Genomic DNA, 72,089 nt, shown 5'->3' with positions numbered 1-72,089 from the left:
CCTGTACAAAACGCTATGAAGACCTCGGATACGGTACTGCATACAACACTGATCTCAACAATATAGGAAGGATGTTCAGACTTCAGAGAGGGTGCACCAAAGGGCCACCAGAATGCTGCCTGATATCAGAAAATTAAATTGAGTAGAGGGGCGAGATATATTGGGCGAGGTTCTTCGTTCCCCCGACTCCGATTTTGTAACCAGCAATCGGGCGGAGAATCCCTTTTCACGATAGAATCGGGGGCGGCGCCTGTTTTCAGATGCTCCGCCCCCTCCAGATCAGCATCATCGAGGAGCGCGCCGCACGCCGTTGGGACGGCTCCCCCCCCCCCCCAACCTCCACCCCCGATGGGCTGAGTTGCTAACCGCAGAGGGGGACGCGTGGTCTCCGCGGCTGGGAACCCGGCGCGGCGGCTACGGACTGTGTCCAGCGCCGCCAGCAGTCAGGCGGGAGCCGTGCTGGGGGGGGGGGGGGGGGGGGGGGACTTCGGCGAGGGCTGAGGAGACTGCTGGGGGTGGCGAGGGCATGTCCAGGGAGGCACCACCTGGCAGGTCGGGGCTGCGCATGGCCGGCAACATGTTGTATGGCGTGACTGCTGGAGGTCTTCACCGTGCGTATGCGGGGGCACGAACCCGGCAATTTTCCGGCCGCTTAAATCGGGAAGGTCGTACGTTTTACTTGGCGTAGCTGCTAGCCCCTCACCGGTCGGAGGATCGGTGCTGCGGCCCCATTCATTTTTCCCACGTAAAACGTCACGGATCCTCCGAACATAGCCTGGTAATCGGAGAATCTAGCCCATTATATATAACGGAGCAACAGATTGGCCAATCAGCGAGCTCTTACCTTTTTATTTGGACCAGGGGAACGGTCACAGAAGTTACACAGTGAGACTACATTCATCTCTTTAAACCCGAGTTGACACTCATTTCATTACTGCAGCTATATTCTCCAAATATATTTCCCTATAGATTTTGATGCAACTTTAAATTGATTAATTGGATGCAATAGGGCACAAAGATTATGTGGGGCCCGCTCCCTCTTTTTACCCTTCTCAGACCACCAGAGTTTCCAAAGTTTGATGTCTGGGGAAGGTATATTCTGTCTCTGTACTATTCAAACACAAACCTACCAAGTTTATAATTAGGCTCCCTCAATATACAGCAGTATCTTTCGCAACATCTTAGATAGTGAAGTAGTCCAGGTCCACATGCAGCAAACTTGGACAGCGGCCTGGCTTAGGCTGATATGTGGCAAGTAGCATTTGTGCCTCGCAAGCACCAGGTAGTGATCACCTCCCACAAAGAGAATCCAACTGACCCCCCTTGACATTCAATGGCATTACCATCACTGAATCCCCCACTGCCAACATCCCGAGGGTTACCATTGACCAGAAACTCAACTGGACCAGCCGTATTAATACAGCAGCTACAAGAGGAAGTCAGAGAATTGTGAGGTGAGTAATTCACTTCCTGACTCCCCAAAGCCTGTTCACCAAGTACAAGGCACAAGCCAGGAGTGTGGGTGAGCGCAGCTCCAACAGCACTCAGGAAACTCGACACCATCAAGGACAAAGCAGCCGCTTGATTGGCACCCCATTCACCACCTTTAACATTCACTCCCCCACTACCAACGCACTGTGACAGCAGTGGGCACCATCTAGGAGATGCACTGCAGCAACTCACCAGTGTCCTTCCACAGCGTCTTCCAAACCTGTTACCTCTACCACCTGCAAGGACAGCAACTTTATGGGAACACCACCACCAAGTTCTCCTCCAAGCCACACACCGTCCTGACTTGGAAATATTTTGGTCCTTCCTTCACGGTCACTGGGTTAAAATCCTGGTGCACCCTCCCTAACAGCACAGTGGGTGTACCTACACCACAAGGACTGCAGCAGTTCAAGGAAGCAGCTCACCACCACCTTCTGCAGGGCAATTAGGGATTGGGAACAAATGCTGGCCTATCTAGAAATTCCCATATTCCATGATGGGGCAATAAAAAGAAACACGGGGTAGAAGTCATGCTTCAGTGTTACAAAGTCCTGGTTAGACAGCACCTGGGGTGCTGTGAGCAGTTTAGGGCATCACACCTTCTTAAAGATGTATTGGCCTGAGAAGGGATGCACTGTGGATATACCAGATCAATACCTGGGCCAGGAATTTACTAGGCGTCAGTTGCCCTACCAGGAAGCACGGAAAATCGCGCGAGAAGATGTACGACATGTCCCAATGGCGTTGTGGACTCGAGTAATATTTTGATGGCAGGTGCGCATGAGAGTTGGAAGTGTGCCTGCCGACAAGCGAGTGGACAATTGAGCCCATTAAGGGGCCAGTTGAAAGCAATTTTACATTGGTCGATTGGCGAGCAGGCCGATTGCCAGACGTCCTTTACGTTTTAGATGCAACCTCGATCCAGGGCCGGGATGTAGCGTCAGGGCAGAAGTAAAATGTAATAAGTTGTCTGGGGACTGGTGTTTTGTGTATGATTGCGCTGGCGAGACACTCTTTGCATAGATTTAACATCGATATTTAATTTTCACATGTCAACAGCTCCCCGAGGCGTATCCTGAGGGAGCACAAGAGGAACGTCAAGCTCTCACTCTTCCGATCCTTGGTGTCCACCATCTTCCCGACCTCCCCGGAAGCGCTAAGCCTTTAATTGGCCGGCAGGCGTGAAATTGAGCTGCGGGGCCTACGACGGCCGGGATCATGTCTCGCGTCCACCTCTGAGCCCCCCCCCCAACTGCGCACGTCCAACGGGCGAGAATTTCAGGTCATGGGCTCCAACAAGGTTCAGCTATGGAGGGAGATTACAATAGGCTTAGATTCCCTGTACGTTAGAAGATGGAGGGATGATTTGGTCGAGGTTTTCAAGAAATGAATCGTTTTCGGCCTTTTGGCCAAGATCAAGGGTCAGATCGAGCCCAATCTGAGGTCAACGCCTTTTCTTGTCAGCTTGGTTCTTGTGCGTCTCCCTTGTGGAGACCACGAATTGGCTTCAATTTGAATTTGAATTGTTTTTTGGAGCAAGCAATGAGATCGATTAAGGGTTGGCGCTGTCCACTCTGCAGGTTGGCTTTGACTCTTTAAGGATGGGATAAAAACATATATATTTTTTTCTTTTTAAGAAGGTTTTCAAGAAACAAATGGGTTTGGTTCAGGTTGACATGCAGGAACTATTTCGACTGGTTGAGGTGAAACAGGTGGTTCAGGAGTGATGTTAGGAAACGCTTCCACATACAAAGGTTGATAGAGGTTCAGAGTGCACATGCTGGGTGAATTGTTAATTTTAATTCTAACAGAGAATACTTTTGGCCAACAGGAATCTAAGGGCAAAGGCAGCTGTATGAAGTTAGATCAGAGATTAGCAATGACTTGATTGAACGACAGATTGGGCTCAAGGGACTAAATGAGCCCCTCTCGTTCCGATGGTTTGAGATGCCAGAACTCAGGATGAATATTCAGGCCCGTTTCACCAACACAGCCTCTCTCTTTTCCCCTCTCCGCCGAGGCTGCCCCATGACCTGCTGGATAATTCTGGTCATTCTGATCGCAAGAAACTGCAGGGTGCGGTGAACTCAGCCCAACGCATCACACAAGCTTGCCACCCTCCCATTGATTCTGTCTACACCTCCCGTTGCCTCAGGAAGGCAGACAGCATTATCAGAGACCCCTCCCACCCGGGCTTTGCCCTCTTCCAGACCCGTCCATCAGGCAGAAGGTACAGAAGTCTGAAGACCCGCACACCCAGACATAGGAACAGCATCTTCCCCACAGCTACTAGACTCTTCAACGACTCCCCCTTGGACTGATCTGTTCCCTGTAAGAACACTATTCACGACGCCCTATGCCGCTCTTGCTCATGTATTTGCTTTGTTTGGCGCCTTGTTCCGCACTGTAACCAATCACTATTTGTCGATGTACTTTGTCGATTATTCTTTTTGTCAACTGTTTACGTACTCTGTAAGTTCCCTTGGCCGTAGAGGGGCTGGTTTAGCACACTGGGCTGAATCGCTGACTTTTAAAGCAGACCAAGGCAGGTCCACAGCATGGTTCAATTCCCGCACCAGCCTCCCCGAACAGGCGCCGGAATGTGGCGACTAGGGGCTTTTCACAGTAACTTCATTTGATGCCTACTTGTGACAATAAACCATTTTCAAATACTTTTCACTGTACTTCGGTACCTGTGACAATCAATCAATCAATTTTCCGTTTCATTTCTTTATCGTTGAAGTCAACAGGGCAGTAAGTGAGGCAGTGCAAAATGGGCGTGCAATTTGCTCCGCACCTTAATTTGGCCCACTGGCAGAGATCAGTCATCCCTGGTCTGATGTAGAAAAGAAAGCGGATAAATTGGAGAACTCCGACTGCAAGGAATCAGGAGGAAGGTTGGGTGTTGTGAACTTGGAGCCAAACACTGGTTGTTACTTCCAGATGTCATCAGCTTAACCATATCACCAGCTGCATCTACGCTTTATGATTCCATTGACTCACATACTACATCCAACACATGTTGTCAAAAGAAACATTCTCTGTAAATAATGCCAAACAACAGCTGGCTGGAAGGAGATTTGTGTCAGTTCTTATTTTACACTGATTCGTGCACGCTCCTCACTCCCCCCCCCCCCCCAAAAAAAAGGGGTACTGATTGACATCCGCTCCTGGAATACACAAGCTACACCCGCACCTCGCTTCTGTCCCTCCGCCATACCCCATCCCGACCTTCCCATCCTCTGCCTGAAATTCAGGACATCTGTCCTGGTTCAGCTCCCTCAGCTGTTGTCCTTGCTGTGCTGGAACAAGACGCTGTTTCTTTGTTTGGTCAGCCAGCTCAAATTCCCCTTTTAATACCCTCTTACCGACGCAACCAAGCCCTTTAACGCTCACCACCCCCACTACTCCCCCCACCACCGGCAGCAAAGTAGCAAAAATAGATTATTTGAGAGTAATCGCCGAACTCAGCTTTGATCAGAAAATCCAGATCAGGCAACATCACCTGGGCATCAGAACACAGGGCAGCACGGTAGCACACGTGGCTTGCCAGCGTCCCAGGTTCGATTCCCTGCTGGGTCGCTGTCTGTGCGGAGTCTGCACGTTCTCCCCGTGTCTGCGTGGGTTTCCTCCAGGTGCTCCGGTTTCCTGTCGGAGTCCAAAGGCGTGCAGGTTAGGTGGATTGGCCATGTTAAATTGCCCTTAAGTGTCCAAAAAGGTTAGGAGGGGTTATGGGGATAGGTTGGAAGTGAGGGTTGAATGTGGGTCGGTGCAGACTCGATGGGCCGAATGGCCTCCTTCTGCACTGTATGTTCTATGTATGCATCTAACACCTCCTGCCGAAAATAGTGCCATGGGGGCCTGTTACGTTTGTCAAGAGGAAAGAAAGGACCTCAGTTTTACGTCTCATCTAAAAGACGACACCTCCAACATTAGGTGCTCCCCTTAGTATGCTATGGACGCCCTGCGTAAATTTTGTGTTTGTGTCGCTGGAGTGGGACTTGAACCCATGTCCCGCCTGAGGCAAAGTTAAGAGTGCTACTCATTCAGCCATGCCTCATGATCAATTGGATTTTAGTAACAAATCTGCAAGCTTTTAAGGATCCCACAGGCGATCAGATTTTACTTCAATCACTTTTGCGACCTGGCATGGTGGGACACCAAACTCACGACCTACTTCAGTTCACCGCTGAACCCGTGAGAGTCTGGAGGTCACTGAAATAGCGAAAGTGTGGGGTGTGTGCGGTTCCAGAAATGAGGAACTTTCAGCTCTGTGATGGGAAATTTCAAAGTTTGCGGACGATAGGAAACTTGGAAGCATTGTAAACTGCGAGGAGGACAGTGCAGGACTTCAAAAGGACCCAGACAAGTAACGCAATTCAAAGTGTTCACCAATCCAAGACAGAGAGGAGGAGGAATTTCTTCTCTCAGGGGATAGTGAATCTGTGGAATTCTTTACTGCGGAGAGCTGTAAAGGCTGGATCATTAAGTATGTTCAAGGCTGAGAGAGAGAGAGTGTTTTTAATCAGTGAGGGAGCAAAGGGTTATGGGGATAATGTGTGACAGTGGAGTTGAGAGGGCAGCACGCTGGGGCAGTGGGTTAGCACTGCGGCCTCACGGCGCCGAGGTCCCAGGTTCGCTCCCGGCTCCGGGTCACTGTCCGTGCGGAGTTTGCACATTCTCCCCGTCTTTGCGTGGGTTTCGCCCCCTCAACCCAAAGATGTGCAGCGGAGGTGGATTGGCTGCGCTAAATTGCCCCTTAATTGGAAAATTGGGTATTCTAAATTTATTTTTAAAAAAGAAAGTGGAGTTGAGGATTGTCCCATCAGTCCAGTCATCATCTTATTGAATGGCGGAACAGACTCGATGGGCCGAATGCCCTCTGATGCACGATCAATGACCACTAAAACAAGGTTGTAGTCCAACTGAAGGCTTTAATAAGCTAGATGTTTCCCCCAGCATCTCAGGTACAGAATGAGGGCTGCTGGGGCGGCACGGGTTCTTATACCCCGCCTAGCAGGGCGGAGCTATTATACACACTAGCCAATAGCAAGCATATAGGTTCTACCAATGGTACTTCAGCCTCTCAGGTACTGTAATACCCATAATACCACACCCTCCTTCTGTGATTCTGTGGACACTTTGGCGAAATGGAGGATGCTTTGCATGGAGAAGATGATAGAGGTGTTCAGAATTGCGAGGGACCAGGACAAAGTACACAGGGAGAAGCTGTTCCGGGAACTGGCCGATTGGTTGAGAACATGAGGACAGCGGTTTAGGGGGAGTGGCAAAACAGCCAAAGGCTCTGTGAGGAAAAATCTCAAAAGGCAAATGGTTCGGATGTGGAACGCACTGCCTGAGAGGGATGTGGAGGCAGAGTCAATAGTGGCTTTCAAAAGGGAAAGGAATTTCAGGGCTAGGGATCGCGCGACGAGTTGAGCTGCTCTTGCAGTGAGCCAGAATGGCCATGACAGCTCGAAAGGCCTTCTTTTGTGCTGTGACCACTCCATTTCCGAACGTGAGAAAACGGGTGTGCGCGCATGGGAACTTGTGGGTGTGTGCCTGAATTTGAGCATTGCAAACATCTGATGACCCAGAAATACAGACAGACCCAACTCTCATACCTGCTCAAACCAACTGACTCAACACGGATTGAACACGAGCCCTGAAGATACAATCAGAGTAAAAACAATCCTGTTACCTGGAATGTGCAGACGGTCAATTTTGAAAATTGCCTCAGAAACATGCAGAGCCAAGCTGCATATGAAAGCAACTTTTTCCTAAACCAATGGTTTTCAAAAGATTTTGTTTGGGACCTCCTGCTCTATCAGGCATCCTCGACTTTATGACGTTCGGGTTACGACAAGTGGCACTTACAGCGTTTAGAAATTGACAGCGCATTTCGACTTTACAATGTCGGTTTCGACTTACGACGCCACGTTCATGTGTGCGCTTTGACTTTCTGCTCTACCCATCTGTATGACTGGACAGGTCAAACCGTCTTTATTGGGTTAGAAACAGGGGGCGAAATTCTCCGGTATCGGCGCGATGTCCGCCGATTGGCGCCCAAAACGGCGCAAATCAGTCGGGCATCGCGCCGCCCCAAAGGTGCGGAATGCTCCGCATCTTGGGGGGCCGAGCCCCAACCTTAAGGGGCTCGGCCTGCGCCGGATGAATTTCCGCCCCGCCAGCTGGCGGAAAAGGCCTTTGGGGCCCTGCCAGCTGGCGCGGAAATGACATCTCCGGGCGGTGCATGCGCGGGAGCGTTAACGGCCGCTGATGACACACCCGCGCATGCGCAGTGGAGGGAGTCTCTTCCGCCTCCGCCATGGTGGAGACCGTGGCGAAGGCGGAAGGAGAAGAGTGCCCCCACGGCACAGGCCCGGCCGCGGATCAGTGGACCCCTATCGCGGGCCAGGCCACCGTGGGAGCACCCCCCGGGGCCAGATCGCCCTGCGCCCCCCCCCCCCCCCCCCAGGACCCTGGAGCCCGCCCGCGCCTCCTTGTCCCGCCGGTAAGGTAGGTGGTTTAATCTACACTGGCAGGACAGGCATTTTAGCAGCGGGACTTCGGCCCATCCGGGCCGGAGGGAGGGGGGAGGCCGCCAACCAGCGCGGCGCGATTCCCGCCCCCGCCGAATATCCGGTGCCGAAGAATTCGGCAACCGGCGGGGGTGGGATTCACGCCAGCCCCCGGTGATTCTCCGACCCGGCGGGGGGTCGGAGAATCTCACCCAAGTGTTTTATTCTGTTCATTTTTTTTGTCACGATTTTAACGCGTTTATATGCTGCACCTGCTATGTCCTGAGTAAGAGTGCGTGAAATGGCCACAATCTGACCGAGAACACCAAACTGTGAGTTCACCAAATCTGAGTCCTTGGCGCAATGCTCTACAGTGGTGAGACCTGGACAACATGTGCCAGGCAGGAGAAAAGGATGAACAGTTTCCACCTTTGCTCTTTGACATCTCGGGCAGGACTCTCCGACCCCCAGCCGGGGGGGGTGGGGGGGGGGCGACATGAATCCCGCCCCGCCGCCGGCTGCAGAATTCTCCGGCACCGGTTTTCGGGCGGGGGCGGGGATCACGCCGCGCCGGTCGGGGGCCGTTGGCAGCGGCCCCCCGGCAATTCACCGGGCCCCAATGGGCCGAGCGGCTGCCTGTTTTCGGCCAGTCCCGCCGGTGTGAAATGGACATGGTCCATCCTGGTGGGACCTAGCTTGTCTAGCGGGGTCCTCGGGGGGATCCGGGCCCGAGGGGGCCCTCACGGTGGCCTGACCCGCGATCGGAGCCCGCCAATCTAGCGGGCGGGCCTATGCCGTGGGGGCACTCTTTCCCTCCGTGCCAGCACGTTGCGGCGGCTCCAGCTCCGACGGATCTTCGGGCTCTTTTAAGAGCCCCAACGGGGACTTTGCCGGCCAAAAAGCCCGGTGTGAGGTGCGTGGGAAGGGAGTCCCCCCCCGAACGACGGAGGGAAAAACCGGCGGCGGCGGCTGCAGCCCGAAGAATCTTCGACCACAAGGTCAGAGGGAGTGGAGAACAAAATGGTGGCGGAGAAATCGCAGGCGACATGGGGGCCTGAGCAGGATGAAGTAGTGAGACGGTGCGTGGACCTGCTGAAGAAGGAGGTACTGACCCGATGTTGCAGGCAATTGAGGGGCTTAAGGAGACTTTAAAGACCCAGGAGACTGAGCTCCGCGTGGTGGAGCAGAAGGTGTCAGATATGGAGGACGAGGTCCTGGGCCTGGCGGTTCAGACCCGGACGCACGAGGCACTTCATAAAAAGTGTGCTGACAGGATTGAGGCCCTTGAAAACGGAGCGCGAAGGAAGAACCTTTGGATACTAGGTCTCCCTGAGGGTGTGGAAGGAGTGGACTGTGGAGCGTACGCAAGTAAGATGCTGAGCTCACTGATGGGTGCTGAGGCCCCTGCGGGCCCCATGGAGGTGGAGTGGGCAAATCGGATCCCGGTGAGAAGACCAAAAGCGGGAGAACCACCGAGGGCGATAATCGTGCGATTCTACCGCCTTAAGGACAGAGAAGAGGTCCTGAGATGGGCTAAAAAGGTGCGGAGTAGCAGATGGGAGAATGCTGTGGTACGGATATACCAGGACTGGAGTGCGGAGGTGGCGAGAAGGAGGGCGAGCTTCAACCGAGCCAAAGAGGTTTTGCACAAAAGGAAGGTGAAGTTTGGGATGCTGCAGCCGGCAAGACTATGGGTCACGTATCAGGAGAGACACTATTATTTCGAGACGGCGGAGGAAGCATGGTCCTTCATCAAAGAAGAGAAACTGGACCGGAACTGAGGGACTGATGCTGCAGGGAATTGTTATTGTTATTGTTTTTGATAATGTTATGGTGAAAGTTATTCGAGAAGTAAACAGGGAAGGGGGGGGACACTGGGGAAATGTGGGCACCGGTGAGGGGGGAAAGGCGGGACATAGTCGGAGAATGGGGAAGGAGAGGGGGAGGGGAAAGGGAGCTGCGCCATAAGAGGCGGGTCAGGTAAAGGGATGTTCCCGCGCCAGAAAGAATAAGGCGGGAAAACAGGCGCAAGGCGGATGGGAGTTCCCTCACACCGGGGGGGTCGAGGAGTGAGCAGGAGTAGCCAGGGTCAGTTGAAGTCAGCTGACTTACGGAAGTGATATGGGGGGAGCAATCAAGCTAGATAGGGATCTAGCGGGGGGCGGGGGGGGGGGGGGGGGGGGGGAGGGGACAACTGGGTTGCTGCTGCGGAAATCCAAAAGGAAATGGCTAAAGAGTGGGTGGTCGGGGGCGGAGTGCGACGCTGGGGGAGCGAGCGGGAGCGCGGAGGTGGGATATGGGACTGGCCTAGAGAAGGTAATGGCTAGTCGACACGGGAGGGGGGCAGGTAGCCCCCTAGTGAGGCTGATCACGTGGAATGTGAGAGGCCTGAATGGACCGATAAAAAGGGCCCGAGCGCTCGCGCATTTGAAAGGACTAAGGGCAGACGTGGTTATGCTCCAAGAGACGCACCTAAGGGTGGCGGACCAAGTTAGGCTAAGGAAAGGATGGGTGGGACAGGTGTTCCACTCAGGACTGGACGCAAAGAACAGAGGGGTGGCCATTTTGGTGGGGAAACGGGTAGTATTTGAAGCAAAGAACATCGTAGCAGATAGCGGAGGTAGATATGTAATGGTGAGTGGTAGGCTGGAGGGAATGGAGGTCGTGTTGGCTAATGTGTATGCCCCAAATTGGGACGATGCGGGATTCATGAGACGGATGCTGGGGCGCATACCGGACCTAGAGGCAGGAAATTTGATTTTAGGAGGGGACTTCAATACGGTGCTGGACCCGGGGCTAGATAGATCCAGCTCAAGGACCGGAAGAAGGCCGGCAGCGGCCAAGGTACGTAAGAGGTTTATGGACCAAATGGGGGGAGTGGATCCATGGCGATTTCTTAGGCCTAGGGTTAGGGAGTACTCCCGGATAGATTTTATTGTTTTAGGAAGGTCGTTGATCTCGAGGGTGGAAGAAGCTGAATACTCAGCCATAGCGGTTTCGGATCATGCCCCACATTGGGTGGACCTGGAAGTAGGAGAGGACAGGGAGCAGAGAACACTCTGGCGATTAGATGTGGAACTGATGCCGGATGAGGGAGTGTGTGCAAGAGTGAGGGGGTGTATTGAGAGATACCTGGAGGTCAATGACGACGGCGAGGTCCCTGAGGGAGTGGTCTGGGAAGCACTAAAAGCGGTGGTCAGAGGAGAGCTGATCTCTATTGGGGCCCACAAAAGGAAAACAGAGGCCAAGGAAAGGGATAGACTACTGGGGGAGATTTTAAGGGTGGACAGGGAATTTGCAGAGACCCCGGAGGAGGAGCTGTACAGGGAGAGGAGACGACTCCAGACCGAGTTTGACCTTCTGACCACCAGAAAGGCGGAGGTACTGTGGAGGAAGGCACAGGGGAGGAGGTATGAATATGGGGAAAAGGCTAGTCGCCTGTTGGCGCACCAACTGCGAAAGAGGGCAGCAGCGAGGGAGATAGGAGGAATTAGGGATGAAAGGGGAGACACTGTGCGAAGGGCAGGAAAGATAAATGAGGTGTTTAAGACCTTTTATGAGGAACTGTATAGGTCTCAACCCCCAGAGGGAGAGGGGGGGATGCGGCAGTTCCTGGACCAATTGAGGTTCCCGAAAGTGGAGGAGCAGGAGGTGGCAGGCCTGGGGGCGCCGATTGAGGTGGATGAGGTTGTTAAGGGACTGGGAAGCATGCAAGCAGGGAAGGCTCCGGGGCCGGACGGGTTCCCGGTGGAATACTACAGAAAATATGTGGATTTGTTGGCCCCGTTGATGGCGAGGACGTTCAATGAGGCCAGGGAAGGGGGGACTCTACCCCCGACGATGTCGGAGGCGACGATATCGCTAATTTTGAAGAGAGACAAAGATCCGCTGCAGTGCGGGTCGTATAGACCTATTTCACTATTGAACGTGGATGCCAAGTTGCTGGCAAAGGTACTGGCATCGAGGATAGAGGACTGTGTCCCGGGGGTGGTGCACGAAGACCAGACAGGGTTCGTAAAAGGGAGACAATTGAATGTTAACGTGCAACGACTATTAGGGGTGATAATGATGCCCCCAGTGGAGGGGGAGGCAGAGATAGTGGCGGCAATGGACGCAGAGAAAAGACATTTGATAGGGTGGAGTGGGAGTATTTATGGGAAGTGTTAAGGAGGTTTGGGTTTGGGAACGGGTTTATTTGCTGGGTTAGACTTCTTTATGGGGCACCAACGGCAAGCGTAGTTACAGGTCGACATAGATCGGAGTATTTCCGATTATATAGGGGAACAAGACAGGGATGCCCGCTGTCTCCATTGTTATTTGCACTGGCAATTGAACCGCTGGCCATGGCGTTGAGAGACTCCAGGAAATGGAGAGGGGTGATTAGAGGGGGAGAAGAACACCGAGTCTCGTTATACGCGGATGACCTACTGTTATACGTGTCGGACCCAGCGGGGGGGGATGATAGAGGTTATGCGAATTTTGAGGAGGTTCGGGGAATTCTCGGGGTATAGGCTAAACATGGGGAAGAGCGAATTATTTGTGATACATCCAGGGGACCAGAGTAGAGAGATAGAAGGCTTACCGCTAAGAAAAGTGGAAAGAGACTTCCGATACCTGGGGATTCAGATCGCTAGGAGCTGGGGAACCTTGCACAGACTTAATCTGACACGGCTGGTAGAACAAATGGAGGAGGACTTCAAGAGGTGGGACACGCAGCCTTTATCGCTGGCGGGCAGGGTGCAAGCAATTAAGATGATGGTCCTCCCGAGGTTCTTATTTGTATTTCAATGTCTCCCTATATTAATCACCAGGACCTTTTTTAATAAAATAGATAGGAGCATCACGAGCTTTGTGTGGGCAGGGAAAGTTCCGAGAGTAAGGAGGGGGTTCCTTCAGCGTAATAGGGACAGAGGAGGATTGGCACTACCGAACTTGGGAGATTATTATTAGGCCGCCAATGTGGCAATGATACGTAGATGGATGATGGGGGGTGAGGGAGCGGCGTGGAAAAGACTGGAGAGAAAGTCCTGTAAAGGGACGAGTTTAGAGGCGCTGGTGACGGCACCGCTACCGCTCTCACCTAAAAAGTATACCACGAACCCGGTGGTGGCGGCAACACTGAACATATGGGGACAGTGGAGGCGACAGAGAGGGGTGAGGGGAGCCCTGGTGGGGTCCCCTATCAGGAACAACCATAGGTTCGCCCCAGGAAGAATGGATGGAGGATTTCAGAGCTGGTACCAGTTGGGAATTAGGAAGGTGGGAGATTTATTCATAGATGGGACTTTTGCGAGCTTGGGAGCATTGGAGGAAAAGTATAAGTTACCCCGGGGAAATTTCTTGAGATATATGCAGGTGAGGGCGTTTACTAGACAACAGGTGAGGGAATTTCCGTTGCTCCCGACACAGGGGATACAGGACAGGGTGCTTTCAGGGGTGTGGGTCGGAGAGGGCAAGGTGTCAGAGATTTACAGAGAGATGAGGGAAGAGGGGGAGGAGTCGGTGGGAGAACTAAAGGGAAAGTGGGAAGAAGAATTAGGGGAGGAGATAGAAGAGGGTATGTGGGCTGATGCCCTAAGCAGGGTAAACTCCTCTTCCTCATGCGCCAGGCTTCGCCTGATTCAATTTAAGGTGCTACATAGAGCACACATAACAGGGGCAAGATTGAGCAAGTTCTTTGGAGTGGAGGATAAATGTGGGAGGTGTGGCGGGAGCCCGGCAAACCACGCACATATGTTTTGGGCGTGCCCGGCACTGGAAGGATATTGGAAGGGAGTGACGGGAGTGATGTCGCAGGTGGTGAATGCCCGGGTCAAACCAAGCTGGGGGTTAGCTCTATTTGGAGTTGCGGAAGAGCCGGGAGTGCAGGAGGCGAAAGAGGCCGATGTCGTGGCCTTTGCGTCCCTAGTAGCCCGGCGCAGGATCCTACTTATGTGGAAGGAGGCAAAACCCCCCGGACTGGAGGCCTGGGTAAACGATATGGTGGGGTTTATTAAACTGGAGCAGATAAAGTTTGCCCTGAGAGGATCGGCTCAAGGGTTCACCAGGCGGTGGCAGCCATTTCTCGACTACCTAGGGGAATGTTAGAGGGAAGACAGATGATCAGCAGCAGCAACCCAGGGGGAAGGGCGGGGGGGGGGGGGGGGGGGGTTTAGTTTAGTATAGGTCAATAGATAATGGGGTTTTGTTACTTGTGTATTGTTAAAAATTTCTATTTTGTTATTGTTCCGTTTGTTTTGTAAGAGGGAAAAATGTTGGTTAGAAAAAATTTTCAATAAAATATATTTAAAAAAGTTGTGGGTCAGGTGAACTCCATGATACACTTTGGGGTTCCCTAAACCCTGGCCCATAACACTCCACACCCACAGCAATGTGGTTGACTCTTTAAAATGTGCTCTGAAATAGTTAGCAATCCCACTCAGTTTAAGGGCAATTAGGGATAGGCAATAAATGCTGGCCCTGCCCACATCCCATGAATGAATCGATAAACAAAAGTAACTTCATCACTCGAACAGCAACTTTCAGAGGTTCGCTCTGAGGGAAGCATTCATCTGCAAAATGAAAGTGTTGCCAACTTTTGTTTTGATAGAGAAACCTGAATGCTCACCTGCTCCCTTTCGTACAACATGGATAACTGGAGCAAGCTGTGAGCTGCTTCCAACTTGGGGCCTACAGTAAATGGGGGAGCAGTCTGCGACTGGGTCTCACTCAGGTCTACAGTAACCAGGACAGCAACCTGTGAGCTTTTCCTTTTTTAAAAATTCATTTATGAGATGTGGGCGTCCCTGTTTAGGCCAGCGTTTGTTGCCCATCTCTAGTTGCCCTTCAGAAGGTTGTGGTGAGTAGCCCTCTTGAACCGCTGAAGTCCCTGAGGTGTAGGTACACCTATGGTGCTGTTAGGGAGGGAATTCCAGCCTGTTGCCCCAGCGACAGCGAAGGAACGGCAATATATTTCCAAGTCAGGATGGTGGGTTACTTGGAGGGGAACTTCCAGGTTGTGGGGTTCCCAGGTATCTGCTGCTCTTGTCCTTCTAGATGGTAGTGGACGTGGGTTTGGGAGATGTTGCCTAAGGAACGTTGGTGAGTTACTGCAGTGCATCTTGTAGATGGTACACACGGCTGCTACTGTTCATCGGTGGTGGTGTGTTTGAATGTTTGTGGCAGGAGGAGCAATCAAGAGGGCTGCTTTGTCCTGGATGGTGTTGAGCTTCTTCAGTGTTGTAGGAGCTGCACTCATCCAGGCAAGTGGAGAGTATTCCATTACACTCCTGACTTGTGCCTTGTAGATGGTGGACAGGCTTTGGGGGGGGTCAGGAGGTGAGTTACTCACCGTAGGATGCCTTTGACCTGCCCTGCTAGCCACAGTATTAATATGGCTAGTCTAGTTCAGTTTCAGATCAATGGTAACCCTTGGGACGCTGATTGTGGAGATTCAGCGATGATAGTGTCATTGAATGTCTAAGGGGCGATGGTTCAATCCTCTCTTGTAGGAGATGGTCACTACCTGCACTTGTGTGGCGAGAATGTAACTTGCCACTTGTCAGCCCAAGCCTGGATATTGTCCAGGTCTTGCTGCATTCGGACATGGACTGCTTCATCATCTGAGGAGTCACAAATGGTGCTGAACATTGTGCACATCAGCGAACATCCCCACTTCTGACCTTATGATGGAAGGGAGGACATTGATGAAGCAGCTGAAGATGGTTGGGCCCAGGACACTACCCTGGGGAACACCAGCAGTGATGTCCTGGAGCTGAGATGATTGACCTCCAACCATCATCCTTTGTGCCAGGTAGGACTCCAGCCAGCATCGAGTTTTCCCCTGACGCCAGTTTTGCTCGGGCTCCTTGGTGCCACACTTAGTCAAATGCTGTCTTGATGCCAAGGGCAGTCACTCTCGCCTCACCTCTGGCATTTAGCTCTTTTGTCCATGTTTGAACCAAGGCTGGAATGAGGTCAGGAGCTGAATGACCCTGATGGAACCCATACTAAGTGTCCAAGAGCTGATTATTGCTGAGTAAGTGCCGCTTGATAGCACTGTTGATGATCCTTCCATCACTTTGCTGATGATGGACAGTAGACTGAGAGCTTTAATTGACAGTGTTGGATTTGTCCTGTTTCTTGTCTACAGGACACAACTGGGCAATTTTCCACATTGCCGGGTAGATGCCGGTGCTGTAGCTGTACTGGAACAGCTTGGCTAGGGGTGCGGTCAGTTTAGAGCACACATCTTCAGTACTATTGCCGGAATATTGTCAGGGCCCATAACCTTTGCAGTATCCAGTGCCTTCAGCCGTTCCCTGATAGCACATGGGGTGAATCGTATTGGCTGAAGACTGACATCTGTGATGCTGGGACCTCAGGAGGAGACCGAAATGGATCATTCACTCGGCACCTCTGCCTGAAGATTGTTGCGAATGCCTCAGCCTTGTCTTTTGCACATAAGTGCAAGGCTCCTCCGTCATTGAGGATGGGGATATTTGTGGAGCATCCTCCCCCCCTGAGTTGTTTAATTGTCCACCACCAATAATGGTTGGATGTGGCAGGACTGCTTAGATCTGATGTGTTTGTTGTGGAATCGCTTGACAAGTAATAGTCTATCCCATTTCGCACGGTGGTAGTGCCCCACAACACGCTGGAGGGTATCCTCAATGTGAAGGCGGGACTTTTATCTCCACAAGGACAGTGCGGCGATCACTTCTACCATTACTGTCATGGACAGATACATCTGTAGCAGACTGGTTGATGAGGATGGGGTCAGGATCTATAGTGGAACAGTGCAGTACGGAGGGAGTACTGAAATGTTGGAGGTGCCGTCTTTCTGATGAGATATTGAACCGAGACATCCACATGCCTCCTCGGGCAGCTGCAAAACAAAATCCCACAGCCCTATTTCAAAGAAGAGCTTTGTGCCCTGGCCGATATTTATCCCTTCATAAACATCGTCAAAAGATTATCTGGGCATTATCACATTGCTGTTTGTGGAGGTTTCTGATGTGCAAACTAGCTGCCATGTTTCCTATGTAACAACAGACTACACTTCAAGTACAGCAAAGTGCAGCACAGGAACAGGCCCTTCGGCCCTCCAAGCCTGCGCCGACCATGCTGCCCGACTAAACTACAATCTTCTACACTTCCTGGGTCCGTATCCCTCTATTCCCATCCTATTCATGTATTTGTCAAGATGCCCCTTAAATGTCACTATCGTCCCTGCTTCCACCACCTCCTCCGGCAGCGAGTTCCAGGCACCCACTACCCTCTGTGTACCCTCAGGGACACTGATTTACGATGAATGAATAAAGCAAGTTCTGTATTCACTCCAATTCACTTAGTGGTGCACTAAGGTCGACATTCGTCTGTTTCCATAGGTATTTATTTCTGGAACAGGTCGCTAGGTGCTCAGAGCCTGCGGGCACCAATCTGCATCTAGTCTGGTTGGCCAGGAGTCATTCCCGCTCTTGCCGCCGGCCAGTGGCGTGTTTGGAAGGGATTGCAGGTTGACACACTCCATCTGTTTGGCCGCGTTGTGAACACACCTTCCTTGGCCACCAAGTCCTGGGGTGGGATTCAAATCCAGAGCTTCTGGCTCAGGGGCTGGGACACCACCCACTGCCCCACAAGACATCCCTCGACATTCACGACATGGGGTTTATTAAACAGTGCTTTCAGCAAGACCTTTCACAGTGCCACTTGAGTGGCGGGGTTCTCCCAAGCAGAGTCGAAGTGCCGACGCCGGAGTAAAAACCGGAGTGTTTTACTCCGACGTCGGCACCCGTTCCCAGACCCCTATTCTCCGCCCTCCGTGGGGCTGGCAGGGCCGTCGCGCGATTTACGGGGGCGCGGCGTCAGAGACGCCTTTAGGGGCAGCACGGTAGCATTGTGGATAGCACAATTGCTTCACAGCTCCAGGGTCCCAGGTATGATTCCGGCTTGGGTCACTGTCTGTGTGGAGTCTGCACATCCTCCCCGTGTGTGCGTGGGTTTCCTCCGGGTGCTCCGGTTTCCTCCCACAGTCCAAAGATGCGCAGGTTAGGTGGATTGGCCATGATAAATTGCCCTTAGTGTCCAAAATTGCCCTTAGTGTTGGGTGGGGTTACTGGGTTAATGGGATGGGGTGGAGGTGTTGACCTTGGGTAGGGTGCTCTTTCCAAGAGCTGGTGCAGACTCGATGGGCCGAATGGCCTCCTTCTGCACTGTAAATTCTATGTAAAAGATGCGGCACCTTGGGTCCCGCGCATGCGTAATTGGGCCGGCGCCAACTAGCGCATGCGCGGGGGCCGTCCTCCCCCAGGCCGCCCCGCACAAACATGGCGGATGCATCCAGGCTCGCCAGCGGAAGAAAGGAGGCCCGCCGACAGAGAGGCCGGCCCGCCAATCGGTTGGTCCCGACCGCGTACCAGGCAACTACCTGAACCGAGCTGGGACCAGTGTTCTGGCGAAAAGGGTAAATAGGGTGGTCAATAGGACTTTAAACTAAAGATTGGGGGGAAGGGAAAGTCAAGGAACCAAGAGGTGAAGTAATCAGTGGGAAGCTTAGCTGTTTAGGAATACAAAAAAACACGAAGAGACAAAACTCAGGAGAGGTTACGATAGTCCCTATCCCACAAAATATGACACAGTGTATGGAAAGGCTCAGTAAACCAAGGTCCACCACACTAAGAAAACAAAACGGGACGGTCAATAGAGAATTAAAGGTGCTATATTTAAATGCGCGCAGTGTACGGAACAAGGTAGATGAGCTTGTGGCCCAGATTGTGACTGGCAGGTATGATGTGGTAGGCATCACAGAGACATAGTTGCAGGGGGTTCAGGACTGGCATTTAAACATCCAGGGATTCACAACCTATCGAAAAGACAGGGAGGTGGGCAGAGGGGGCGGGGTTGCCTTATTAATTAGGAATGAAATTAAATCAATAGCACTAAACGACATAGGGTCAGATGATGTGGAGTCTGTGTGGGTAGAGTTGAGGAACCACAAAGGCAAAAAACCCATAATGGGAGTTATGTACAGGCCTCCTAACAGTGGTCAGGACCGGGGGCACAAAATGCACCACGAAATAGAAAGTGCATGTCAGAAAGGCAAGGTCACAGTGATCATGGGGGACTTCAATATGCAGGTGGACTGGGTAAATAATGCTGCCAGTGGACCCAAGGAAAGGGAATTCATTGAATGTTTACAGGAGGGCTTTTTGGAACAGCTTGTGATGGAGCCCACGAGGGAACAGGCCATTCTGGACTTAGTGTTATGTAATGAGCCAGACTTGATTAAAGATCTTAATGTAAGGGAGCACTTAGGAGGCAGTGATCATAATATGGTAGAATTCAATCTCCAATTTGAAAGAAAGAAGGTAGAATCAGATGTAAAGGTGTTACAGTTAAATAAAGGTAACTACAGGGGCATGAGGGAGGAACTGACAAAAATCGATTGGGAGCAGAGCCTAGTGGGAAAGACAGTAGAACAGCAATGGCAGGAGTTTCTGGGAGTAATTGAGGACACAGTGCAGAGGTTCATCCCAAAGAAAAGAAAGGTTATCAGAGGGGGGATTAGGCAGCCATGGCTGACAAAGGAAGTTAGGGAATGCATCAAAGCAAAAGAGAAAGCCTATAATGTGGCAAAGAGTAGTGGGAAGTCAGAAGATTGGGAAGGCTACAAAAACAAACAGAGGATAACAAAGAGAGAGATAAGGAAAGAGAGGATCAAATTTGAAGGTAGGCTAGCCAGTAACATTAGGAATGATAGTAAAAGTTTCTTTAAATACATTAAAAACAAACGGGAGGCAAAAGTTGACATTGGGCCGCTCCAAAATGACGCCGGTAATTTTGTGATGGGAGACAAGGAAATAGCCGAGGAACTGAATAAGTACTTTGCGTCAGTCTTCACAGTAGAAAACATGAGTAATATCCCAACAATTCCGGAGAGTCAGGGGACAGAGTTGAATATGGTAGCCATCACAAAGGAGAAAGTGCTAGAGAAACTAAGAGGTCTAAAAATTGATAAATCTCCGGGCCCAGATGGACTACATCCTAGAGTTCTAAAGGAGATAGCTGAAGAAATAGTGGAGGCGTTGGTGATGATGTTTCAAAAGTCACTGCAGTCAGGGAAAGTACCAGAGGATTGGAAAATCGCTGTTGTAACCCCCCTGTTCAAGAAGGGAACAAGGAAAAAGATGGAAAATTATAGGCCAATTAGCCTAACCTCGGCTGTTGGCAAGATTCTAGAATCCATTGTTAAGGATGAGATTTCTAAATTCTTGGAAGTGCAGGGTCGGATTAGGACAAGTCAGCATAGATTTAGTAAGGGGAGGTCGTGCCTGACAAACCTGTTAGAGTTCTTTGAAGAGATAACAAATAGGTTAGACCAAGGAGAGCCAATGGATGTTATCTATCTTGACTTCCAAAAGGCCTTTGATAAGGTGCCTCACGGGAGACTGCTGAGTAAAATAAGGGCCCATGGTATTCGAGGCAAGGTGCTAACATGGATTGACGATTGGCTGTCAGGCAGAAGGCAGAGAGTTGGGATAAAAGGTTCTTTTTCGGAATGGCAACCAGTGACGAGTGGTGTCCCGCAGGGTTCAGTGTTGGGGCCACAGCTGTTCTCTTTATATATTAACGATTAGATGGTGGGACTGGGGGCATTCTGGCTAAGTTTGCCGATGATACAAAGATAGGTGGAGGGGCAGGTAGTATGGAGGAGGTGGGGAGGCTTCAGAAAGATTTAGACAGTTTAGGAGAGTGGTCCAAGAAATGGCTGATGAAATTCAACGTGGGCAAGTGCGAGGTCTTGCACTTTGGAAAAAAGAATAGAGGCATGGACTATTTTCTAAACGGTGACAAAATTCATAATGCTGAAGTGCAAAGGGACTTGGGAGTCCTAGTCCAGGATTCTCTAAAGGTAAACTTGCAGATTGAGTCCGTAATTAAGAAAGCAAATGCAATGTTGTCATTCATCTCAAGAGGCTTGGAATATAAAAGCAGGGATGTACTTCTGAAGCTTCATAAAGCATTAGTTAGGCCCCATTTAGAATACTGTGAGCAATTCTGGGCCCCACACCTCAGGAAGGACATACTGGCACTGGAGCGGGTCCAGCGGAGATTCACACGGATGATCCCAGGAATGGTAGGCCTAACATACGATGAACGTCTGAGGATCCTGGGATTATATTCATTGGAGTTTAGGAGGTTGAGGGGAGATCTAATAGAAACTTACAAGATAATGAATGGCTTAGATAGGTTGGATGTAGGGAAGTTGTTTCCATTAGCAGGGGAGACTACGACCCGGGGGCACAGCCTTAGAATAAAAGGGAGTCACTTTACAACAGAGATGAGGAGAAATTTCTTCAGCCAGAGAGTGGTGGGTCTGTGGAATTCATTGCCACAGAGGGCAGTGGAGGCCGGGACGTTGAGTGTCTTTAAGACAGAAGCTGGTAAATTCTTGATTTCTCGAGGAATTAAGGGCTATGGTGAGAGAGCGGGTAAATGGAGTTGAAATCAGCCATGATTGAATGGTGGAGTGGACTCGATGGGCCGAATGGCCTTACTTCCGCTCCTATGTCTTATGGTCTAACTACGGAGGCACGCCCGGGAACGGAGCGAGATGAGAAACTTCGGCAACATGTCTCTTTTCTCAGCAATATTCAAATCTGTACGATCAGACGACAATTCCTCCCCTTTCTCAATGAGCGCTATAACTCAGCTGTTTTGCTGCTGGACCATTTTGGCGTAATTTTGTCATCAGAGCTTGTGTTTGTAAGCAATGGAAATGAAGCAGACAAAAAAGAACTTGCACTTAATATCGTTCTGAAGCATATCCTCGGTGCATCCCGAAGGACATGACAGCTAGTTAATTCCTTTTGAAGTATAGCAATTGTTCTTATGCTGGCAAATGCAGCAGGCTTATAGTACACAGAAAGATCCACCAAATAGCAATGACAGGAACATAGAGATAAAAGGGGGAGCGGGGGGTCCCGGCGGGATGGAGTGGCGGGAACTACTCCGGCGCCAGGCCGCCCCAAAGGTGCGGATTTCTCCGCACCTTTAGGGGCCAAGCCCTCACCTTGAGGGGCTCGGCCCGCGCCGGAGTAGTTGGCGCCCCGCCGGCTGGCGGGAAAGGCCTTTGGCGCCACGCCAGCCGGGGCCGAAGGGACTGCGCTGGGTGGCGGAAGTCCGCGCATGCGCGGGAGCATCAGCGGCTGCTGCCGTCATCCCCGCGCATGCGCAGGGGGGGGGGTCACTTCCGCATCGGCCATCGCAGAGGCTGAGGCGGAAGGAAAAGAGTGCTCTCACGGCAGAGGCCCGCCCACGGATCGGTGGGCCCCCGATCGCCCCTGGGGCCAGATCGCCCCGCGCCCCGCCAGTAAGGTAGGTGGTTTGATTCATGTCAGCGGGACTGGCATGACAGCAGCAGGACTTCGGGCCATCGCGGTGTGGATTTCCCTCGTTAAGGAGAAACTCCTCCCCTCCCCCCTCCCCCCCCCAAATACCGGAGTGTCATACTCAGCTGGACAAGGGGGAAATCGAATAGAGCAAAGTCCTTGGCACCCTTGGGGAATTATAACAAATGAGATTCCAGGTTCCAGTGACCTTATTTGTAGAATGTTGGCCAGGACAACAGGGATTATTTCCCTGCTCTTCTTCCACTAGAGCAATGAGATCTTGTACATCCACCTGAACAATGACACTTTTGAGAGGACAACAGTCAACCCGGTAATCGGGTCGCCAACACTCCAGGATTTGCCTCCAGTCTCCAGGAATTGAAGATCAATCTCTAGGACACTGCTGTGAGCGATCCTGGAAAAGAATCATCGGGACATTGGGGGAGGGGGTTGGGGGGAGCGGGGAGACTGTTTGTATGACAGTCAAGCACCATCCAATTGGTTAATGAGTCTTTTGATTTCCAGTTGCTGCAGGAAGACCGTAATTCACAAGGATGGTTATGTTGTCCGATTAAAGGCTGGAGTGCGGGGGTAATCTCCAGGAATACATTTAATTTCAGTTGGCAATCAAATGACCTTTCAGAGAGAACAACAGAAAATTCAAATTCTGCAAATGCTCAGTAGGACCTCAGCGGAGATGAAAGCACTTCAGAACTGACAAAGGATCATTACGCTCCACAGATGCTGCCTGGCCTGCTAAGCAGTCCTTATTTTTATTCCCGATTTCGAGACTACCCAATACTTTGCTCTTGCACAGAGGGTAAGGTAAAGTTGCCATAGTCCCAGATGACCATAGGCTGCTTTCCCCTTTGAGGGGGGAGAGCTGTCGAGTGGTGATTTAAGCTGAGGATCACCACAGCTCAGGCGAGGGGTTAAGGCTGAGAATGCGGGGCCTTCATGAATAACCTCAGCCAGTACTCTGGTGTCCTGTCCAATAGTTATCCCTCAATCAACACCACAAAAAGCAAGATTATCTGGTCATTATCACATTCACACATTTTAAACCCATTGGTAATGAATAAAACAATGTTGTATTCCAGATGTTCGTTTCTGATGCCAACACGAAGGAACCGGAAAGTACTCTGTCCTCCTCACACTTGGAATTAAAGCTGTAGTTCTCTCATGCCAAGTAAAATGTAAAGGTAATGCTGTGATACAGAGGTACAGGAATCTATCATTCTGCAGAGTCACTAACTTCATCCCGAAACCTTCTCTGTGACTCCTTCGACTCGCTCGATGCAAGATGGCACCGGAGAGTGGCAACATCTGCGAGCGGGCCCCGCCCACCCCCCACCCCAGATCCCCTTCCTACATCTCTTATAACCGGACTAACCTTTTAAAACCTAATTCTAACATTAATATTATCTCCAACCGTGCTCTTTTCCACGCATCTTCTCCACTGAGTAGCATTACACACCACGTGCTTCACCCGATGAATGTGTCGATGTATTACATTGTTTATTTTTATTGTAATAATCTTGATTAGTGTCACAAGTAGGCTTACATTAACACTGCAATGAAGTTACGGTGAAAAGCCCCTAGTCGCCACATTCCAGCGCCTGGTCGGGTGCACCGAGGGAGAATTCAGAACGTCCAAAGTACCTAATAGCACGTCTTTCATGACTTGTGGGAGGAATCCGGAACACCCGGAGAAAACCCGCGCAGACATGGGGAGAACGTGCAGACTCCGCACAGACAGTGACCCAAGCGGGAATCAAACCTGGTGCCCTGGCGCTGTGAAGCAACAGTGCTAACCACTGTACGTGTTGCCCATACTTATTGTATGTCCTATGTTTTCTCGTGTACAGAATGATCTTCCTGGACTGTACGCAGAACAATACTTTTCACCGGTCATTATCCCGTGACAATAAATCTAAATCTAATCTAAACCTAAAATGAGCCCAAGATTTGTAAAGGTTGAACCACTGGCTTTGTACGCAACATTGGCTTCAAGTGACCACTGGTCAATGGATAAAACAGCTCCACACTGAGATGGTTAATTTAGCAGCTTCCTGTTGTTTCAATTGCTCTATTCACTATGCTATGAGGTGCTCTCCAAACCACATTGTCTGTGGAATAACATGGATTCGGATCAAAAGGGACATCAGACCACTGGGTGGCACATTTGGATACAACATTATCCTTCCATCGCCGGGACCACCTGGGTTCTTACCCACTTCAGATTGGTGAGCTGATAGGCTCCCTTCCCTTCTCCCAACTCTCAAACCCGCATCTACTCCGCTTCCAATAGGTGCAAAACTGGTCATCATTCAACACAAGCTGCCAGTATCACTGAGAGAGGCCACACATAACTCACTTTATGCAGGCAATGAAATGATATGAAATGAAAATCGCTTATTGTCACAAGTAGGCTTCAAATGAAGTTACTGTGAAAAGCCCCTAGTCGCCACATTCCGGCGCCTGTTCGGGGAGGCTGGTATGGGAATTGAACTGTGCTGCTGGCTTGCCTTGGTCTGCTTTAAAAGCCAGCGATTTAGCCCTGTGCTAAACAGCCCCCGGAATAGGGATGTCTCAAGTGTTTGGGGATACACCATATTGTTGGGTTTTGTTGGCTTAACCTGGGGGCATATACGATCCTGGAGTGTTTACCACGAGCGGGTTTCTAACATTCACAACACAAGGGTTCTGGAACCTGACAAATACAAAATGAAGTCGGACAACTTCTTTCATTGCACGTTGCGTTGCAATTTGAAAATGTGCCCAATATCACGCTCAGTCTCCTGTGGGAGCAAATGTCCTCTGAGCAGTCAATGTAAATCCTGTGTAAGCAAGGGTTTTCTCACACAGAGGAAATTTACAGCCCCCCCCCCCCCCACCCTGCCCCCTGCCGCCCGCTCCCCCGCTCCTTCCCTCCGCCAAAGCCTGTCTCCAGCCAAATTAAACAGACAAGTTATATAAACCAGAGCAGTCAAGTGAGAGTTGAGTGGAGCCTAGATTCTCTTTGAACCCAAGGAAGTTCAGGAATGTAGCATTTCTAGGAACACAATTACAAGAGGACATTATTCAACCACCCGCCCCACCCCCGAGTCTGCTCCGCCATTCAATTAGATCATGATTGATCTGTCCTGCAACTCCATTTACACACCCTGATTCTATAACGCGGATCACCCAAGCCAAACAAAAATCTACCAATCTCAGTTTTCAATATTTCCAATATCCCATCCGCCCATTTCTCTTTTAAAACGGATTTAACGCATTAACGGCGAAATACCAGCGCAACTGAAATGTCTCGGAGCACTTTTGTTCGCCGACGAGAGGACTCATTAACTTGTGGCTCCAAAATTGTCCTCGGTCATTAGATTTGGTAAAGCCGTTCTCGCCCTGGTCCCATGTTGAGCAGTTTGCCGACACGGTTAGTCTGTATGCTGTGGTGAACCACTGTATTATATTGTACACACTGTTCTTACTTATGGTACTTACTGTTTGTTACATGTCTGGGTTTGTCCCTGCTGGCTCCGCCTGTGGCTCCGCCCCCCGGGCTTAAGTATAAAGGTGGCTAACCTCCAGCCCTGCCCTCATTCTGGGACCGGCTGCCAGCAGGTATCTTTCAGCTGATTGAAGCCACAGTTTACTCTTTCGACGCTCATCTGTCGTCATTGATGGTACATCAATTTAATCCACAATTGGAAAATAAAACTATAGAAATGACAGGAACCAAACCAAAATTCACACTTCTTGAAACCAAAGCGTTTTTGAATATCACAAAGGAACTTTGAACATCACAAAGGAAACAATGTAATCAGATCTATGAGATGAAGTTATGTCAAAATGAAATGAATGAAAATGGCTTATTGTCACGAGTAGGCTTCAATGAAGTTACTGTGAAAAGCCCCTAGTCGCCACATTCCAGCTCCTGTTCGGGGAGGCTGGTACGGGAATTGAACCGTGCTGCTGGCCTGCCTTGGTCTGCTTTAAAAGCCAGCGATTTAGCCCAGTGTGCTAAACCAGCCCCTAATGAATACTTAGTTGGATTAAAAGGTTTAGATCAAAGATACTTTTTACAATCAAAGAAAATAAGAGTTACTTTACAATAACGTCATAAAAACGTAACTGTTAGAAAGAGAATATAAACCTAGAGACCACGGCACCCAGAACCAGAATTCAGAGGGCGAGAGAGAGAAGCAGAGAAGGAACAAGCAGTTCTGAGTCAGATTACAGTCAGCTCGGCCATGGGAAATGGACAGGGCATAGCAGCCGAGCTAAAATAGCTAACACATCTAAGGAAGACTAGAATTTAAAGAGTAGCCAGAGTCAGCTCAGAGATAGCCAGCAGAATCAGCTCTCACAGCTCGGTACATGGGAAAGATAGGACACAGCAACCGAGCTAACCAGCGAATACATCTAAAGAAGACCAGACTTTAAAGAAGATTGATTGTCAAAGTGGGCCTGAAGGTCCCTTCAACCAACCAGAAGGATCCAGAAGGAAGATCTTTGTACCCTTCTGTAAAGACAGTAATTGCAGCTTTTAAAAGAAAAAATATAATAATAAAATAACTTTAATTTGACCTGAAATAGTGGTTATTCCAAAGTCTACTTTACTTACTTAGCAATGCGGGACCCAGGATCGATGCTACTAAGTGGTAAGTAGATGAAATCTTCGGTGAAGGTATGGGTTATACCGGGGGATAACTTGAAAACATAGTTTGACCTGAATAGCACCCACTGAAGCTTGCATCGGAGTCGGGGAGTGAGAATCCCTGATCACCATTTAGAATGTCGGCCCTTTTTGGTATAGGGCAACTTCTAAGAATAGTGGTGAGTTTTCAAAAACAAGTGTTAATGTAAACCTACTTATGACAATATATATATACTACAGAGCTACTCTAATATATGAATGCTATCAACTCCCTACTAACACCTTGCCCTGGAACACATGGTGCATTCGGGTCATGTGCCTGCATACTCACACCACTTGCTGGTCGGATGCTAGAACTACAACAGTAAAACACATAACTTATAATACACATACAGATGATGATGACCTACTCATATTATATACAGATAATAGTCTACCAATCATCACAGCCCAGCCAGCGACGCCCACATCCCACAATGAAAGAACAAAAAAACAAACAAGGCAGTACAGTGAAGGTTCACTAGATTGGTACCTGGGATGAGAGGCTGAGTAAATTAGATCCACACTCCAATTTCCTCACTGAAACCCATAGGTTTATGCGAGGGATTGACAGGGTAGATAGGGAGGTTGTGCCCCTGCCTCAGGGGACACACTCTTAGGATAAGGGGCTGATCATTTAGAACCAGATGAGGACACAAGAGTTGTGAATGTTTGGGATTCTCTACACCGAGGGTTTTCCATCACTGCATAGATTTAAGGTTGAAAAAAGAGGGTTTTGGTCTCTGAGGGAATCAAGGGAAATAGGGAGAGGTGGAAATGGGCAATTGAAACCAAAGATCAGCCATCATCATTCTGAATGGTGGAGTAGGCTCGAGGAACTATATAGTTTATTGCTGCTCATAGGTCTAATGTTCTTGGGCGAGATTCACTGTTTCCCGACACCGATATCATAATCGGCGATCAGGCGGAGAATCCCTTGCGACGCCCAAATCAGGGGCGGCGGCGGTTTGGCGCCAGTTTTTGAGTCTCCGCAACCTCTGAAATGGCGTCATCACGTCGCACGCCATTGAAACGCTGTTGGTGCGTCATTGGTAGGCCCTTCCCCGATGCTCTGCCCTGGATGGGCCGAGATCCCCACCGCGCGGTTGAGTAGCGGTCGGGATCCCGGCGTGGTGGCCGCGGACTGTGTCCGGCACCGCCACACTCAGCCGGGAGCCGTGCCGCTGGCCGGCGGGGGCTTCCGCGACGGCTGGGTGTGCTTGTGTTGGGTGGCCGGTGGGGCCGGACTTGGCAGGTCGGGTCCGCGAACGGCCGGCGCCATGTTGTTCGGCGCGACCGCTGCAGGCGTGGCCACGGACCGAGGCATTCTCTGGTCGCTTTTGGCGTGGGAGCCAGGAGTTGTACCCGCCGCCGCTGCTGGCCCCTCACCGGTGAAGGTTTGGCTTTGATTGTGGCGCTGTGAAACGCCTGGGAATTCTCCATCTCAGCCGGCACTTAGCCACTGAAACGGAGAATTCAGCCCCTTATCATACTGATTGTACAACAGCAAACATTTCTGGTACCCCAAGAAAGCGATGGAGACAGACATGAGTTTCTGGAGTAAAAATAGCCAGCAGTGTAAATACCAAGCCGAGAATGAAACAGCATGTGGCTGTGTAGACTGAGTAGGGGAGTTGAACCCGTACACCCGGCTACACTTCAGCGCAATACTGAGCAAATGCTGTGTCCTGGAATATGCTGTGGAGAAGAAGTTGTCTCGAGTGGGCGTTAAAACATCTCCCACACTGCAAGAAAAGCAGAGAGCTCTCTTCGTGCTCTGGCCAAAATTCCTCTCTCAACAACACAACTGCATAAAGAATAGCGAGGCAGTTGCCCCATCTTATCCGTGGACCATCGCGGTGTGGAGGATCACTTCCGTGCTTTAGGATTATAGCAACAGTGGGTTGGCTCTGAAATAATACATTAGACATGAGTGTTTCGAAGCTGCCTGTCAAATACTGAGATGCTGTAGAAATGTTATCTGTTATCAGTGAAAGAAATGAAGGAAGTAATATATTTACGCCTCAGGTTTCACAATCACCAGATGTCTCAAAGAGATTCACAGCCAATGGAGTCTTCTGAAGTATAGTCCTTGTTGTAATGCAGGAAACAGGGTAGCTAATTTTGCACACAGAAAATATCAGTCTGAAAATGGCCAGGTAACCTGTTTTCAGCGATGTTGATTGAGGGATCAAGATTGGCCAGGGCACTGGGGAGAACTCCCTGGCACCTGTTTTCCAAATTTTTGCGTTGGATCTTTCACGCCCACCAGTGCAGGCGAATGGAGCCTCAGGTTAAGGCTTCATTGAAAAGATAGCATCTTCGACAGTGTAGCACACCCTCAGCTCTGCACCAGTGACCCAGCCTTGGCCTTTGTGCTCAGCTGCTGGAGCTGCCCTTGAATCAAGACTTGGGAGTGAGGGGGGGAGGACCAGGGGACAACTGACACTCTCAGATACACAGAGGGACAACTAACACTCTCAGGTGTACAGCAGGCCTTAAAATCCGATGGGCACAGGTTCCAGGATCCTGGGATTGCACATACAATCCTGGAAATTGTGTGCCTGCTACCTTTACTACATCACGAAATGTTGCTACACTTGTAAAGTACTTCATTGGCTGCAACATTGGCTTTGGGATGTCCTCTGGAGATCCCCAGAATCACAGATGCCAGTCTTCAGCCAATTCGATTCACTCCACATGATATCAAGAAATGGCAGAAGGCACTGGGCTATGGGCCCTGACAATATTCCGGCAATAGTACTGAAGGCTTGCACTCCACAACTTGCTGCCCCCTGGCCAAACTGTTCCAGTACACCTACAACACTGGCATCTACCCGACAATGTGGAAAATTGCCCAGGTATGTCCTGTACACAAAAAGCAGGACAAATCCAACCTGGCTAATTACTACCCCATCAGTCCCAATCATCAGTTAAGTGATGGAAAGGGGGCATCAACAGTGCTATCAAGCAGCACTTACTCAGCAATAACCTGCTCACTGACGCTCAGTTTGGGTTCCGCCAGGGACACTCAGCTCCTGATCTCATTACAGCCTTGGTTCAGGCATGGACAGAAGAGCTAATTGCAGATGTGAGGTGAGCGAGCCTTTTCCATCGAGGTAGCATTTGACCGAGTATGGCATCAAGGAGCACTAGCGGGGCGGCACAGTGGTTAGCACTGCTGCCTCACGGTGCCGAGGATCCAGGTTCTATCCTGGCCCCAGGTCGCTGTTCATATGAGTTTACACATTCTCCCTGTGTCTGCGTGGATCTCACCCCCACAACCCAAAGATGTGCAGGGTAGGGGGATGCCAAATTGCCCCTCAATTGGAAAGATACAAAAAAAAGGAGTCCTAGCAAACCTGGAGTCAATGGAGCAGTGACCACAATGTAGAACATAGAAGACTTCTTCAGTGCTTCCCTCCCTACCCCCTCCTCTAACCAAAAAAAAACAACCGCTGTAGAGATCAAGAGAAAGGCTCGAGGCCAGGTAGAAATAGAAAGAAGTTGAACCGTGACCAGGGGTAAGCCATGGGGTACAGGTCTCTGGCACAGAGTCTGTCCCTGTTGCTCAGAAGGGGAGGGGGGAGAGGAGTAGAGCATTAGTCATTGGAGACTCCATAGTTAGGGGGATAGATAGGAGATTCTGTGGGAACGAGAGAGACTCGAGGTTGGTGTGTTGCCTCCCAGGTGCCAGGGTGCGTGATGTCTCGGATCGTGTTTTCAGGATCCTTAAGGGGCAGGGGGAGCAGCCCCAAGTCGTGATCCACATAGGTACCAACGACATAGGTAGGAAAAGGGATAGGGATGCAAGGCAGGAATTCAGGGAGCTAGGGTAGAAACTTAGATCGAGGACAAACAGAGTTATTATCTCTGTTGACCGTTGTTACCCGTGCCACGTGATAGCGAGACGAGGAATAGGGAGAGAGAGGAGTTGAACACGTGGCTATTGGGATGGTGCAGGATGGAGGGTTTCAGGTTTCTGGATAATTGGGGCTCATTCTGGGGTCAGTGGGACCTCTACAGACCTACCCTGGGATGGTCTACACCTGGACCAGAGGGGTACCAATATCCTGGGGGGGAAATTTGCTAATGCTCTTCGGGAGGGTTTAAACTAGTTCAGCAGGGGCTTGGGAACCTGAATTGTAGCTCCAGTATACAGGAGGTTGAGAGTAGTGAGGTCATGAGTAAGGTTTCAAAGTTGCAGGAGTGTACCGGCAGGCAGGAAGGTGGTTTAAAGTGTGTCTTCTTCAATGCCAGGAGCATCCGGAATAAGGTGGGTGAACTTGCGGCATGGGTTGGTACCTGGGACTTCGATGTTGTGGCCATTTTGGATGCATGGATAGAGCAGGGACAGGAATGGTTGTTGCAGGTGTGGGGGTTTAGATATTTCAGTAAGCTCAGGGAAGGTGGTAAAAGAGGGGGAGGGGTGGCATTGTTAGTCAAGGACAGTATTACGGTGGCAGAAAGGACGTTTGATGAGGACTCATCTACTGAGGTAGTATGGGCTGAGGTTAGAAACAGGAAAGGAGGGATCACCCTGTTAGGGGTCTTTTATCGGCCTCCGAAAAGTTCCAGAGATGTAGAGGAAAGGATTGCAAACATAATTCTGAATAGGAGCGAAAGCAATAGAGTAGTTGTTATGGGGGACTTTAACTTTCCAAATATTGACTGGAAACGCTATAGTTCGAGTACTTTAGATAGGTCCGTTTTTGTCCAATGTGTGCAGGAGGGTTTCCTGACACAGTATGTAGATAGGCCAACGAGAGGCGAGGCCATATTGGATTTGGTACTGGGTAATGAACCAGGACAGGTGTTAGATTTGGAGGTAGGTGAGCACTTTGGTGATAGTGACCACAATTCGATTACGTTTACTTTAGTGATGGAAAGGGATAGGTATATACCGCAGGGCAAGAGTTATATCTGGGGGAAAGGCAATTATGATGCGATGAGGCAAAACGTAGGATGCATCGGATGGAGAGGAAAACTGCAGGGGATGGGCACAATGGAAATGTGGAGCTTGTTCAAGGAACAGCTACTGCGTGTCCTTGATAAGTATGTACCTGTCAGGCAGGGAGAAGTGGTCGAGCAGGGGAACCGTGGTTTACTAAAGCAGTCGAAACACTTGTCAAGAGGAAGAAGGAGGCTTATGTAAAGATGAGACATGAAGGTTCAGTTAGGGCGCTCGAGAGTTACAAGTTAGCTAGGAAGGACCTAAAGATAGAGCTAAGAAGAGCCAGGAGGGGACATGAGAAGTCTTTGGCAGGTAGGATCAAGGATAACCCTAAAGCTTTCTATAGATATGTCAGGAATAAACGAATGACTAGGGTAAGAGTAGGGCCAGTCAAGGACAGTAGTGGGAAGTTGTGCTTGGAGTCCGAGGAGATAGGAGAGGTGCTAAATGAATTTTTCATTAGTATTCACACAGGAAAAAGACAATGTTGTCGAGGAGAATACTGAGATTCAGGCTATTAGACTAGAAGGGCTTGAGGTTCATAAGGAGGAGGTGTTAGCGATTCTGGAAAGTGTGAAAATAGATAAGTCCCCTGGGCAGGATGGGATTTATCCTAGGATTCTCTGGGAAGCTAGGGAGGAGATTGCTGAGCCTTTGCTTTGATCTTTAAGTCATCTTTATCTACAGGAATAGTGCCAGAAGACTGGAGGATAGCAAATGTTGTCCCCTTGTTCAAGAAGGGGAGTAGAGACAACCTCTGTAACTATAGACCAGTGAGTCTTACTTCTGTTGTGAGCAAAATCTTGGAAAGGTTTATAAGAGATAAGATGTATAATCATCTGGAAAGGAATAATTTGATTAGAGATAGTCAACACGGTTTTGTGAAGGGTAGGTCATGCCTCACAAACCTTATTGAATTCTTTGAGAAGGTGACCAAACAGGTGGATGAGGATAAAGCAGTTGATGTGGTGTATATGGATTTCAGTAATGCGTTTGATAAGGTTCCCCATGGTAGGCTACTGCAGAAAATACAGAAGCATGGGATTCAGGGTGATTTAGCAGTTTGGATCAGAAATTGGCTAGCTGGAAGAATACAAAGGATGGTGGTTGATGGGAAATGTTCAGACTGGAGTCCAGTTACTAGTGGTGTACCACAAGGATCTGTTTTGGGGCCACTGCTGTTTGTCATTTTTATAAATGACCTGGAGGAGGGCGTAGAAGGATGGGTGAGTAAATTTGCAGATGACACTAAAGTCGGTGGTGTTGTGGACAGTGCGGAAGGATGTTACAAGTTACAGAGGGACATAGATAAGCTGCAGTGCTGGGCTGAGAGGTGGCAAACGGAATTTAATGCAGAAAAGTGTGAGGTGATTCATTTTGGAAGGAATAACAGGAAGACAGAGTACTGGGCTAATGGTAAGATTCTTGGCAGTGTGGATGAGCAGAGAGATCTCGGTGTCCATGTACATAGATCCCTGAAAGTTGCCACCCAGGTTGAGAGGGTTGTTAAGAAGGCATACGGTGTGTTAGCTATTATTGGTAGAGGGATTGAGTTTCGGAGCCATGAGGTCATGTTGCAGCTAAGGCTGAGGGACTTGAGGCTGTTTTCATTAGAGAGAAGATGGTTAAGAGGTGACTTAATTGAGGCATACAAGATGATCAGAGGATTGGATAGGGTGGACAGTGAAAGCCTTTTTCCTCGGATGGTGATGTCTAGCACGAGGGGACATAGCTTTAAATTGAGGGGAGATAGATATAAGACAGATGGACCTACATCTACAACAGTAGTGGACTCGCCAACACTAAGGGCATTCAAATGGTCATTGGATAGACATATGGACGATAAGGGAATAGTTAGAATGGTTTCACAGGTCGGCGCAACATCGAGGGCCGAAGGGCCTGTACTGCGCTGTAATGTTCTATGTTCTATGTTCTAGAACAATAGACCATAGAACATACAGTTCAGAAGGAGGCCATTCGGCCCATCGAGTCTGCACCGACCCACTTAAGCCCTCACTTTCACCCTATCCCCATAACCCCATAATGCCTCCTAACCTTTTTGGTCACTAAGGGCAATTTATCATGGCCAATCCACCTGACCTGCACGTCTTTGGACTGTGGGAGGAGACCTTATCACCCGGAGGAAACCCACGAAGACATGGGGAGAACGTGCAGACTCCGCACAGACAGTGACACAGCGGGGAATCGAACCTGGGACCCTGGCACTGTGAAGCCACAGTGCTATCCACTTGTGCTACCGTGCTGCCCCACATGTGATAGAATTCACCCTGCAGTTTGAGAGGGAGAAACTGCAATCAGATGTAACGGTTTTACAATTGAATTAAAGTAACGACAAAGACATGAGGGAGGAGCTGGCCTGAGTTGATTGGAAGGGGAGCCCAGCAGGGAAGCCGGTGGAACAGCGATGGCAGGGGTTTCGGGGGGTTATTAAGGAGGCAAAACAGAAATTCATCCCAAGGAGGAGGAAACATGCTAAGGGGAGGACGAGGCATCCATGGCTGACGAGGGAAGTCAAGGACAGCATAAAGGCAAAGGAAACATATGGTGAGGATTAGTGGGAACCCAGAGGCCCAGAAGCAAGCAGAGGACAGTGACAGAAGCAATTAGGGGGGAGAAGATGAAATATGAGTGTAAGGTAGATAGTACTAGGAAGAGTTTTTTCGATATATGAAAGGTAAGAGAGGCAAGAATGGACATTGGACCAGTGGAGGCTGGAGAAGTAGTAATGGGGAACAAGAAAATGGCAGAGGAACTGAATAGTTACTTTACACCAGACTTCACGGTGGAAGAAACCAGTGGCATACCAGAACTTCCAAGAGAGTCGGGGGCACAGGTGAGTGCAATGGCCATCAAGAAGAAGAAGGTTCTGGGGAAACTGAAAGGTCTGAAGGTAGATAAATCACCTGGACCGGATAGACTACACCCCAGGGTTCTAAAAGAGATAGGTGAGGAGATTGTGAGGCATTGGTGGTAATCTTTCGGGAATCACTGGAGGCAGGAAGGGTCTGAGAGGATTGGAAAATGGCTGATGTAACACCCCTGTTTAAGAAGGGGGGGGGGGGGGGTAGAGTCAGCATGGCTTCGTCAAGGAGAGGTCATGCCTGACAAATCTGTTAAGAGTCATTTGAGGAGGTAACAAGGACGTTAGACAAAGGAGAACCAGTGGACGTGATCTATTTGGATATAGAACCCGAGGGCGATCCTTTAAAACTGAGATGAGGAGGAATTTCTTCAGCCAGAGGGTGGTGAATCTGTGGAACTCTTTGCCGCAGAAGGCAGTGGAGGCCAATTCACTGAGTGTCTTTAAGACAGAGATAGATAGGTTCTTGATTAATAAGGGTATCAGGGGTTAATGAGAGAAGGCAGGAGAATGGGGATGAGAAACATATCAGCCATGATTGAATGGCGAAGCAGACTCGATGGGCCGAATGGCCTAATTCTGCTCCTATGTCTTATGGAATCAGGGGGATAACTCTTTGCTGGTTGGAGTCATACCTGGCACAAAGGATGATGGTTGTGGTTGAAGGAGCTAATCATCTCAGTTCCAGGACATCACTGCAGGAGTTCCTCAGGGTAGTGTCCTAGGCCCAACCATCTTCAGCTACTTCATCAATGATCTCCCTTCCATAACAAGGTCAGAAGTGGAGATGTTTGCGGATAACTGCACAATGTTCAGCACCATTTGTGACTCCTCAGATAAGGAAGCAGTCCATGTCTAAATGCAGCAAGACCTGGACAATATCTAGACCTGGTCTGACAAGTGGCAAGTTCCATTCGCGACACACAAGTCATTGCCAGGCAATGACTATCGCCAATAAAACAAGGATTTAACTATCGCACTTGATATTCAATGGCATTACCATTGCTGAATTTTGTTTTTATTCGTTAATGGGACGTGGGCATCGTTGGCTATGCCAGCATTTATTGCCCATCCCTAATTGCCCTTGAGGGGGCAGTTAAGAGTTCACCACATTGCTGTGGGTCTGGAGTCACATGTAGGCCACAGGTAAAGACAACAGATTTCCTTCCCTAAAGGACACTAGTGAACCAATTGGGTCATCATTAGATTTTTAATTCCAGATTTTTATTGAATTCAAAGTTGACCATCTGCAGTGGCGGGAGTTGAACCTAGGTCCCGAGAACATTACTCTGGGGCTCTGGTTTATTAGTCCAGTGGCAAGACCACCTCGCCACCGCCTCCCCCACTATTAATATCCTGGGGGGTTACCATTGAACAGAAACTGAACTGGACTAGCCTTATAAATACTGTGGCCAGGACTTCCGGGTACGGCGATGACCAGCTGAGTCGCACGTTTCGGCAGCTCCCTGTGAAACGGACTTTTGGGCTCTTGATAGGAGCCCCAACGGCAATTTTAACGGCTAAAAACACTGTGCGGTAAACCAGAAGGGAATCCCCCCTGGATACGGATGGAAAAAGGAGGAGAAAGTGGCCAGATTGCAGTGGATCCTTTAGAACAGCGGCAAGGAAGGCAAGCAAAAACCAAGATGGCGTCGGAAGGTGGCAGTTTAACATGGGGCCCTGAACAACAAGAGTTCTTGAAATGCTGTGTGGAAGAGATCAAAAAGGAAATGAAGAAAGAGCTGTTGGCCCCGATACTACAGGCGATCGAAGGGCTAAAGGAGGAACAAAAGACTCAGGAGCGGGAGCTTCGGGTCGTGAAGGCAAAGGCAGCCGAGAATGAGGACGACATACAGGGCCTGGTGGTGAAGACGGAGACGCAGGAGGCACATCAGAAACGATGTGTGGAAAGGTTGGAGGCACTGGAAAACAACGCAAGGAGGAACAACCTGAGGATTCTTGGTCTTCCTGAAGGTGTGGAGGGAGCGGACGTCGGGGCATATGTGAGCACGATGCTGCACTCGTTAATGGGTGCGGAGGCCCCGGCGGGTCCGTTGGAGGTGGAGGGAGCATACCGAGTGATGGCGCGAGGACCGAGAGCAGGAGAAATTCCCAGAGCCATAGTGGTGAGATTCCTCCGTTTTAAGGATAGAGAAATGGTCCTTAGATGGGCGGAGAAAACTCGGAGCAGTAAATGGGAGAACGCGGTGATCCACGTTTATCAAGACTGGAGTGCGGAGGTGGCGAGAAGGAGGGCGAGCTTTAATCGGGCCAAGGCGGTGCTTCATAAAAAGAAGATAAAATTTGGAATGCTGCAACCGGCAAGACTGTGGGTCACATATCGAGGGAGGCACCACTACTTTGAGACGGCGGATGAAGCGTGGACTTTTATTGTGGAAGAAAAACTGGAATGAGCGGGTTATTAAAAAGAACGTTCGAACAAAGTGGTGGGGCGAATGTGGGGGGCAAAGAGGGGTTTTATGTACTAATCCTGCGATGTGGTAACTTTTCTCTCTCCCACAGGTGGTGATGGGGGGAGGAGGGGAGGTGGAGGAGATGGGGCGTTGGCCATTAGGGGCGGGGCCAAGGGAGAAGCGCGGGCTTGGTTCCCGCGCTATGATAATCATGGCGGGAAGAGAGAAGCAGGAAGGAGGGGGCGTCGCACGGTGCGAGCCGAGGTCACGGGGGGAAGCCGAGGTCAGCCAGAGTTTGCTGACTTCTGGGAGCAACATGGGGGGAGTAATTACGCTAGCGGGGGATCTAGCGGGGGGGGGGTGGGAGGGGGGAATTACTGGGTTGCTGCTGCTGGGGAGAGGGGGGAGCTGGTATGGGAGAGGATGGGCGGGGGGGCACCGCCTGGGGGAGATACAGCTGCGTGGGAACCGGGTGAGGAGCTGGAAAAAGGTGATGGCTAATCGACAAGGGGGGGGGTAGGAAGCCCCCCAACTCGGCTGATCACGTGGAACGTGAGAGGGCTGAACGGACCGATAAAGAGGGCACGGGTACTCGCACATCTTAAGAAACTTAAGGCAGATGTGGTTATGTTACAGGAAACGCACCTGAAACTGATAGACCAGGTTAGGCTACGCAAAGGATGGGTGGGGCAGGTGTTCCATTCGGGGCTAGATGCGAAAAACAGGGGGGTGGCTATATTAGTGGGGAAGCGGGTAATGTTCGAGGCAAAGACTATAGTGGCGGATAACGGGGGCAGATGCGTGATGGTGAGTGGCAAACTACAGGGGGAGACGGTGGTTTTGGTAAACGTATATGCCCCGAACTGGGATGATGCCAATTTTATGAGGCGGATGCTAGGACGCATTCCAGACCTAGAGATGGGAAAGCTGATAATGGGGGGAGATTTTAATACGGTGTTGGAACCAGGGCTGGATAGGTCGAAGTCCAGGACTGGAAGGAGGCCGGCAGCAGCCAAGGTACTTAAAGATTTTATGGAGCAGATGGGAGGTGTAGACCCGTGGAGATTTAGCAGACCTAGGAGTAAGGAGTTCTCGTTTTTCTCCTATGTCCATAAAGTCTACTCGCGAATAGACTTTTTTGTGCTGGGTAGGGCATTGATCCCGAAGGTGAGGGGAACGGAGTATACGGCTATAGCCATTTCGGATCACGCTCCACACTGGGTGGACTTGGAGATAGGGGAGGAAACAGGAGGGCGCCCACCCTGGAGAATGGACATGAGACTAATGGCAGATGAGGGGGGGTGTCTAAGGGTGAGGGGGTGCATTGAAAAGTACTTGGAACTCAATGATAATGGGGAGGTCCAGGTGGGAGTGGTCTGGGAGGCGTTGAAGGCGGTGGTTAGAGGGGAGCTGATATCAATAAGGGCACATAAAGGGAAGCAGGAGAGTAAGGAACGGGAGCGGTTGCTGCAAGAACTTTTGAGGGTGGACAGACAATATGCGGAAGCACCGGAGGAGGGACTGTACAGGGAAAGGCAAAGGCTACATGTAGAATTTGACTTGCTGACTACAGGCACTGCAGAGGCACAATGGAGGAAGGCACAGGGTGTACAGTACGAATATGGGGAGAAGGCGAGCAGGTTGCTGGCACACCAATTGAGGAAAAGGGGAGCAGCGAGGGAAATAGGGGGAGTGAGGGATGAGGAAGGAGAGATGGAGCGGGGAGCGGAGAGAGTGAATGGAGTGTTCAAGACATTTTATAAAAAATTATATGAAGCTCAACCCCCGGATAGGAGGGAGAGAATGATGGGCTTCTTGGATCGGCTGGAATTTCCCAAGGTGGAAGAGCAGGAAAGGGTGGGACTGGGAGCACAGATCGAGGTAGAAGAAGTGGTGAAAGGAATTAGGAGCATGCAGGCGGGAAAGGCCCCGGGACCGGATGGATTCCCAGTCGAATTCTATAGAAAATATGTGGACTTGCTCGCCCCGGTACTGACGAGGACCTTTAATGAGGCAAAGGAAAGGGGACAACTGCCCCCGACTATGTCTGAAGCAACGATATCGCTTCTCTTAAAGAAGGAAAAGGACCCGCTACAATGCGGGTCCTATAGACCTATTTCCCTCCTAAATGTAGATGCCAAGGTCCTGGCCAAGGTAATGGCAATGAGAATAGAGGAATGTGTCCCGGGGGTGGTCCACGAGGACCAAACTGGGTTTGTGAAGGGGAGACAGCTGAACACGAATATACGGAGGTTGTTAGGGGTAATGATGATGGCCCCACCAGAGGGAGAAACGGAGATAGTAGTGGCGATGGATGCCGAGAAAGCATTTGATAGAGTGGAGTGGGATTATTTGTGGGAGGTGTTGAGGAGATTTGGTTTTGGAGAGGGGTATGTTAGATGGGTGCAGCTGTTGTATAGGGCCCCAGTGGCGAGCGTGGTCACGAATGGACGGGGATCTGCATATTTTCGGCTCCATAGAGGGACAAGGCAGGGATGCCCTCTGTCCCCATTATTGTTTGCACTGGCGATTGAGCCCCTGGCGATAGCGTTGAGGGTTCCAAGAAGTGGAGGGGAGTACTTAGGGGAGGAGAAGAACACCGGGTATCTTTGTATGCGGACGATTTGCTACTATACGTGGCGGACCCGGCGGAGGGGATGCCAGAAATAATGCGGATACTTGGGGAGTTTGGGGATTTTTCAGGGTATAAATTGAACATGGGGAAAAGTGAGTTGTTTGTGGTGCATCCAGGGGAGCAGAGTAGAGAAATAGAGGACCTACCGTTGAGGAAGGTAACAAGGGGCTTTTGTTACCTGGGGATCCAGATAGCTAAGAATTGGGGCACATTGCATAGGTTAAATTTAACGCGGTTGGTGGAACAGTTGGAGGAGGATTTCAAGAGATGGGATATGGTATCCCTGTCACTGGCAGGGAGGGTGCAGGCGGTTAAGATGGTGGTCCTCCCGAGATTCCTCTTTGTGTTTCAGTGCCTCCCGGTGGTGATCACGAAGGCTTTTTTAAAAAGGATTGAAAAGAGCATCATGGGTTTTGTGTGGGCCGGGAAGACCCCGAGAGTGAGGAAGGGATTCTTACAGCGTAGCAGGGATAGGGGGGGCTGGCACTACCGAGCCTAAGTGAGTATTATTGGGCCGCTAATATTTCAATGGTGAGTAAGTGGATGGGAGAGGAGAAGGGAGCGGCGTGGAAGAGATTAGAGAGGGCGTCCTGTAGGGGGACTAGCCTACAGGCTATGGTGACAGCCCCATTGCCGTTCTCACCGAGGAACTACACCACAAGCCCGGTGGTGGTGGCTACACTGAAGATTTGGGGACAGTGGAGACGGCATAGGGGAAAGACTGGAGCCTTGGGGGGGCCCCCGATAAGAAACAATCATAGGTTTGCCCCGGGGGGGAATGGATGGGGGATATGGAATGTGGCAAAGAGCAGGAATAACGCAACTGAAAGATCTGTTTGTGGATGGGAAGTTCGCGAGTCTGGGAGCGCTGACCGAGAAATATGGGTTGCCCCAAGGGAATGCATTCAGGTATATGCAACTGAGGGCTTTTGCGAGGCAACAGGTGAGGGAATTCCCGCAGCTCCCGACACAAGAGGTGCAGGACAGAGTGATCTCAAAGACATGGGTGGGGGATGGTAAGGTGTCAGATATATATAGGGAAATGAGGGACGAAGGGGAGACTATGGTAGATGAACTAAAAGGGAAATGGGAAGAAGAGCTGGGGGAGGAGGTCGAGGAGGGGCTGTGGGCAGATGCCCTAAGCAGGGTAAACTCGTCGTCCTCGTGTGCCCGGCTAAGCCTGATTCAGTTTAAGGTATTACACAGGGCACATATGACTGGAGCACGGCTCAGTAAATTTTTTTGGGTGGAGGATAGGTGTGCGAGGTGCTCGGGAAGCCCAGCGAATCATACCCATATGTTTTGGTCATGCCCGGCACTACAGGGGTTTTGGATGGGGGTGACAAAGGTGCTTTCAAAAGTAGTAGGAGTCCGGGTCGAACCAAGCTGGGGGTTGGCTATATTTGGGGTTGCACAAGAGCCGGGAGTGCAGGAGGCGAGAGAGGCCGATGTTTTGGCCTTTGCGTCCCTAGTAGCCCGGCGCAGGATATTGCTAATGTGGAAAGAAGCCAAGCCCCCGGGGGTGGAGACCTGGATAAATGACATGGCGGGGTTTATAAAGCTAGAGCGGATTAAGTTCGTCCTGAGGGGGTCGGCTCAAGGGTTCACCAGGCGGTGGCAACCGTTCGTCGAACACCTCGCAGAAAGATAGACGGAATGGGAAAAAGAAGGCAGCAGCAGCAGCCCAGGATCGGGGGAGGGGGGGGAGGAGGAACCAGAAGGACTCTCAGGGTTGTTAATATATACTGTATAGTATGTATAGGTCGTTGCTACAGATAATTATATATTGGACTGTTAAATTATATTTTTGGAGAGTGTTACTTGTGACAAGGCAGTTGCCAATTAGGGCTAGTTTTCATTTTTGTTATTTATTATTTATTCATTTTTTGTTTATAAAATAGGTCATTGTTATTTGTGTTGTTATAATATTGTGTAAAGGATGCACAATGTACTGTGTTGGTTGACAAAAAATTTTCAATAAAATATTTAATTACAAAAAAATACTGTGGCCACTAGAGCAGATCACAGGCAAGGAATCCTGTGGTGAATAACTCACCTCCTGACTCCCAAAAACCTGTCCACCATCCACAAGGCACAAGTCAGGAATGTGATAGAATGCTCCCCGCTTCCCTGGATGGGTGCAGCTCCAACAACAATAGAAGCTCAACATCATTCAGGACAAAGTAGCCCACCTTATTGGAACCTCTTCCACAAACATGCACTCGCTCCACCACCGACGAACAGTGGCAGCCGTGTGTACCATCTACAAGATTATCATAGAATTTACAGTGCAGTAGAAGGCCATTTGGCCCATCGAGTCTGCACCGGCTCTTGGAAAGAGCACCCTACCCAAGGTCAACACCTCCACCCTTTCCCCATAACCCAGTAACCCCAGCCAACACTAAGGGCAATGTTGGACACTAAGGGCAATTTATCACGGCCAATCCACCTAACCTGCACATCTTTGGACTGCAGTAACTCACCAAGGCTCCTTAGTCAGCACCTTCCAAACCATGACCACTACCACCTTGAAGGACAAGGGAACACCACCACTTGCAAGTTCACCCCCAGGTCACTCACCATCCTGACTTGGAAATATAATCGCTGTTCCTTCACCGTCACTGGGTCAAAGTCTTGAATTCCCTCCCTAACTGCACTGTGGGTGTACCTACATGACACGGACTGCAGCGTATCAAGAAGGTGCTCGCCACCACATTCTCAAGGGCAATTAGGGATGGACAATAAACGCTGGCCTACCCAGCGACACCCACACCCATAAACTAGTTTAAAACAAAACGTTGCTCTCTAAATGCAATCTTTCTTAAACACCAAGGGTAGAAAAATATGGGAGCCTTGAATTATAACTGCCCATGAAATAAATACAAAATAAAACTAAAGCCAATTTAGGCGTAGAGAGTCATAGACTTTTACAGTCCAAAAAAATGAGGCCCAACACCCATCTTGTCAATGCTGGCCATCAAGCACCAATCTATTTGAATCCCTTTTTCCAACACTTGGTCCATAGCCTTGTATGCTAGGGCGTTTCAAGTGTGCATCTAAATGCTTCTGAAATGTTGTGAGGGTTCCCGCCTCCACCACCCATTCAGGCAGCTGGTTTCAGGTACGAGACATCAAGGGTGATCATAAGCAAATTTCCAGGAAGCTGAAGATGTAATGAAAATACTTGAATGAGGTACGGGATGAAAACTCCTTGTCGTTATTCGAAGATGTGGATATAAAGAAAGAGAGACAAGAAAATGCCACAGCCAAATCTCTCTCACTGGAAGGGTCAAGAGCAGAGAATAAAATGTAACTTAAGGGGAGGACAGTGGGCAGGACTGGAGTACAGAGGAAGAAACGCAAGCACGAGAGGGCGTCAGAGACATTGGATTGGATGGTGGTGGTGCGGAGTGAAATTGGAGGAAAAAAGCAGACGGTAAGAAGCAGGGGAAAATAACAAATACCGTCTGTTACTTTCCCGAGACAATTAGGTCTCAGGGTTCACCCCACCAGCCAACCCCTCCACCTCCGAAACAATGAGTTACATTTCAGTCTGAGAGCAAAATAAAACAAATGATTTCCATGAAGTTGAGATGAAATAAACACAAAGAATTAATGTTGAGCCCTGCACATATTTTATGTGAAATTGTCTAATCATACAGCACAGACGGAGGCCATTCGGCATGTCATGTCTGTGGCAGCTCTTTGAAGGAGTTATCCAATTGGTCCCAATTTCCCCCGCAGATCTGAAATGTATTCTCCTTCAAACATTTCCTCAATTCCTTTTTGAAAGTTGCCACTGTATTTGCGTCCAATTTTTGAGACTGCGCATTCCAGATCATAACACGTCTCACACTGTATAAAATTACAATAAGTGATTATTATTATTATATTAATTGCCCACATCTCGCTCCTGGTTCTCTTTGTAATCACCTGAACCGCGTCCTCCGCTTACCGACCTCCTTTGACGTCTGAAGCAACCTCTCCCGGTTTGCTCTATCAAAATCCCCTCATCCAATGCTGGATTGGTTCAATCAGAACAATTTCCAACTGAAATTTTAACCTGAGATAAAGTTATGAATTAACTTTCAAAAGACTTACACCAGGAACAGACGGGTTGCCTTATGAGGAAAGGTTGGAGAGGTTAGGTTTGTATCCACTGGAGTTTAGAAGAGTAAGAGGTGACTTGATTGAAACCTTTAACGTTGTGAGGGGTGTTGACAGGGTGGATGTGGAGAGGATGTTTCCTCTTGTTGGGGAATCTAGAACTAGGGGCCAGGGTTTAAAAATGAGGGGTCGCTCTATCAGACAGTGATGCGAGGGCAGCACAGTGGTTAGCACTGCTGCCTCATGGCGCCAAGGACCCGGGTTCGATCCTAGCCCCGGGTCACTGTCCGTGTGGAGTATGTATATGCTCCCCGTGTCTGTGTGGGTCTCACCTCCGCAACCCAAAGATGTGCAGGGTAGGTGGATTGGCCACGCTAAATTGCCCCTCAATTGGATTTTTAAAATTTATTATAAAGGCAGAGATGAGAATTCTCCCCCGAGAGAGTCCAGAGTCTCTCGAACTCTCTTCCTCAAAAGGCAGTGGAAGCAGAGTCTTCGAATATTTTTAAGGCAAAGTTGAATTGATTCTTCATTAACAAGGGGCAGCACGGTGGCACTGTGGTTAGCACTGCTGCCTCACAGCGCCAGGGTCCCAGGCTCGATTCCCCGCTGGGTCACTGTCTGTGCGGAGTTTGCACCAGTGTCTGCGTGGGTTTCCTCCCACAGTCCAAAGATGTGCAGGCTAGGTGGATTAGCCATGTTAATTGCCCCTTAGTATCCAAAAGGTTAGGTAGGGTTACTGGGTTATGGGGATAGGGTGGAGGTGCGGGCGTGGACCTAGGTAGGATGTACTTTCCAAAGGTCGATGCAGGCTCGATGGCCGAATGGCCTCCTTGTATACTGTAGGGATTCTATGAAGGGGGGTGAGAGGTTATCGGGGGTCGGCAGGAATGTGGGGCTGAGATTAGAATCAGATCAGCCATGATTTTATTGAATGGCGGAGCAGGCTCGAGGGGCCGAGTGGCCTGCTCCTGATCCTAATTTGTATGTTAACTAGATAGTTGAGAGCAGATAATGTAAGTGAGCAGTAAAGCTCCTCCAGGGGTTATAGGAGACCCAAACTGAATTGGTTAAAACATCACTTAGGTGTTTAATAAACAGAACATTTCAATTTACAGATACACTTAGATGCATGAGAAAACGCAGAGTGTTGGAAAGATCAGTCAGACACCACAGATACTGAGCGTATAAATGCATCTGTTGCTTCTAGACTCCATTATTCTGATCCTTCCCTGGCCAGCCTCTCAGCTTCCACACTCTGCAACCCTGAACTCTGCTGTTTGCATTCTAACTTGTATCAATGTCCCCTTCACCCTCATGCTCGCTCAACGACGCTGGCTTCGGGTCAACTGTAAGATTCTCATCCCAGTGTTCAGCAACCCTTCACAGCCTTGTCTCTCTGGAATTGCCGCAAGCCCTCCATCCCTCTGTGTCCCTCCAACTCTGGCCTCTTGCGCGTTCCTGGCGTCCTTAGTCCCGCCATTGAGGGCCATGCGTTCAGCTGTCGAGACCCTACGTTTTGGGATTCACTTCCTAAAGTAAATCAACGCAGTATTAAACATCACCGCAGCTCCCAAAATCCATGATTTTTAACTTAATTCGGCAAACTGTATCTGGGTTATTTAAAACTTAGCCAGCAGAGGAAAATGCTTTTCAAAATACTTTTCACTGTACCTCGGTACACGTGACAATAAGCAAATACAATCCAATAAGGGGAATTGTCTTCAAAATCTTAAAAATGGGCAATAACTATTTATGTTGGTGTTTTTAACATGCTGAAACGTCTCAAGGCTTTTCTTTTTTTTTAAAATAGGAGTACCCAATTTCTTTTCAATTAGCGGGCAATTTAGCGTGGCCAATCCACCGACCCTGCACATCTTTGGGTTGTGGAGACGAGACCCACGCAGACACGGGGAGAATGTGCAAACTCAAAGCAGAAAGTGACCCGGGGCCGGGATCGAGCCCGGGTCCTCGGCGTCATGATGCAGCAGTGCTAACCACTGCGCTACCTTGTCGCCTGTTTTTTTTTAAATTTAGAGTACCCATTTGTTTTCCAATTATGGGGCAGTTTAGCGTGGCCAATCCACCTACCCTGCACATCTTTGAGTTGTGGGGGGCGTGACCCACGCAGACACGGGGAGAATGTCCAAACTCCACACGGACAGTGACCTGGGACCGGGATTGATCTCAAGGCTCTTCATGGGAGCATTCCAAAGTGAAGTATGACATGAGTCACATAACAAACAAAGAACAAAGAAAAGTACAGCACAGGAACAGGCCCTTCGGCCCTCCAAGTTTGTGCCGACCATGCTGCCCGTCTATACTAAAATCTTCTGTACTTCCGGGGTCCGTATCCCTCTATTCCCATCCTATTCATGAATTTGTCAAGATGCCCCTTAAAGGGGCTGGTTTAGCACAAGGGGCTGGTTTAGCACACTGGGCTAAATCGCTGGCTTTTAAAGCAGACCAAGGCAGGCCAGCAGCACGGTTCAATTCCCGTACCAGCCTCCCCGAACAGGCGCCGGAATGTGGTGACTAGGGGCTTTTCACAGTAACTTCATTGAAGCCTACTTGTGACAATAAGCGATTTTCATTTCATTTTCAAACGTCAAAGGGAAATATTAGGTTAGATGACAAAAAGTTTGGTTAACGAGGTGGATTTTTAAGGAATACCTTAAAGGATGAATTAGATGATTTAGAGAGGTACAGAGATTTAGTGAGGAAATTCTAGAGTTTGGGCCAATTATAACTGGGAACGCACAAGGGGCCAGATTTAGAGGGAATTAGCAGAAAATGGCGGATGGGGTATACTGTGGGAAAGTATGAGATTATACAGAATGAACAGAAAATCAAAACACCTTAAACAGAGAGACTACAGAATGCCCTGTGGTTCAGATGGATCTTCACATAACAAAGTTATGCAGATACAGAAAGTAATTTTGAAAAGAAAACAGGGGTGACTTGATGGGGCCATGGCTAGCACTGCTGCCTCACAGCGCCAGGGACATGGGTTCGATTCTGGCCTCGGATGGCTGTCTGTGTGGAGTTTGCACATTCTTCCCGTGTCTGCGTGGGTTTTCTCTCAGTGCTCCGGTTTCCTCCCACAGTCCAAAGGTGTGCAGGTTAAAATGCCATGATAAAATTGCCCCTTAGTGTCCAGGGATGTGCAGTTTAAGTGGGAAGAGGGCTGAGGTCGAGTGCTCTTTCAGAGGGTTGGTCCAAACTCGATGGGCCGAATGGCCTCCTTCTTCACTGTCGCGCTTCTGTGGTTCTCTATGGAGTGCAGATAACTCAGGTGGCGGGGAATGGGGGCGTGGCTGTGTTGTGGGTCTGGAGCAGCTATAGAGATCGGGAGGGACAAGGTTTTGGAGGGATTTCACAACAAGGATGGGAATTCTAAGTTCATGCCATTGCTTGACTGGGAGCCAATGTCACACAGCGAGCACAGGGTGAGACGGAAAATAGTGCGATTTGGGACATGGGTAGCTGAGATTTGGATGTCCTCAAGCTTATGGGAAGAAAGGTGGGTGACCAGCCAGGAGTGCATTGGAATAGTCGAGTCTCAAGGTAATGAAGGTAAAAAGGGTTCCGGCCGCAGATGAGTTGTGACTGGGGAGAAGTCAGGTAACGTTATGATCTTAGTGGTGGTGTGAAAATAATGGACTGGATTCTCCGCAGCCTCGCGCCGAAATCGCGTTTGGCGCGGGGGCGGGAATCGACGTTCCTGGCCAGATCGCGACCGGCGCCGCTCCGGGAGAATCGCTCGTCCGTCAAACACAGCACGCGGCTGGGATGCCATTGCCAGAGGCCTTGCCAGCAATGTTCCGATCCTGACCGGCCAATTTCCCAATGGCGTGGTTCTAACCATAACTCAGTCCACGGCCGCCCTGGTGGAAGCGCGGGGAGGATCCAGCACGGGGGGGGGGGGGGGGGGCAGTGATTGGGCCGGTCCGATGCAGGGGCGCGCGGCCAATCGGGGGGACCTTGTTGCTTGGTGATGGCCCGCGGTCCGAGTCCGGAGGCCGCCGCCAAGCACATGCGCGGACTCGGAACTGGAAGTGCGGGGGCCCGTATCCGCAGCCAAAGCTGCGTGAAGCTCCCCGGATCCCTGCTAGCCCCCTGCAGCTAAGAGAATAGCTCTTTATTTTTTGCAGGAAACTGGGGAGCGAAACGCCAGCGTTTTCACGCCGGCATGGGGACATAGCCCCATTTTTGGAGAATCCAGCCTAAGGTTGGTAGCTTAGGATCAAATGAAAGACTCGAATGTAATACCAAAGTTGTAACGAGACTGGCTTAACCTCTGCCTATTGCCATGGAGAGAGATGGAGCCAATAGTGAGGAGTGGAGTTTGGGACCAAAACCAATGGCTCAGTCTTCCCAATATTGAATTGGAATGATTTTAAATGTACTTAATTTAATTTTAGAAAATCTACTTTAAACAGGCATCTGGCAATCAGCTAATCACAGAGGCCTCCGTCTATAGCAACTGCCAATGTGAAAAACGAGTAACAAAGTCTGTAGATGTTCTGTAAATAGGTATCTATCGATCAGGAACTAGACTTTACAAAATTCTCTTCCCCAGATATTTAGTGGCATCAGACTAACTATGTTTTGCAGTGATTGTGGTCTTGGTATTTTCCCAATCCCCGATCTTCAGGATGTGTTTGGTGATTGTGTATTCCGGAACTGCTTATTTCCTCTTACTTCCGGTATTGCTTAATTGTACACACCCCTGTCTGTATCCTCGGGGCCGAGGTGGAGGTCACTGACAACTTCAAATTCCTAGGTGTGCACATCACCACAAATCTGTCCTGGTCCATCCACGTTGACGCTATGACCAAGAAAGCACAACAGCGTCTATACTCCCTCAGGAAGCTAAGGAAATTTGGCATGTCCACATCGACTCTTGCCAATTTTTACAGATGCACCATAGAAAAGCATCCTATCTGGCTGCATCACAGCCTGGTATGGCAACTGCTCAGAACAAGACCAGAAGAAACTGCAGAGAGTCGTGAACACAGCCCAGTCTATCACACGAACCTGCCGCCCATCCATTGACTCCATCTACACCTCCCGCTGCCTGGGGAAAGCAGGCAGCATAATCAAAGACCCCTCCCACCCGGCTTACTCACTCTTCCAACATCTTTCATCGGGCAGGAGATACAAAAGTCTTAGAACACGCACAAACAGATTAAGAAACAGCTCCTTCCCTGCTATTACCAGACTCCTAAACGACCTTCTTATGGACTGATCTGGTCTCCACACATCTTCACCCGATGCCTGGGTCTATGTATTCACATTGTATATTTTATGTTTGCCCTATTATGTATTTTCTTTCATGTATGGAATGATCTGTTTGAGCTGCACGCAGAACAATACTTTTCACTGTACCTTGGTACACGTGACAATAAACCAATCCAATCCAATATGACAGAGATCGTTACAATCCATTACTTATGTGAAAGGGAGTTTGAGTTGGAGCACCATTATATCTGGCTATCATTGATTATTCGAGGTGGTCCTGTGGGGTAGTGGGTCGCCTCTTGAGCCAGAAGTTCTGGGTTTGGGTCCCACCCCAGGATGTGATGCCAAAGAAGGTGCATTTGCAACCTTCGCAATTCAGGGCAGCACATGTGGATAGCACCGTGGCTTCACAGCGCCAGGGTCCCAGGTTCGATTCCCCGCTGAGTCATTGTCTGTGTGGAGTCGGCACATCTCCCGTGTGTGCGTGGGTTTCCTCCGGGTGCTCCGGTTTCCTCCCACAGTCCAAAGACGCGCAGGTTAGGTGGATTGGCCTTGATAAATTGCCCTTCGTGTCCAAAAAGGTTAGGAGGGGTTATTGGGTTACAGGGATAGGGTGGCAGTGAGGGCTTAATGTGGGTCGGTGCAGACTCGATGGGCCGAATGGCCTCCTTCTGCACTGTGCAACGCGGGCACACAGGTTGAGTATCAACCTGCAAAATCTTTCCAATACATGCCCATGGCGGGCAGTAAGAGTGGGAGCAGCTTCTAGTCAACAACGCTAGAAGCAGAGTGGGAGCGGCACCCCTTGAGCCGGAAGCCTCTGCTGACAGACTAGTGACCTCTTCCAGGAAAAACCTAATCATGGGACCAGACGGAAGTCTGCCTTGTACACCACTAGGTGTGGGAAGAGAAACGACACTGATCATTTAAACTTGCAGTGAACCAACAGGAGAGCATTTAATATAACTTACTGAATTAGTCAATGTACATTAGTTTTCCTTACTCTTTACTAAAGGTTTGGTGGCTTAGAAAGCATATCTTGGCCTTAAAACGAAGGGCTCCAAAGATGACTTTATAAAAGAGATTATGTAAACTAGGTTTGTATTTCCTGGGATGTCGGTCAGCTCAGAGGATTTCAAAAGATATTAATAGGTGAATTGTAAAATTTGCAGGTGGCATAAAACCTAGACGTATTGGGAATTGTGAGGAAAGATGGTGAAAGACTTCAAGAGAACTTAAGTCAAGGAGTGTATGGACATGTGGCAGATGGAATTGAATGGAGGTGAATGTGAAGGGGTAATATTTTGGTTGGATAAATGGTTGGACAAAGGGTACAGATGAAAAGTGGGCGCGGATGCAGAGGGGCCTGGAGGGTGCGATGCACACATTGCTGAGGCTGACAGGGTAGGTTGAGAAGGCAAGTGGAACCCTGGGCTTCATCAAGGTAGGTGGAGCACAGAAGCAAGTTCCAAGCCATGGTGAAACTTTATACAGCATTGGTTTGTCCTCAACTGGAGCAACGGCGGAAGGATATGAAGTCAATGGGGAGGATGCAAAAACGATTTCCGAGAATGGTTTCAGCGATGGGGAACTGGATGATTCTCCTTAAAGAAGAGGAGATTGACACTAAAAGATTTGTTTCTTCGGGGTCGGTTTGCAGGATTGAAGGAGCTGGAAGCGAAGTATGGGCTGGAGCAGGGAGAAGTGTTTAGGTACATGCAGGTTCGGGATTTTGCCAGGAAGGAGATACAGAGCTTCCCAGAGGAACCGGCCTCCACATTGCTGGAGGAGGTGCTGACGACAAGGGGACTGGAGAAGGGGGTAGTGTCAGCGGTGTACGGAGCTATTCTGGAAGAGGGTAAGGCACCACTGGAAGGGATCAAAGCAAAGTGGGAGGAAGAGCTGGGAGAGGTTATAGAGGAGGGGTTCTGGTGTGAGGTGCGCCGGAGAGTGAATGCCTCCACCTCATGTGCGAGGTTGGGGCTGATCCAGCTGAAGGTGGTATACAGAGCACACCTCACGAGGGCGAGGATGAGCCGCTTTTTTGAAGGAGTAGAGGATGTGTGTGAACGTTGCGGGGGGGGGGGGGCGCGAATCACGTTCATATGTTTTGGTCCTGTCCAAATCTAGGGGAGTACTGGAAGGAGGTGTTTAGGGTAATTTCCAAGGTGGTGCGTGTGAAACTGGACCCGGGTCCCCAGGAGGCCATATTCGGGGTGTCGGACCAGCCAGGGTTGGAAACGGGAGCGGAGGCAGATATCATAGCCTTCGCCTCGTTGATCGCCCGAAGGCGGATCCTGCTGGGATGGAGAGCAGCCTCTCCACCCAGTGCCCTGGCGTGGCGGGGGGACCTGTTGGAATACTTGACCCTTGAGAAGGTTAAGTTTGAACTGAGGGGAAGCTCGGAGGGGTTCTACAAGTCATGGGCACTATTTATTATGCACTTTCAAGAACTGGATAACATCGAACATTAGTTGGGGAGGTGGGGGTGGGGGGGGGGGGGGTGGGGGGGGAGGGGGGCTGTGTAGATTAAGGGTGACTACGGGTAATCCCTGATTCCTTTTTGTCATTTGTTTCTGTAAACATGTGGGCTGAGGTTTGAGGGTCGGTGGGAGGATGGGATCGTTGTTATTATGGGGACTGACATATCTTGTTGATTATTGTTTATTGTTGATGGGTGTAAATGTGGGAGAAAATGTGAAAAAGGAGAATTAAAAAATTTTTTTTTTTTAAAAAGAAGAGAAGATTGAGAGGTGATTTGGTAGCGATGTTCAAAAACATTACGGGTTGAAAGCGGGAAGCGGTTCCCATTGGTAGAAAGTCACAGACTAGAAGATAGCGATAAGGTGATTGGCAAAAGAACGAATGGCAACATGCGGAAATCTTTCTTTTTAAACATGGCGAGTGGTTTGGGTTCTGGAATGCGCCTTGGGGTGTGGATGAGGCAGATTCAATCATGGATTTCAAAAGAGAATTGGATAAGCACCCGATGGGAAAAGGGCTGTAGGGAGACGGTAAGGGAGTGGGACTAGTGAAGAAGCTCTCGCAGCGAGCCATCACGAATGTGCTGGGCTGAATGGCCTCGTTCTCTGCTGGGGCCATTCTACAATTCTACAAAGACCATACATGAAGTCACGTTGTTGCTGCTGTGGTGTTTAAAAATGTTTAGGTGCAAAAATCATTTAGTGGAATGACATTAGAAGTGAGAAGCTTTACTTATCAGGAACGAATGAATCGGGTGAGGCTCATTTTTCTAAAAAAAAAGAGAAGATTTATAGGAGGTATTTAAGATTATGAATGCATTTAATCGAATCGATGTAGAGGTGTTTCCACTTATTGGAAAGATTAAAACTGGAGGCCATAAATATAAGATACCATTCCAATTCTCTTTCCCGCGCCGAGTAATGCACTAAGGCAGACTTTTGCCTTGTTTCCACAGCTAATAATTCCCAGAACAGGTCCCTAGTCTGTCGCCAGGGGATTATCGTTTGAGGGGCGCCGCTCCACGTCTAGCGTGTTTGACCAGGAGCCTCTCCTGCTCTTACCACCAGCCAATGGTTGGTGAGGAAGGATTATCAAGTTGATGCACCCATCCTGTTTTGCACCCACCTTGGCCATCACGTCCTGGGGTGGGACTCGAACCCAGAGCTTCTGCTTCAGAGGTAGGGACACAACCCACTGCACCACAAGACCTCATAAATATACGTTTGTCATGAATAAGTCCGACAGGGAGTTCTGGAGGAACTTCTTAATCCAGGCCACATGGCCTGGTTCTGTGCTCCATATTCGAAATAACTGGGGATGGTACAATAGAAAATAGATTCAGTTGTTCTGGCTGGACTAATTTCACGGCAAAGACAAACAGAGCATCAAACAGATGGAAGCAATGCTGCCACAGAACCCAGTAATGATAACAATGTCCCATACGGTGTCCGGTTTTAGTCATTGTACTCTCAGAAAAGATACGGCGTTGGAAATATTTCAGGTTGAAGAAAATGACGATGAAAGGGAAAAATGTAAGAAGACCTCTACAGTGGAGATGGAGGTCATTTGGGCCCATCAAGTCTACACTGACCCTCTGAAGGAGCACCCTGTCTAGGCCCCCACCATCCACCCTATCAACACAAACCAGTAACCTCACCTAACCTTCTGGATACGAAGGGGCAATTTTTTTAGCATGGCCAATCCACCTAACCTGCACATCTTTGGACAGTGGGAGGAAACCGGAGCACCCGGAGGAAACCCACGCAGGCACGGGGAGAACGTGCAGACTCCGCACAGACAGTGACCCAAAGGCTGGAAATGAACCCGACTCCCTGGTGCTGCGAAGTAGCAGCACTAACCAATGTGCCGCCCCTGAAAGATATAGAAAAGGATAGTCGCAACGCTGCCGGGTGATCACACCATCGTCAATAATGTCTTTCAATAAATGCTTACATTTGCTGGACCCAAAAGCCAGGGTTTTCGGTTTCTGTACTTGCCAATTCCACTTTAATGTGAAAGAATTGCACGCTAGCAGGCTCGCAATCTCCTGAGTAAAATGCTTCAAAAACGTCATAACTAAAACTTTAGCGGCAGACCTGCAGCTCATCGCTGCTTCAGGTGCCGTAATTTGGGAACCTTGGTTACGTCAGCTTTCTCTGAATTCCGAATCGTAAGCCTCTGATGAACCATTTCCTTTTAACTTCATCCCTGTTGTCCTTCTCAAACTCATGACGAGGAGATGTTTCGCCATGTCAAGCACAAGTGACTGCTCGTCGGGCGTAAACGGTTACCATGGTGATAGGATTCAAAATGGTGGACTGTTGAAAATGGTGGACTGTTGAAAGTTAAAGGAACATCACGGTGCTCAGGACCTGAAAACACCATCTGGTCGATACCAAAAACAGTTCACCATCCAATTCCCTCAACTGTTCTCCAAGTGTCTATACTTTAAAATGACTAATGGTCCCAACAGTCAGCACTCTTGCATGGTGTTAACAGCTCATAAACAGACCTTTAGATCTAACAGGTCCATATCAGTGTTTTAAAAAAATATATATATATATTTTTCCAATTTAGGGGCAATTTAGCATGGCCAACCCACCTACCCTGCACATCTTTGGGTTGCGGGGGTGAGACCCACGCAGACACATGGAGAATGCGCAAATCTCACATGGACAGTGACCCGGGGCCGGGATGAAATGAAATGAATGAAATGAAAATCGCTTATTGTCACAAGTAGGCTTCAATGAAGTTACTGTGAAAAGCCCCTAGTCGCCACATTCCTGTTCGGGGAGGCTGTTACGGGAATTGAACCGTGTTGCTGGCCTGCCTTGGTCTGCTTTCAAAGCCAGCGATTTAGCCCTGTGCTAAACAGCCCCTTGTCGAACCCGGGTCCTCAGTGCCGTGAGGCAGCAGTGCGCCACTGTGCCACCCAGACCCATGTCAGCGTTTATGCCCCACATGAGCCTCCTCCGACCCTTCTTCATCTAACGGCATTAATATATCTATCCATTTCTTTCTCTCTCATGTGCTTGCTTCCCCTTAAGGTTCTAGCCTCTCTGCCAAATCTTCACCGATCCCTTGTGTTAGTGAATTGCACATTCCAATTATTCTCTGCATAAAGAGGTTTCGTCTGAGTTAGCTATTGGATTTATTAGCACCTACCTTACATTTATGGACACTAGTTAGTTCTGGTCCACTCCCACCACCCCCTCTGCCCCCCCCATCCCTCTTCCGCCGCCCCACCCCCCTCCCCCTTCCATCCCCCCACCCCCCTCCCCCTTCCATCCCCCCACCCCCCTCCCTCTTCCGCCCCCCACCTCACATCCGCCCCCCCACCACCCCTCTTCCGCCCCCCCACCACCCCTCCTCCGCCCCCCCCCACCACCCCTCCTCCGCCCCTCAAATGGAATCATCGATTCTATGCTGACCCGACCAAACCCTTTGAAAATGTTTTTAAAATCTCCATCACGTCACCTATCAGCTTTTTCACATCTAGAAAGAACCACAGCTTGCTCAATCTTCTCCGATAGTATAACCTCAAGAGTTCAGTATCATCCTCGTAAATCCTTTTTGTACCTTCCCCACTGTCTCGTTATTATTTTTATATGGGGATCTGAGCTGTTGTTCATAGTTCTCCAAGTGTGGTCTCACCAGGGTTATGTACAAGTGTAACAAGATGCTTCCGCTTTTCAGTTCTATTCTGGAAATGACCCCTAGTGTTTTATATTTCTGTTAAATAGTCTTATTCTCCTAACGATGTGTATCTACTCTGCATTCCCTGATCTCACTGCTCCTCCTACTTCTTTCCCAAGGAGTGTCCGCCCTCCCCACTCTTCCGACCAAAAGGTACCACCTCACACTTATATCTTTTGTAGTTCGTTCACTCTTTGTGTGTAGCGTTACGCATCTGTCCATTCATCTGTCCTCTTTCATTTCATCACGTGACCTATTATCACTCTTACATCTTTTGTTGCAGGTGATACGCCCCATTAAACGGTAAGGGTAGGAAAGAAGAGTTGTATTGACCTCAAAACGTTAACAGTCTTTCTCGTTACACAGATGCCGAGCCTCATCATTCTCTGGATCTCCAGCATCTGCAGTATTTTGTGTTTGTTACAATTGGTTGAGGGAACCCAGGTTCAAACCAGTAAAAGGTAGGGCCTATACCAGGAGGGGCATCTTCGTAGGCGGCTCGGTAGCACTGTGTGTCGCACTGTTGCTTCACAGCTCCAAGGTCCCAGGTTTTATTCCCGGCTTGGGTCACTGTCTGTGCGGAGTCTGCATGTTCTCCCCCGTGTCTGCGTGGGTTTCCTCCGGGTGCTCCGGTTTCCTCCCACAAGTCCCGAAAGACGTGCTGTTAGGTGAACTGGACATTTTTGAATTCTCCCTCTGTGTACCCGAACAGGCGCCGGAGTGTGGCGACTAGGGTTCACAGTAACTTCATTGCAGTGTTAATGTAAGCCTGCTTGTGACAATAAAGATTATTATAATAGAGAGAGTGATCAACATTTGGAATTAACTTGGGGCCGAGAACCTGGAATCAGGTTGACGTCCTTTAGGCGATTAACGCACAGGAAATCAGCCTCAGTCACTGGAGCAAGGGGCAGGTGGGGAGGGGGGCTCAGGAAGAAGTGCTTTTTAGTCTTACGGAAGCAGATTCAAAAGTTTTGTTGAGGTAAGTTGAAATGTTTGAACAGGGTTGGTCCGCTGCTTCGGGACATGGCGATGTTTGGGTGGAAATCGAAAAATGTGCAGCGTAGCCGAGTCCAGAACCCAAAATTCCTTGTTGAGACCCAATATTGAGAATTCGCAAATTAAAACAGAAATTGGATGCTTGGAAAGGAGCATGGGGCCGAACTATCACCGTCTTTGCAATCTTCCACCCTCATCCACACCACCACCCACCCCCCCAGCATATAGTTCATCACATTTCTATCCCTTTCCAGTTCTGAAGAAGTCATACAGACTCTAAACGTTAACTCTGTGTCTCTTTCCACTGTCAGACCAGCTGAGTTGATCCAGAAATTTCTGTCTTTATTTCCGAATTCTCAGTATTGGGTTCAAGATCCACCAAGGAATTTCGGATTGTGGAAACTGCACCTCAGCTACGATGCAGGTTTTCTATTTCCACACAGACCTCCCCATGTCGCCGAATCAATGGGCCAACCCTTTTCAACTTACCTCAACAACGTTTCTGAATCAGCTTTCACAAGACTGAAAAACACATCTCCCCCCCACCCCCGCACCACCCCCCATCTGCCCCTTGCTCCAGTGTCTGATCCTGATTTCCTGAGCCTTAATCGCCTGAAGCTTTTAAAATGATAATTAAGTCTGGAAAAACATCTGGGGGTAGAGTTTCTGCTTTGGGCCCGCTCAAAATTGTGCTCAAAATGTGCTTGAAATTGAATAGGTTACGTTTGGCTTCACAACGCCACTCAGAATCAGCTGCAAATTCACAAATGTAAAATCTCCCCCAAACCAACATGATCAGGCAATGTAATAGATGGTTTAAAAAGTATTTGTTGAAGCACTTAAGAGGGGTAACCTGGTGCGGTTTCTTAATTCAGTTAAAATGCCTAGGCCTCCGCCTGAGAATCACTAGACATGACATTTTAAAAAACCTATGGCAGTTAACAGTTCCAATGGTGTGCACTGGTCAGTTTCTTTGTAAATTAAATATCGCTTGACTGGATTCGGGCAAAGTGAAATTGAATAAGATCGCCGTAAACACCAACGTAACTGGATTTCGGCACAAATTCTTGACATTTAAAATTCTTCAATCCGTTGTACTAGCTCCTGTAGATTCCATCCAGATTGCGTTGATATGATTGGCCGAAACCCTGTCCCCGCACCCCCATACGAAACCTTTGTGACACAGAGGGAGAAATCCTGACCCCACGACTGTGTTGCTATTGTTCCTCCAGCGTCACAGACAATGCAACAGTTGTTCAGCGAACGGGTGTCAGGCGTAACTTCAGCTAACTGGCAGTGTGGCACTTTATTTGTTAAAACTTTAATTCAGCCTTCGGAAGTGCAGACTGCAAACATATTGCTTGACCCAACCAATTATAGCGAGCCGGTATGCGCAAGCATTTGGGCGCACAAAGCGAAGCGGCACACTCTCTCCCCTGTTCAACGAGAAGCTAAGTGTAAGTGACTACTCCTTCTGCTGGGGCCCACTGAAGTACTCACATCTCAGGAACACGGGCGGTAGGGATTTATGTTACTCTTTTAAATAGACCCCTTCATTTCTATGAATGATCAAATACAACGTTAAAAAAAAACAATGAGAACACTGGGCCCGGAACCAGGAATGTGAAACATTCATTTCAAAAGCAGTACATTTTGTTTGTAGCTTGACATAAATTTAGTATAATGCTCCCAATTCCTGCACTTTTTAATGGACTGTACTTACATAGAACATACAGTGCAGAAGGAGGTCATTCGGCCCATCGAGTCTGCATCGATCCACTTAAGCCCTCACTTCCACCCTATCCCCATAACCCAATAACCCCTCCTAACCTTTTTGGAAACTAAGGGCAATTTAGCATGGCCAATCCACCTAACCTGCACGTCTTTGGACTGTGGGAGGAAACCGGAGCACCCAGAGGAAACCCACGCTGACACGGGGAGAATGTGCAGACTCTGCGCGGACAGTGACCCAGCGGGGAATCGAACCTGGGACCCTGGTGCTGTGAAGCCACAGTGCTAGCCACTTGTGCTACTGCACTGCCCTGGTCTCTGAATAGCTTGGATGGTGTGTTGCTGTGTTGCTCAGCTCATGGATGAGAGTGGGTTTTTCAAGTCCATATGACCCTACTCCAGTTCTGCAGAAGGGTCATTTCGGCACGAAACGCTAACTCTGTTTCAGATGCTGCTTGCCCTGCTGGGTTTATCCAGCATTTTCCACTTTTATTTCAGATTGCCAGCATCCGCGGTATTTTACTTTTATTGAAGTTAACAGATCTGCTGATTGGACCTGGACTTTGCTATGCTGACAATTCAAAATGCTACAGAGCTGAGCGTTTCTAGGCATTGGATGAAAACAAACTTATAATATTAATGGTCTTTATTGTCACAAGTACAGGGCTAAATCGCTGGCTTTGAAAGCAGACCAAGGCAGGCCAGCAGCACGGTTCAATTCCCGTAGCAGCCTCCCCGAACAGGCGTCGGAATGTGGCGACTAGGGGTTTTTCACAGTAACTTCATATGAAGCCTACTTGTGTGACAATAAGCGATTTTCATTTCATTTAATTTCACGTAGGCTTACATTAACACTGCAATGTGGTTACAGTGAAAAGCCTCTAGTCACCACATTCCGGCGCCTGTTCGGGTACACAGAGGGAGAATTCAGAATGTCCAAATTACCTAACAGCACGTCTTTCGGGACTTGTGGGAGGAAACCGGAGCTCCCTGAGGAAACACATGCAGACACAGGGAGAACGTGCAGACTCCGCACAGATAGTGACCCAAGCCGGGAATCAAACCTGGGACCCTGGAGCGGTGAAGCAACAGTGCTAACCGCTGTGCTACCGAGTCAAAAAGTTGGGAAGGAACTTGATGCATTCTTCAGAGAAGATCCCTATTAAATCCCACTGCCAGGCTAATAATTCTTACTGTCAATGTGTTGCAGTGGGATAACACTGTTTCCCACCCCTCCCCCGCATGCAATCCACAAATTAGCCAGGTAACTTCATAAAGTAAGCACAATTCGAGGTTTCTCTTTCTTTTCCGCAATGTTCGCAGATCTCTTGATTCCAGAACTGAAGGAAAACTAAACAGCAACTCGAATCTGGACTTTGGAATTAGCAGAAGAACGCTTTATCCACATTAAAGTTTCCGATGAAGCAATTATGCCATTGCACAAAACCAAAACAAGTTTATCTTTCCTTGAAATGCAACGATTCTTAGCTCAAGGGTCCATGAATTGGTTTTAAATATTACAAAGGCTTGATTACCATCAATTAATCGCGATGTGCTTTTTACAAAGGACTACCTCTCATCTCCCAGGATTGAACCCTCTGGAATGTCAAGTATGCCACGGGAAACAAATCCACGGGAATTCCAGGCAGTTTGCGTTTAGCCAGGTTAGGGGGGGGGGGGGGGGGGGGGGTGATCGGGAGAAGTTTTTATTTTGCACAGCCCAGGATGTGAGTAAGAGGGAGGCAATTTTCCACTGATGTGTGTGATTCTTGGAAATCAGAGCTGTCCCCAAAAACAAGGGTGGCCGAGTGACGAATCTCTCTCTGCTGACCGCATTGCTGGCTGGCTGGATGTTGGCAACTCACAAAAACTTTTTTTCGGTTTGAGAGTTAACCGAGATGATCAAGCTTCGCAAATGAGTCAACCAAAATGCACGCAACCTCAGACTGGGAAATGACACTTTTAAAGGTGATATTAACCTTGATCTCTTTGGCATGGCATCTAAGCATTCAAGCTACCAGAGCTTTCAATTAAAAGCATCAGTTGGCACAGCTTTTGTTTTTGTTTTTTCTGGGGGAGGTTGGGATTTTTTTTTGGGGGGGAAACAACATCTTGGAGATGTGCAGGGGGGGTGGGGGTTTGGACAAGGTGACTACTCCACCTATGCATGTCACCCAGGACTGCCCTGTAAAAACCCTCTGATTTCCCCAGCAACCAAATGCGCTTCCAACTGTCCTCTTAGGGAAACTTTAACCAGCTCGACTTCAATTAGCCTCAAATGGCTCTGAATTTCCGTTTCATAAAATGAATTGATGTTCTGAAATGCTGTACGCTGGCAAACTGGTCATTCTCTCTCTCCTCCCTCCCTCCGGCTGAGTCAAATGTAAAGTGGCAATTTTCTGATTGGCTGCACGCAAAATGCCATGCATTTAAGACACACACACACATATCCATTCGGGAGTAGCTTTTAAATAAATATGTGAGTACACATGCACACAAACAAACACACGCGGCCGGGTTTGCAAATAAACACGACTGGCAAATTAAATGCAAAGATTTTAAAACGCATCAATCTGCCCCTGTCTGGTGCAGGCGTCTGTGCCGCTCGTTTTGACTCAAGTCTGCAGCCAACTCCAAGGCACAGTGAAAACACACACACACAAAACTCCGCGCCACCAGCAATTAAAACTCCGAAAAGAAAAACTTCTGGAGCAGGAAGGGGGCGAGCGTTCTGTGCAGGCGACAGCCACCCTGAACCGTGCAGAGTTTAAACCTCTGGAAAGATGACATTGATTGACAACCACGCTGAGCGCTCGCTCTAAAATCATCTGTGTACATCCATGGTAAACATGTAAACAGTCATGTCTAGTCAGGGTCCATACATTTGCCAAAGGTTTTTTTTTTTGGGGGGGGGGGGGCAAGTGGGAGGAATCAGCATTCAACCCCCCCCCCCTCCAAAAAAAAACAAAGTTCCCCGGGGGAAAAAAACTTTCAAAACTTTTTTTTTTAATAAAAAGATTTGAAAAATAGTTCGGGCAAATGGTAGTAATTTATATATTCGTAATTAACATATTGCAGATGTGTTTCGAATAATACATCTAAAAGAAGCTTTGGGACATGAATCTGCCTTAATCAACATTGCAAATCTCCCCAAGTGAATTTCTACATGCATGCATTACTTGTGTTATTATTCATAAAGACAGCCATAAAAGTTATCGAGTGGTGATGCCAGCGAACCCAGCAACATTTCCCCCAAGACAAACTGATCAAAATATTACTTTTTCATTCAATATTTTGCACTTGGAAGTTTCATTCACTCTTTGGGCTGCAAGACCGAGCTATCCAACTCACAACAAACACCATCACAATGCAACGTTTCTTTTTAAAAATTTCTGGTGACGATTTTACTTTTTAAAGATTAAGCCACATTTGAAAGAAAACGCTCACCAGACTGACATGACCTAAAACTGAAATTGACTAAAAATCGACCTGGCTGATTGGAGTTGCAAAAAGTGACACACACACACAAACCTCAGTTTATGATTACATCGGGTGTAATAAGTTGCATCTCCCATTTCAAACACACAGCCAAAGCTCTGGGTCTACCACCGATTTAAAGTAATTCCCACTTCCTTATTTTTCTACTTTTGCAAAAAATTAAAATTACCACCACAACCAAATTAAATAACGCACCGATTTGTCCTTAAGTTTGCACAGGTTTGAAAAAAAATCCACTAACCCCAGCCAACAAGCAGGCAGGGTCGCTGCAGCTCCAAGTAAAGGGAGAGGGAAAGAGAAGAGGGAGGTTTGGTGGGAGGTTTGAGTGGGGGGTGGGGGGGAGGTGAAGGGAGGAGGGGGGGGGGGGGATCTCCGTTTAAATGTAGAAAATATGAATCAGTTCCTCACTCGATGATCACTGGGTTCAATTCACTGTACTGCCGTCATCATTGGGTGTAAAGGCGTTTAACTCGCTCTATTCACACACAAACACTCACACACTCTCTGCCAAATACATAACATAGTTATGGTATTAAAGCATAGTCTAAAAAGCAGTTGTGCCAGAAGATCCCCGCCCCCTGCACCGCCCTTGATTGACACTTAGTGGGCAAAAAAAAAAAAATCGAGATCTGGATTCAAATTGGTATTTGGAAGTTACTGACTGGGGCCCTTAAAGGGGAAACACGCTTTTGACCTTTTAAAGGGGCAATGTCCAATGGAGTTCAGTTTTACAGGAGATCATTGCAGCCTGGTTTGTTTTTTTAAAAAAAATCTTATAATCATTCTCTTTGTCCTCTCGAACTGGTGTGTGATGATGCAATTGTCACATGTCTCCCAGCAGTTTATTTTTTATTTTTCGAAAATAACTTTTGCACCCAAACTTAGGGGTAACCCCACCGACACTCCTCTGCCACCTAGGGGTAACCCCACCGACACTCCCCCGCCACCCCCCCCCAAGGAAAATCAGTCAAAATAACCCCAGCACTCCATCTGCTCCAATGACCGACCTGCGCAGGCTTTCTATTTGAGGTTTTGGAGCATTTGGTTTCTTTTGCTCAGTTTAAACCTCTTTCACCCCCCTCCCCACCACTCCCTGCACCGCCTCCCACCGACTATGTGCGAACCCTTGCCAGCTCCCTGACCTCCTCCCCTCATCACCCCATGCACACCACTCCCCCCGCCCCACTGGGCTAACAACCTCTCTGTGACAGCAGTGCAGCCAAATGCTACTGTTTTCCGTCTGTCAGGTCCCCTTTGCCAAGTTCAAAGATCTCCTCTTTGGAACTGCTTGCGCCGTGTTTGTGTTTTCCTGTGCTGTCGAGAGATGCCACATGTTCATTGACCTCGGTTAAAAACGTAGAAAATGGGTGGCACAGTGGTTAGCACTGCGGCCTCACGCCGCCGAGGTCCCAGGTTCGATTCCGGCCCTGGGTCACTGTCCGTGTGGAATTTGCACATTCTCCCCGTGTCTGCGTGGGTTTCACCCCACAACCCAAAGATGTGCAGGGCAGGTGGATTGGTCATGTTAAATTGCCCCTTAATTGGAAAGGAAATAATTGGGTACTTAAAATTTTATTTTTTTTAAAGTTTAGAAAATTGCCGCGTGCATTGGTTCTGAAAGGGTACATTACAGATTCATCATTTAAGCCTGACCTGACTATTAAACAAAAAAAAACTGTAGATCAGAATCTGGGTAAATAACTTTGACAAGATTCAGTGTAAAAGAAGCGAGGGGACAATTTTAGCGTAAAAAGCAAAATACTGCAGATGCTGGAAATCTGAAATAAAAACAGGAAATGCTGGATAAACTCAGCGGGTCTGGCAGCATCTGTAGGGAGAGAAAAACAGTTAACATCTCGAGTCCGTATGTCTCTTCTTCAGAAGTGGAGAGGGATTGAAATGTGATGAAGTATACACTTGGAGAGGGGGGTGGTGGGGCAGAATGGAAAGTAAATGACAGTCAGAGATAAGAAGAGATTGACAAATATGCCATGGGCATGAAACAAAGGGGCTGTCACGGTGCCATTGGGGACTGATGGGTGTTAATAGTGGCAAAGGTAGGGTAGCAAAATGTGTCAATAGCAGAAGAGGTCAGTGTTCAGTGGGAGCAACACTGAACAACAAGGGACAAATTTAGCAACTTGATTCAGTTATTCAACAGCAACAGAGGGCAAATGGAATATCTCGAAAGGTGAGATGCACCATCAATTACACACGAGGCAAGTTGTAGAAAATGAAGTAATGGTTTGAATACTCTAAGGTGTAGCCTGTCTGCTGCTGAACCCAGACTGGAGACAGGGCTACAGATCAGTCAACTATATACACCACCCAGTGGGGCGGAGCCACGGAAGAACAACAATATATAACACCGTGAGTAACAATGGAACAAACAGTAACAGAGAATGTATACAGCGCTGTAAGTAACAGTGGAACAACAGTGGAACTACAATAACAGTGGTTCACCACATTCACCCCCTGTTTAAAAAAAAAGGCCACCGGGCGTGGAGCAAACTTATAGATTAAGTCTATCAGGAGCTTTAACCGTCCGCCGTGATTTCCTCAGTCCTGGCTGTGGTGTGGGCACTGGTGTCGAGACCTGCAACTCCGGGAGCGTGTCGTCCTCTTCTTCTTCCGAAAGCGTCGACAGAGAGGGAGACACTGTAGGTGCGGGGGCGATGGTAATGGAGGTAGACAGTGGAGGGTCGGGTGGGGAACCAGCAGGTGCCAGGTCCCGGAGGAAGACTGTGTCCTGCCACCCGTCCTGATGTGCCACGTAAGCATATTGTGGGTTAGCGTGGAGAAGCATAACCCGCTCAACCAGGGGATCGGTTTTGTGGTTCCTCACATGCTTCTGGAGGAGGACAGGCCCTGTGGATGTCAGCCAGGACGGGAGCGAGACCCCTGAGGTGGACTTCCTAGGGAAGGCAAACATACATCTGTGAGGGGTCTCGTTGGTGGCAGTACACAGAAGCGACCAGATAGAGTGGAGCGCATCGGGAAGGACCTCCTGCCAGCGGGAGACTGGGAGACTTCTAGACCGTAGGGCCAGGAGGACGGCCTTCCAGACCGTAGCGTTCTCCCTCTCCACCTGTCCATTTCCCCGGGGGTCGTAGCTGGTAGACCTGCTTGAGGCGATGCCCTTGCTGAGCAGCAACTGACGCAGCTCAGCATTCATGAACGAGGAGCCCCGATCACTGTGTAGGTGGGGAAACCGAACAAGGTGAAGCGGCTGTGCAGGGCCTTGATGACAGTGGCCGAGGTCATGTCAGGGCATGGGATGGCGAAGGAAAAACGATGTTGAGGAAGTACACGTTATGGTCGGTGGAGGGGAGGGGCCCTTTGAAGTCGATGCTAAGGCGCTCAAAGGGGCGGAAGGCCTTCACCAGGTACGCTCTGTCGGGCCGATAGAAGTGCGGTTGGCAGTCCCTGGTCATGGTCCTGACCTCCTCGATGGAGTAAGGCAGGTTGCGGGCCTTGACAAAATTGCTGCTGAACCCAGACTGGCGACAGGGCTACAGATCAGTCAACTATATACACCACCCAGTGGGGCGGAGCCACGGAAGAACAACAATATATAACACAGTGAGTAACAATGGAACAAACAGTAACAGAGAATGTATACAGCGCTGTAAGTAACAGTGGAACAACAGTGGAACTACAGTAACAGTGGTTCACCACAAGGTGCGATGTTGGGTGGCAAAGAAAAATATACTTCACACAGCAAAAGCTGAGACTAAACAACTACAATTTCAACAGTTAATTAAACAAATCAAAAATGAAAGAATAAGCTGACTTCTATTGACCCTGCATGCCTGGGGATGATGGGCGACACGGTAGCACAGTGGGTAGCACTGCTGCTTCACAGCACCAGGAGTCCCAGGTTTGATTCCCGCTTGGGTCACTGTCTATGCGGAGTCTGCACGTTCTCCCCGTGTCTGCGTGGGTTTCCTCCGGGTGCTCCGGTTTCTTCCCACAAGTCCAGAAAGACGTGCTGTTAGGTAATTCTGAATTCTTCTTCGTGTACCCGAACAGGAATGTGGCGACTAGGGGCTTTTCACAGTAACTTCATTGCAGTGTTAATGTAAGCCTACTTGCAACAATAAAGATTATTATAAAAATATTATTATTATAAAACATAGTTCCAACAATCTGCTGCTAATTCATCTCCATTATCAACCAAGTTATAAAAATGTAACATTCCCAAAAGCATTTCACTTATTCTTTGAGCCTTTTGTAATGCTATGTTAGGAATCATGCATTTTTAAAAGTGGACAATTATATGGTTCTTAATTTTGTAGTCTCTATTCTCACTAATTGAATCAGCTAATTGGTTGATTCTCCATGGCGATGCTTCGGCCAATGAGAGTCCATTTACCAACCAATTGGTACTCTCTTGTCAGGAAATTGTCATTCCCGGCCATTGGGATTCTCTGTTCCCGTCGGCAGCACAACCGCGCTCACAGGTTTCCTGGTGGCCTGGGATGGCTTCAGCGGGAAAAACCATTGACAAGTGGTGGAAGTAGAGAATCCCACCGCCAGCAGATGGCGTGCCCAAGAACCCAGCCCTTGGTATTCTTGCGAACTGTCCTGATGAGTGCAGGATGAAAAGCTTCAACGACATGTGTCTTTTTTTTCGACAACACTCAAACTCTGTACATACCAAACGACCAGGGGGCTGTTCTGTTGACTGTACCTAAAAAGAGCAAATGTGTGTCTTATGAAAGAGATCCTGTGGCAGAGCAGCCATAGAGACAGATGATAAAACAGCATGTATGTTCTGCATTTCGAGCATATTTTATTTGAGGGAACATTGAGTCTACAGCATAGAAACAGACCATTCACTCCACTGAGTCCACGCAGACCTCTGCTATCCACGCTAACTTTCTCCTGCTCATCTGTGCCTAACCCCAGCAGAATATCCTTTTCGTCTTTTCTTCCTCCCGCGTGCCAGCCACTCTTTGAACTCAAGAGCTTTCTCCTGAACAACTTCTCTGATTCAGCGATGACCACCTTACTTTGGTAGCCACAAGTTTTGGTCTCCTCCACAATCTTTTCTTCATCTGTCACATCAAACCTTGCATGTGATCTGAAACACTTGCGATCAGGCCAACCCCCAACTTCACTTTTCCAGTGTCGCACAGCCGCGGGGGAGGTTCCCTCTGGTCAGAGTGGGGAAAATTCGCAGTGGCAGTCCCCAGTGGAGAGCACGACTTAAAGGCGCCAGAATTTAATGCTATTTCAAAGACCTGCAGAGTTCCCACTGAGAGCTTGAGATTGGTGGATTTGTTTCTTGTACGTTGAAGTCAAATGAAGATTTTCCATGTTAGCCATCTCTGGTAAAACCACAAAAATATTGATGATCTTTATAACACAAAGTGAGTGAGCTAATGAAAATTATCTCCTCCCCCTGTACATTTCGGACCCACTGGAGGGGATGGGGGAGGTCTTGCGGAACTTGAGGGAATTTGGCAGTTTCTCGGGGTATACACTGAACGTGGGGAAGAGCGAGTTGTTTGTGATCCAGGCTAAAGGGCAGGAGAAGAGACTGAGTGAGCTGCCGCTGAGGAGGGTAGAGAAGAGCTTTCGCTACCTGGGGATACAGGTGGCTCGGAAGTGGGATTCGTTGCATAAGCTTAATTTGACCCGGCTGGTGGAACAAATGGAAGGGGACTTTAAAAGATGGGACATGCTCCCGCTGTCACTGGCGGGGAGGGTACAGACCATGAAAGTGACGGTCCTCCCCAGATTTCTATTTGTATTCCAGTGCCTTCCCATCCCTAAGGCCTTTGTCAAGCGGGTGAATAAGATCATCTTGGGATTTGTGTGGGCGAATAAAATCCCGCGAGTGAAGAGAGTGTTGCTGGAACGCAGTCGGGGGGAGGGTGGGCTGGCGTTGCCGAACTTTTGCAACTACCACTGGGCGGCCAACATAGCCATGGTTAGGAAGCGGGTTTGGGGGAGGGGTCGGCATGGTAGCAGCTGGAGGCGGCGTCATGTAAAGGCACCAGTCTGGGAGCGCTGGTAACAGCGCCTCTGCCGTTCTCGCCGGCCCGTTACTCCACAAGTCCGGTGGTGGTGGTGGCACTGCAGATCTGGGGGCAGTGGAGGAGACACAAGAGGGTGGAAGGCACGTCGGTCCAGACCCCGATATGTAATAACCACAGGTTCCTACCGGGCAGGATGGATGGCGGGTTCCAGAGCTGGCAGAGGGCAGGTATCAAAAGGATGGGTGACCTGTTTATGGATGGGAGCTTTCCCAGCCTGCAGGCGCTGGAGGACAAATTTAAACTGCTGCCAGGGAACGGCTTTAGATATTTACAAGTGCGAACCTTCCTGAGAAAACAGGTGGTGGCCTTCCCGCTTCTGCCTCCACGGGGGACACAGGATAGAGTAGTTTCCGGTACCTGGGTGGGGGAGGGGAAGGTGTCGGACATCTACCATGAGCTGTCGGAGGCGGAGGCAACCCCGGTGGAGGAGCTTAAGGGCAAGTGGGAGGAAGAGTTCGGAGGAGAGTTAGAGTCGGGTCTGTGGGCGGAAGCCCTAAGTAGGGTCAATTCCTCCTCATCATGTGCTAGGCTCAGTTTAATCAAGTTTAAGGTGGCCTACCGGGCACACAAGACGGTGGCAAGGATGAGCAAGTTTTTGGGGGTAGAAGACAGATGTGCGAGGTGTGCGGGAATCCCAGCAAACCATGTCCATATGTTTTGGGCACGCCCGAAGCTTGCAGGGTTCTGGCCGGGGTTTGCCAAGGCAATGTCCACGGTGCTCGGACCCCGGGTGGTGCCGAGTCCAGAGGTGCCGATCTTTGGAGTGTCAGAAGACCCGGGTGTTCAGGGGGTGAAAGAGGCCGACATTCTGGTCTTAGCCCCCGGAGACGGATCCTTTTAATGTGGAGGGACTCGAAACCCCCGAGTGTAGAGACTTGGGTCAGTGACATGGCTGGGTTTCTCAGCCCCGAGAAAATAAAGTTCGCCTTAAGAGGATCAATGCTGGGGTTCTCCCGGAGGTGGCAGTCGTTCGCCGACTTTCTTGGAGAAATGTAAAATGTCGGCAGTAGCAGCTTTTCGAGGTGGGGGGGGGGGGGGGGAAGTGTTGTTTTATGTTATTTCATGTGGTCTGTGAAGATAGAGCCGATTGGGGAAATGTCTATTCTTTCACCATGTTAATGTTTAATGTTTACTGTTCTTTTCCTGTTATTGTTATAAAATTTTACAAATACTTCAATAAAAAGATTAAAAAAAAAAAAAAAATTATCTCCTCGGATGGCAATTAAGTAATTACACATTTGTAAACTCATGCGCAACTTTAATATAGTCATCCCAGGGCATAGTAAAAGTGGAGTTTTTCTCTCCCTCAGCTGTCCCTCCCCTCTACAATCTATGAGGACTGAGTAACTTCTTCATTCTCCCTGGGTGTCTTCACCTCCTGTCTCCCTCTTCGCGCTTTCCTCCAATCACTCCACCCCACCCCCACCAATCCCGTGTCCCAACTCCTCTCCGTCTCACTGCATCTGAAGAAAAATTGAAGAAAGGAGCCAGGAAGAATCGGAATAATTGAAGAAACCTACAGTGCAGGGCCACCAAGAGCAGAATGAGTGGAAGAGAAGGCGAGATCAATCAGGGTTGTGGTGAATGTATTCACCATAACGCATGCATGATACCATAACCTGTGACCTATGACCCGGAAGTGGTGATATGAACTGCTTCCAGGGGCGCGATTCTCCGACCCCCCCACCGGGGTGGAGAATCGCCGGGGGCTGGCGTGAATCCCGCCCCCGCCGTGTCCCGAATTCTCCGCCACCAGAGATTCGGCGGGGGCGGGAATCGCACCGCGCCGGTCGGCGGGCCCACCCCCGGCGATTCTCCGGCCCGCGATGGGCCGAAGTCCCGCCGCTGTCAACCCTCTCCTGCCGGCGGACTAAACCACCTACCTTACCGGTGGGGCAAGGCAGGCTCCGGGGTCCTGGGGGGGGGCGCGGGGCGATCTGGCCCCGGGGGATGCCCCCACGGTGGCCTGGCCCGCGATCGGGGCCCACCGATCCGCGGGCAGGCTTGTGCCATGGGGGCACTCTTTTCTTCCGCCTTCGCCATGGTCTTCACTATGGCGGAGGCGGAAGAGACCCCCTCCCCTGCGCATGCGCGGGGATGACGTCAGCAGCCGCTGCCGCTCCCGCGCATGCGTCGCCCGGCGAAGAGCTTTCGGCGCCGGCTGGCGTGGCGCCAAAGGCCTTTCCCGCCAGCCAGCGGAGCGGAGACCACTCAGGCGCCGGCCTAGCCCCTCAAGGTGAGGGCTTGGCCCCTAAAGGCGCGGAGAATTCCGCACCTTTGGGGCGGCCCGACGCCGGAGTGGTTCCCACCACTCCATTAAGCCGGAACCCCCACCCCGCCGGGTAGCGGAGAATCCCGCCGCTGCTACTGTACTGTAATCCCGGTATGGCTCCGCCTCTGGCTCCGCCCACACCAGGGCATTTATAAGCCGGCCTCTTGTGGGCGGCATTCATCTGTACTACTGACTCTGGCTAGGCAAGTTCATGACTAATAAAGCTTTATGTTCACTTGCTCTCGCTGCCTCTCTGGGGATTGAAGGTACATCAAGGGTGTAGTGATAAGAAGCTTGAATTTTCCAGGTTGGGAGGGGAATGGGACACCTGAAGGAGGTACGGATTTCCATGAGTTAGCAGTCCTGAGGTGAAATGAAGATTCTACTTGAGGTAAAGACAGGAAAGCTCACAGGAGCACTCCAAGTCTGAGACTCATTAGAACCAATCAAGTACATGTTGGTCCTCTGCAGAGAAATCTAATCAATCCCAATCACCTACTCTTGGGGAGACCTTGGGTAATGTCACTGAGCTAGTTATCTACAGGCTCAGGGAAATGCTCTGAAGACACGGATTCAAATCCATTCAGGCCATTCAGGCATTTAAAAATCAATACATTAAATCTGGAATCAAAAGTTAGTCTCCACAATGGCAACCATGAAACTATCACTGATTGTCACAAAAACCCATCAGCTTCAGGGAGGGAAATCTGCTAGCCCTTCCCGGCCTGGATTATATGTGGCTCCAGATCCATACCAATGTGCCCGAAGGGAGGAATCATTCTCAAGTCACAGCGTCTTTCTTGTATCCTATCCAGGAGTTCGTGAGAAGTTTGGGAAGACCTGTGCCAAGTATTCAAGTTCTGCATCGACATGTCCTTTTTCAAAGTTAAGAGTCACTGAGTAGAAAAGAAAAGGTTGGCATGGAACAAGGAAACAGCTTTATGAATGTAATAATAATAATATAATCTTTATTAGTGTCACAAATAGGCTTACATTAACACTGCGATAAAATTACTATGAAAATCCCCTCGTTGCCACACTCCGATGCCTGTTCGGGTACACTGAGGGAGAATTCAGAACATGTGTATGTGTTCGGTGTGTGTGTGCGTGTGTTGGTGTGTGTGTGTGCATGGGCTTGTGTTTGTGTGCGTGCGCGCGCGTGTGTGAGTGCGTGTTTGTGATGTGCGTGCATGTATGTGTGATGTGTGTGTGTGCATGTATGTGTGATGTGTGTGTGCGTGCATGTGTGTGTGATGTGTGTGTGTGCATGTATGTGTGATGTGTGTGTGCATGTATGTGTGATGTGCATGTGCGTGCATGTATGTGTGATGTGTGTGTGTGTGTGATGTGTGTGTGTGTGCATGTGTGTGTACAGTGTGTGTGCACGCACGTTTGTGGGTGCGGGTGTGAGTGCAACTTTGTGTGCATGGGCGGGATTCTCCGACACCCCGCCGGGTCAGAGAATAGCCGGGGGTCGGCGTAAATCCCGCCCCCGCCGGCCTCCCCAATCCCCGACCCCCCAAAGGTCACCGAGGCTGAAACGCGCGCCCGCCTCAGAGAATGGCGGGGACCGGCGCGACGCTATGAACCCCGGGGCTGCCCGAATTCGTCCGGCCGAATGGGCAGGCGTAAATTGAACCTCCTATATAACGGCGTCAACCAGTGCTGTTGGTTGACGCCGGACAACGCGGAGGTGGGTCACGGCGTGGGGTGGCCGCAGTAGAAGTGACGGCGTGGCCGCAGTCTGTGTGTGTTGGGGGGAGGGGGATGGTGTGGAGGGGGGTGGTGAGAGGGGGGTGGTGGATGGGGGTGCTGGAGGGGGGTGAGGGGGCGAGTGCCGGGGAGGGGGCAAGTGCTGGGGTGAGGGGGCGGGTGCCGGGGAGGGAGTGAGTGCCGGGGTGATGGGGCGAGTGCCGGGGAGAGGGCGAGTGCCGGGGCGAGGGGGCAAGTGCCGGGGAGGGGGCGAGTGCCGGGGAGAGGGCGAGTGCCGGGGAGGGGGCGAGTGCCGGGGCGAGGGGGCAAGTGCCGGGGAGGGGGCGAGTGCCGG

General features: G+C 49.6%; 1 long non-coding RNA gene across 1 annotated transcript; it reads right to left on the bottom strand.

Annotated features, from left to right (window-relative positions):
* Nucleotides 1-45,137: 45,137 nt before the first annotated feature.
* LOC140388572 (uncharacterized) lies at nucleotides 45,138-62,055 on the bottom strand. Its single transcript, XR_011934222.1, has 2 exons — nucleotides 61,919-62,055; nucleotides 45,138-45,604 (listed from the first exon to the last, which is right to left on the bottom strand). It is a non-coding gene; the product is annotated as an uncharacterized lncRNA (long non-coding RNA).
* Nucleotides 62,056-72,089: the final 10,034 nt, after the last annotated feature.

The sequence above is a fragment of the Scyliorhinus torazame genome, chromosome 13, assembly GCF_047496885.1.
Source record: "Scyliorhinus torazame isolate Kashiwa2021f chromosome 13, sScyTor2.1, whole genome shotgun sequence".
Classification (NCBI taxonomy): domain Eukaryota; kingdom Metazoa; phylum Chordata; class Chondrichthyes; order Carcharhiniformes; family Scyliorhinidae; genus Scyliorhinus; species Scyliorhinus torazame.
This window is presented reverse-complemented; position numbering and strand designations above follow the sequence as displayed.